Genomic DNA, 72,089 nt, shown 5'->3' on the forward strand with positions numbered 1-72,089 from the left:
AAACCTGTCTCCTAGCCCAGAAGAACACATATCGAAAGTATAATTCTGGAGAAATTGATTTTTTTCATTCTGATGGGATGAAAAGATAGATGTTTTTTCCTCCATCTCACTGTGTTTCTAACACTTTCAGGAATCCTAAGTAACAAATGGGTAAAAATCCTACCGAAGCAGTTTTCCAATATTTAAGAATGTGTTTACATGGGCTTGTTTTAATTTCTTCGGTAAAAATTTGTTAAAAGTTTAACAAGCTGCAAACACTGTATCGTGGCCCCCAGTGAGTGAACAATACAGACCTGTCTCCATTTCTTTGCACTGATAAATTCTTTTACCTTTTGGGTGCCCAGTACATTTAGCTGGTTAACGGACGACTACCTTAAATTATCTCGGAGCTTTGCTAACGTGCAGAAGCTCGGAAAACATTTCCCATGATGTTCAAATGCTTCCAAGATAAGTATGTGTCACTTCATAAAGAATGATGACCTGGATGATCATGAAGGACTTTTTCTGAACCAAAATTGTGGATACAATGTCTGTACCCATGTCAGAAAGAGGGAGGCACAGGTCACGGCCTTCGGAGAGACAGGCACGAGGTTCTGACCGTGTCTTTCTGAGGGGCAGTGCTACTGGTGGGGCATCACCACCCGGGGTCTGGGCTCCACTTCAAAGGCGTGACCACCCCCAAGGCAGGTAGCTAATTGCCTTTCAGGCAGCATGGGTGGCGATGCGGTCTGGGAAAACAGAGTCTTATGGCCCATATATTGGAGACATTCTGAAACACCTGCTGAAAACCTAAAATTAGTTGGTTGGACTTGACAAAGGACACAAAAATAAATAGTACTTCAGAAAGTGACGGATAAAGGGTTTCCCAGTTTCCCAGACCTCCCTTATGCTAATTACTTGACGTTTTTCTACCTAACTTTTCAGTGGTGATGCAGTTTCCACACACATGGAGAATAAAACGAGACAACCAAATTTATTTTTACTTATGGACCTGAGCCAGAGTTTACATGACTCCAGCAATGACACTTACTTCCCTGGGGAGCATATTCTCTTGTCTAATAGATCTCGCTGTTAGGAAATTTCTCTTATAATTCAGCATAACTTGTCCCTTGCTGAATTCCATCCCATTATTCCTAGTTAGAGGTCCTTGGACCCTCTTAAACAATGAATCCTCTTCTCACTGGCCTGTCCATTTCAAGGCAGGAGAGGGAGATGGAGAGAAGAGAAAACGGGAGGGATGATGAGGAAGGATGGAGTCGAATGTACCAACTCTGCCCTGGCTTGCGTGTGATCAGTGAACGTTTCAGCCACAAACTCTCACATTCAGACACAGGCAGAAAATTTATTAACAATGGGATTGGGTAATCTCGGGAAAATATTTAATTTTCAGCCAACCTTGACATCTACCTCTTTATAATTTCTCTGCAAATGAGATAGCTCAAAATCATAAAGTGAAAGACTAAAGTGAAGGTATAGATCAAGTTGAAGATTAAAGATATCTGTCTGCGGGTTTTAAAATCATAGATGTGGCTCTATGCTTGGTTATTGATCACTTCTCCTTTTCCCTCCTGATACCCAGTCTTTTAAACAATGGACACTATTCATTGAGCTGTTTTAAACATCTGGATGTTATATGTATAATCTCATTGAAAACCCACAGGCAGCTCTGACACGGTTTGTACAGAACCCCAGGATCAAGAGTTGCATCTCTGGTCCCCATCCACTTGGTTGCAGTGGAAGAAGCCATATTACAACATGGCGAGACACCAGCTATAGTGGATCAGGGCAAGTTGGAATCTGACCAATGAGTTCTTCTCAGAAACATGTTTGATTTTGGCTGGAGAGAGTCAAATCTGTCTGTCTTTAGGTATCTGGACTGAAATATGTAAAGCTCAGGAAGACATCCTATCTTCTGTTCGGTGGAGCTAAGAAGGGATGATAAAGGTAAGATAGAGTGAGGAAGAATGCCGGCTCAACACAACAAAAGACAGATTCAACCAAATCCTAGGCCCTGCTCCCATTTGCTTCTGAAAATTGAGAGCATCCTGTATCTTGGTTTCAGGAGGAATCTCAGAATCCTTGTTATAAATGCCATTTAAACTACATTAGTATTCTTTGAAACACAGAGAGTTTCCATTTATAGATGAGTAAACTGAGCAGAAGCAGCAAAGATTCACATCCAAGTCTTTCTGACTCAGAGCTACGCTTTTCATCATCACAGTATATTTACTGCCACCAGGATTTCCTAGCGCACGTTCTAAACTGAGGCTGTGAACAGGCTGAGGGAGAAAGAGGTCATTTGCACCCAACTCTTAGGGCAAAGGTTGAAAACTCTTTTTCGGGGTAGACAAGACTTAAGCGACCAGCAGCTCGCTAACTGTCTCTGATCACCAGGTTTCTATTTGTCAAATGAGCAGAAAGGGTTGTGCTGGACCAAGTGCTTCCCGGTGGGGGAGGTCTGTGTGTCGTTAATGTCAGTACTCAGGAGGAATCTCTTAAATTACTTACATCAACACTGCTTTTGCACTTGGCTGCGCTTAGATCAGATCTGTATTTTACAATACAAAACACAGTCAATAAGCAGCCAGGATGTCTACACCACAGAAGAAACATCAAAACGGGAATCCCACACTTGGGTAGATAAGGATGGAAATGTTCGGTCACAGCTAAGCCATGTCTGACGTTGTAGAAAAAGGGAGGCAAAGAACACCCATTAGGTTATCTCTAACCATTGGCCTTATCTCCCCCCAAATTTCCCTCCCAATTCATTTGGCAAGATTCCTTATGATGCTACGCCCACGAGGTACACAGAGATTAAGGGAAATAGATTTCTCTGGAGTCTCACTTTATAACCGGTTGAGACTCTTAGAAAAGTCGTTTCATCCCAAGCTGTCCTGAAAGGAAACCAGCTTCATCCCACTGGCAAGTAAATTTTCTGGCTTGAAGTCAGTTTACCATGCTGTTTTGTAAGGCTTCCATCTCGGTTTCCCTTTCCTGCCTTGAGATAGGCCCTATAGTATTCCTCCGGGACCCAAGCCTATTAAACAGCAAAAACGAAATATGCAAATTATCTCCCAGCTACACGCATGAAGCTTGCAAACGTTATTCTTAGGAAAGTGCTGGTAATTTATAAATTAACATGTCAGGCACTGAGCTTTGAAACCTATAACGGTGTTTACTGTATAAGAGGCCCCAAATGAACTGAAAAATAGAAGGGGAAACACAGCAAAATCAGTGATTCAGAGATTTTAAGGTTGCCAACATCCAATTTCTGCCTTACTGGCTCTGCCAACTCCAGTAACCTTTGCACACGCATGCACAGGTGTGCACGTGCAAACGGGCATGCACAGGTGTGCACGTGCAAACGGGCATGCACAGGCACACACCCACACATGTGTGTACATGCAAACGCACATACCTGCACGCAGTAAGGCAGAGAACAGACACATAAAACAGCAACAAGAGTGACACTCAGTCCTTCTGGTCTAGGCTTCTTGACTGATTGCATCCCAAGCTCACTGATTCAAATTATTCCTTTTTTAGTCTTTCCACAAGTATTAACAGTAAGATTGGTAAGTACTGGGACCATAACACTAATATTTTAATAACATTGGCAGGCCCGATGTGGTAAATGGAGTGGATGTGATGGAAATCCAGTTGTTTGTAACAACACTTTGAGCTTTGCAGATTCTGAAGGCTTAGCCATTTCTATAGGGGAGTTAAGCTATGGTTCCATTTTCTGAAATTAAATCAACAAAGGATCCCAGACAATATGAAAAAATGTGTTTTTTTTAATACTGTAATAATATCGGCTATACATCTCTACTAAAGATTTGTGTAGCTCCTGTTAGCTTACATTTCCACAAGGAAGGGACCCAATAAAACAAAATTTTTTGTCAATCTCTGATCACATTACAGTTATTCTTTAAAAGGAAAAAACCTGATTATATGCTGAGCACATAGTCGATTGCAGAAGAAATGGTTTTATTCGAGGAGAACTGCTGGTCAACACAGAAAGAAATGATGCCCCTTGTTCTCTTCATTGGCAATAGATCGATATAAAGTTGATGGTTCTGAGTTCCCAGGTAAGATAATGTTTCCAGGCAGGAAAGACAATATTCGAGGCTCAGAAACCATGGAGCTTAAGATCCTTTATTACATACTGTCTTGCAGGAGAGTGAGGCTGGGGGCCATGATGTTTTTAATGACTGAAAGTGAGTTTCAAGAGTTGCTCCATCCCCATCTGTCTGGTGGTTTCCTGGATCCTAGGAGATCCAGGAAGGTGAAGCACAAGCTAATTATTGGATCTTCATCTTGCACTGGCATCTGCTCTGAGTCTTGGTCTCCTTCCCACATCGTTAAACTGAATTTTTCCCCTAAAGAAACCCAGAAACTCTCTTTCCTTTTTCTGCTGACCCTGTCTCTCCCTCCTTCTGAGAACCTGGCCTAAATGGCATTAGCTTTTGTTCATCCTTGTTACGTGGCAGGTACTGAGCTAAGTGTGCAAGTACCTCTTCTCTCCTAAGCCCTCATTCCCCAGCTGAGGTGCAGGTTCTTCTTCTGAGCATCTCAGTTCCTGGATCACGTCCTCAGCTTCAGTTACATACACCGCCCGTATCACAGACAAGGAAACAGAGTCACAGAAAGCTTGGTTATTGCTTGATCTCTGCCAGAGATCAAGCAGAGTAAGTGACAGAGGGGGGACTGGAAGGCTGGTCATCAGGGCTGGCACCTGCTACCCTCGCTGTCCTCCTCTCTCTCCCACTTCAATTCGTATCTGCGTTTCTCGACATTGTACGTGGCCTGTGGGCCACGTGTAGATGCCAGTGCCTGCCCACGCTTCCGTTACTTGATGGAAACTCTTTCCTAAGCACCTATATGGGGCATCTATTAGACAATATACAGGACACAGCAAAATATAGTTGACACTCATTATCCATGGTGGTCCTACAACATCTACACAGAGTTCTCTAAGTCACCTTGAACACAGAATTAGCAAACACTGAGCCATTGCTCCTAAAGGAAATACAGAGTTAGGTTCCTGCAACCCTCTGGTCACACATTTCAACTTATCCTGCCGTTCAGTGTTCTTGGGAAGAATAAATTGCTTGAAGGCTCCCAAGACTGAGAGGCATTTTTCCTGTCTTATTCTATGGGATGCCTGCTCTGCAACTGATGCCTCGTCTGCCCCCTGCTCCACACACATCTTCCCATGGCCTCCAGGTGTCCAGCACATGTGTTCTCTGCTTTTCTGGACCACCACCTAATGTTCTCATGCCTCTTAGTCCTCTCCACATTCTTTAATTTTAGAGCTTCTCTGACCTTAGAGACCTTCTAAGCTTCTCATCCCCTATATGCTTCCTGAGTGATGATGTCATCAGCTTCAGTTACATCTGCAAGTGGCCCCCACTCTATTGCTTTTGCATTCTTTCTTCTTCCTGGAAGGCTCTGCTCTGCTCTCCCCAGAAAAAGTCACTTCCTCGCTTCATTCGGGAGTCTTCTAGGAGGCCACCGCCCCAGCTGCTGCTCCCATAGCTCTTTCCCTCCTTTGTTTGCTCCTTGCCTCCTACACTACCTGAAATATTACATGTTGCTCTTTATTTACTTGTTTTTACCCTTCTGTGGTAGACACCTTTCTAAGCTGGCCCCCAAGATTCCCCCCACAGGCATACACACACCTGTACGATTCCCTCCCTGGGTGGGAGGAACCTCTCACTGCAGGGGGATGGATGGTCACTCCCAAGACTTGGTTATGTCATATGACAAAGGGGATGGGACAGCCAGGCCTGACTGGAAAGAGAGTCCCTTGCGGGCTCTGAAGAGAGAAGTCGGGGACTTAGGATGGCCTACAGAGCTGAGAGTGGCCTCTGGCCAACAGCCAGCAAGACAATGGGGACACCAGGGGCCCAACAACTGCAAGTAAGTGAGTTCTCTCCATAGCCTGCCTGATCCTAGAAGAGGACCCTGAGCCCCAGAGGAGAGTCAGCTCAGCCAACACCTGGATTTCAGCCTGCGAGACCCTGAGCAGAGAACACAGCTAACCAGCATCCAGACTCCTGACCCAAGGACACCATAGACAAGAGTAGGCTTTGCTTTGAGAAGCTAAGATTTTGGTAACTTGTTACACAGCTTCGGGATGACAGCTCCATGAGGGCAGGAAGCCAGTCCATTTTGCTCACTGCTTTATCTCAGCACCAGCAAAGGCTCGTCACATAGCTGGGACTCAAGAGTGGAGATGGGTGGGGCGTCCCGGCCCCATAGACATCTGGCATTTGTGGCCACATTTCACAGAGCCTGGGGGTCCGGAACTCATCCCAGGTTTCTGAAAATTCCTTCCTTCCTCCCTCAAGCTCCTCTCTGGCCCTGTCTCTTTGGTGCCTCACTTAGGCAGCAAACAACATGGGTGTGATGCATGGCCCCTCGGGGAGTGTTTTCTCCAAATCCCAGGATAACCAGTGTTCAGATATGGTCCTTTCCGTGAGGACATTCAGGACGTTAAGGGTCCTATCTTCTCCACCTTGTGCAGGACACTCTGCCCAGAGCCACTTTCCTCCAGTTCTAAGCATGGAACCCACAGGGGCCTATCAAGGAATTCTTTCTAAATAAGCCCAGTGCCTTGCTTAGGAGACTTATGGGGACAGCTGTTAAAACAGTGACATTTTCTACATCATTTAATCTATGCTGATAAATCCTACTTCAGACCGCTCTACTGGGCTTCACGTGCATTTATCCATCTGCCCACTGGTTACCTACACTTGGAAGTCTCATAGGCACCACAGATTCAACACTTCCACAAATGGAACTAACCATTTCCTTCTGAAACGGTCTTTCCCAGGGTTCCATATGCCATTACATGGCACTGCCACACAGTTGCCCAAGCTGCAAACCTTGGAATTGCTTCTGAACCGCCCTCCCCTTCCCGCTCCAGGTCTGATCAATCAGTCATTCATGGAGTCAGACTGACTTCTTCCCCCTTGGATGTACATCTGGGCTCCATCCACTTGGCTCCAACCTCACCACCATTGGCCAGGCCACCAACATCTCAGTCTTGCTTCAGAAAGCATCACACAGTCTCTGAGAAGTTAAGAAATTGCCTCTTGTTCTAGAGCCAGTAACTGGTAGAGCTCAGATTCAACTTGACATCAGAGCCCACGCTCAGAGCCCCTAGACAGAGCCGCCTCTCAGTTAAAAGTGATGGGCACAGTGTCAGGAGACCCTGTAAGGCCAGCAGCACAACTGCCCTGGTCTTGGGGCGCTCACTCCCTCTCCATTACCCTATAGATTTTCAGGCAGCCTGTGTCCCCTTTGCCTCCTGCTTAATCATAATCTTCACTTGAACCATCATAATTTGCGTTTCTCTGTTGGGTGTCTCCTATGTTTCCTTAATCTCTCCCCTTTCAAGGTCTGCCTTCTGTTGAAGCTGTGAGTCAGTTGAGGAAGATGAATGTCAAGAAAAAAACAAAAGTGGGGATTCTATTAAATCCTCTCCAATCAATGCATGTGTTTTCCCAATACCCAAGAACCACTCTAGAAGGAACATCCACAGATCCTTTACTTATAGAGGGCGACATGGGTAGAACAATTCTAGAGGGGGGGAAAAAAGAGCTTTTTTATAATAGATTACTGGTTGCAGGGGATATTTATGTTTATGGAAATGAAACTTGTTATCTCTTTGGGATCCACAAGAAGATAGTCCTGTGGCCCAAGGATCCCCTCTTTTCTCCCCACACCAAATGCCATGGGCTTCACCTGGATTCCCCACTGGGCCACTCCTGCCACCCAGGTACGGGAAGCAGAGCACAGAAGATCCGGAATATTTAGTGCATATCATCAATCCAATGCCATATCCACTGGGAAACGGTACAGAGCTCTCACTGGAGGTGGGGAAAGTGTGCCATGTTTTAGATCTCCCTTTCAGAAGAAGAGTCCTGGTGAATCCAAGTCAGTATTATAAAGCGCCTAACCATGCAAAGACCAACAGGACCATTTAGATGCAGACCCCGTCGCCTCTAGCCCCATTCCCTCACTAAATGAATCAATAAACAGCAGAAGGGGTAGAAACCAATAAGAATATGTACCCAAAAAATGCAGAAAGAAAATCACAGTTGAGATAATCGCATTGTTTTATTGCTGCTATTATTTATTTTTGTTGTTAATTTTGGTTGTTTTAAGACATGCGCTAATTGGAGAAACTGCCGCGGAAATGGAGGGCGGAGGTGATGTGTATTTCTGGAGAATGAGTGTTACGCTGAGATTTCAGAAAATCTAAGCCTGTCACGCCAGTGAAATTATAGAGAAAGCTGGGCATGTGAAGCTAGCCATTTTTGGTGACTCTGCAAGCCTGTGTGCATAATTCCAAATCAAACATATTCACATTATTAACTTTTTAAAGTTTATTAGTCTCAGTGCTAATGAACTCATTCATCCTTGGCAAATACACATGGCTCCCTAATGAAACGTCAATAGATAGATCGGCAGTGAAGTGAGCACACCCAGTGGATGATGCCAAATTCCGCTTGGCTGTAATGACTGGAAAGACGAGATCACTTCCAGAGAGACACTTGGACGCAGCACCAGATAAAGGAAGAGCACCAGCGTGGGTGTCTGCAGATGGGAAACCTGCCCCTGGCTCTGCCACGTGGCGGCTGAGTGACCTTGAGAAAGTCTTCTGCAGGAAGAGGAGAGCAGGCTAGCTCACCAGAATGTTCTCTCTGGATCTGTGATGCGATGCTCTTCCCCTCCCCCAGCACAGCGGTCCCCTCCTAAGAGCTCTCCGTGTTTACCTACATCAAAGTGCACGGCGTCTTCTATTTAGACATCTGCCTAGTTCAACCATGGCTCACTCTTTGTGGATAAAATTAAAACTTAGCTTCTCAGGAGTTATCATGCCACAGGTTATGGGTTTTCATTTCTGACCTGTTTGAACATTGCACAAGTTCAGAGTTGTAATGAGTTTCCTAACCCGCGTTGGTTTGTGTCAGCCTGCATGACAGTGTGTTGAGTATGCCACGGGAGATAGAAAATGGAACATCCTTTAAAAAAGGAATCTAAGCAAACCTCCCTTTCTCTCAATTATCAGTTTCGAAAAGTAGCCTGAACGTGGGCGCTCTTCTGTTTGGGGGTTTCTGATCCGCTCGCATTAATTCTCCAGGGTAAATTTCCTGTCTTCATGCAGTGATGGTTTGGGTTTTTTTTTCTTACTTTACCTTAGATCTTTAAAATTGTACAACAGCCTAGAAGTCAGGATGTTTTCCCCCTGATGCCTCACAGAAAGAGACTGCTTTATTATTGAGTGAAAGCAAAAATAATAATCATGAAAAGCTTTTGCTTCTGGACTGCATAAATTATGTCCAATTTTCCTCATTATTTTCTTCTGCAGGGTATAAAGAGACTGCCTGTGGTAAAATATGTATCAGTACAAAACAAAGAGAAAACAGTTTAAACCACTGGAGTATTTACCTTTTTTATTTTAAAAAAAGACATTTTAATCCTATTAACGGTAACTTATATTACCTATTGTGAAAGCAGACATGAAAGAAATATCAGAAGCATGCAGTTAATTATGATAACAAGTGACACATAATATTTATGCTCCTCTTGAATGGCCCGAACAGTTTTTCTTTCACTGACTGTGAGTCACACTCTGATTGAAGTCTCGAAACCGAAGTTGAGCTAGACCTGCAGGCACATCTGCTGGAGACGCTCCATTCCATAGATAATTAATGGTACAAGAAATAGCCATTGTTTATTCTTTTGTAGTCCTAATTTCACATAGAGGGGAAAAAATTCTCCACCCCAATCCTTTTATTTTAATTCTCCATTTCAGCATATTTATTCCCTGTCCACGCAGGCTCAGCAAAGCAGGGAGTTTGCAAACGAATTTCCACCGAGAAAAGCTGTTCTTCCGTGAGGCTGGTGGGCTTTTTGAAACTCCAAGATATTCATGAAAGCACCAGCCCTGTTTGAGGGACGGGACTAACCCATCTAAATAAGTCAGGTGTTTTAGACATTAGGACACATCTCTACACAATTGGAATAAAATATAGATTAAAATTAGTACGCCATGGTTCTGTTTGATGATTACACCATGACATACACCGTGATGGCAAAGAAATAGGGAAGGTAGTTCCTCGTGGCCTGGCTTTCCGATCACGCTTGGCCCAATTCCATGGGGAGGATGCTGAGGGGTCATTTTTGCAGGCCAAGCTTAGGAGGACCCAGCCACTCTGCACCCAGGCAGAGTCTCTAGCAGCAAAATACAGCTGCTTCTTTTCTCATATCAAAGGCTATGGCTGAAATCCTCCCGATTGTTACTTCCAAGTTGCTTGACAACAGCTGTGGGCTTCCTACTGTCTCCTATCGGAGTCCCAGCAACCATTCTGTTGTTCGCAGCAGGGGTAACATGCTGAATTTGAACTACCCCATCTTTACTTCCGCAAGTCACTTTGGCATTCACCAACACTTTGGTTTCATAGCTGCTTCAAACTCCCAAAATGGATTGAGTAGGCATCCCATTTGCTATGGAAAGGTATAGCTGGCAAGAGGCCATCCCTGCTATTAGGTGCTATCTTAAAATGAAGGGTGAGTATAACCCTAAAATCAAGAGGGTTTTTTCCCACTATTATTTCCCACTAAATTTCCATCAGATTACGACCAATGTTTATGTCATATCACAAATATCTGCAATTTGAAAATGCAGGAGCCATCAAGCTTATTGAACAGCTACTATATACTAAGGGCTTTGACTATATATATATATATTCTCATGTATCCTCACAATAAATTTGCAAAGTTCACACTAATATCCTGTTTGTCAAGGCAGAAACTGAGTCTCAGAGAAACTAAGTAAATTGCTGAAAACCAAGAGCCAATAAGTTGAAGGATCACAAAGCAAATGAGAGCAGGGATTTGGTCTTTACCATGATCTATTTCTCATTTATATTTTTAATAGTTTGGTACTATGAGATTGTTACACAAATATTAACAGTTGACTGAAAGCCCTTAAATTTGAACTTAATATCCATTATGAGCTAGAGAAATCATTCTTCCAGACTTCATTTAGCTTCATTTACAAAATATTCAGAAAATTTCGTCCAATTTTCAAATCATAATCAGATACCATTATTTCTTGCTCAAGTATAATTTACATTTTCTGAAATGCACAGATCTTATATGAACAGTTTGATACGTTTTGACAAATGCATGCATCTGTGTAACCCAAGGCTCTATCAAGATTTAAAAAAAAAAATGTCCATCACACCAAACATTCTGGTCACTCCCTGCCCATCCACACAGGCAACTACTGTTCTGATTTCTGTCAGAACATTTTGCCTGTTCTTAACTTCTTGCAGAATCATGTAGCATAGTGTTAGTTTTCTGTTTCTTTCATAACAAATGACCACAAACGTAGCTAATTTTACTTGTACTCATTTCTGTGTGTATGTTAAGTTCTATACACTTTTACCACATGTATAGGTGCCTATTTCCACATTCCTCCCAGCCCTTCCCCAATATCAAACCCCTAGAACCACTAACCTGTTATCCTTTTATAAAATTTTGTCTTTTAAAAAATGTTATGTAGGAGAATTCCCTGGTGGTCCACTGGTTAGGACTTTGCAGTCTCACTGCCAAGGGCCTGGGTTCAATCCCTGGTCAGGGAACTAAGATCCCATAAATCAAGCAGCGTGGCCAAACACACACACACACACACACACACACTCACACACACACACTCACACACACACACACTCACACACACACACACACTCACACACACACACACTCACACACACACACACACTCACACTCACACACACACACTCACACACACACACACACACTCACACACACACACACACACACACACTATGCTAACTATCATGAATTAGATGTATAAGAAATTATAATTAAAATGAACTTTAAAAAATGTTATGTAGGTGGAACCACTCAGTACGGAGCCTTTTGAATTGTGGTGTTGCAGGTTGTTTCCACATAGTTACCTGGGCGTCATCCAAGTTCTTGTGTGTACCAGTAGTTTTTATTTCATTGGGGTGTAACAGTCCATGGTACGGATGTTCTACTTTTTGTTTAACCGTAAACTTGTTGGAGGATATCTGGGCTGTTTCCAGTTTGGGGCTAGTTTTGAAAAAAAGGGAATATGAGTATTTTTGTCCATGTTTTAGATGAACATCTTTTCATGTCTCTGAGATAACTGCTGAGATTTTTCAACTGTTGATTTGCATGGAAACTGTATGTGGAGCTTAAAAATACTGCAATTCCATTCCCACCACTGATGCCTGAGTGAGTCACAGCCTCACCAGGTTTGACGCTGTCACTATTTTTCATGTTGGTCTTTCTCACAGGCCTGCAGTGATTGCTAGTTGTGGCTTTAGTTTGCATTTACCTGATGGCTAATAATGTTAAACATCATTTAATATGCTCATCTGCCATTTGTATCTCCTCTGCAGTGAAATGTCTATTCATGTCTTTTGTCCATTTTCTAGTTGGGTTGCTTACATCTTTACTGTTGAGTTGTGAAAGTTCTTTATACATTTTAGATACTAGTCCTTTGTCGGATATGTGGTTTGCAAATATTTTCGAACAGCCGTAGCTTTTTTCTCTTCTTCACATGAGCTTTTGAAGAGGAAAGGTTTTAATTTTGATAAGGTCCAATTAATTTTTCTTTTTAGTGTCAAGTCTATGAACTCTTTGCCTATATCTAGATTCTAAAGGCTGTCTCTTTTTTTTCTAAACGGTCTATAATTTTATGTATTACATTTAATTCTAGAATCCTTTTTGAGTTAATTGTTTATAGGGTGTGAGACTTAGGTTGAGGTCTATTTTTAAAAATGTGGCCTATGGTTGTCCAGTTGCTCAAGTAATTTTTTGAAAAATCTATTGTTCCTCCACTGAATTGCTTTTTGACCTTGTCAAAGGTAAGTTGAGCATGTGTTTGAGGTTCTTGTACTGGGTTCTCTATTCTGTTCCATGTATCTATGTGTCTATCCATTCACCGTAAGCCTTGATATCAGCTAGTTATTCCTCTTATGTTATTCTTCTTTGTCAATATGATTTTGGCTATTCTACAGCCTGTGTCTTTTCACATAAACTTTAGAATAATTTTGTCTATATCTTCAAGAATCTTACTGAGATTTCAATAGGAATTGCATTAACCTGTGGATCAATTTAGAGAGAAACGACATCTTACTATGTTGACTCCACTAATCCATCAACATGGTATAATTCTCCATTTATTTAGATCTTCTTTGATTTCTTTCATCAGCATTTTTTAATATGCAGCATACAGACCATGTACATGTTTTGTTAAGTGGAAACGTTAGCATTTCATTGTCTTTGGGGCAATTATAATTGGTATTATGTGTTAAATTTAGGTTGCCACATGTTTATTGCTATTATATAGAAATGTGTGTTGATCTTGTGTCCTACAAACCTGCTGAATTCACTTATTATAGATGTTTACATGCATGCATGAATTCCTTGAGATTTTCTACATAGGCAATCATTTCACCTCCAAATAGAGACACTTTAATTTCTTCTCTACCAATCTGTATGCATTGTTTCTCTTTCTTGCCTTATCACAATGGAGAGTACTGCCAGCACTAGGTAGAATGAGAGTGGTGAGAGCAAACATCCTTGCCTTGTTTCTGATCTTAGGGGGAAAGCGTGAAGGCACCATTAAGTATTATGGTAGCTGTAGGGGTTTTATAGATGTTCTTTATACATTCCCTTCTATTCCTAGCTTGCTGAGGGTATCTTCTAAATCATGAATGGTACTAGATTTTGTCAAATATTCTTTTTGCATCCATTGACAACTGAATAATCACAATTTTTCTTTTTTAGTTTATTAGTATGGTGGAATACTTTGATTGGTTTTCAAAAAATGAACCAGCTTTGAATAACACGCCATATCCACTCTATCAATTTCTGACTTTTGATTACAGTAGTTAATCCATATACATTAAGGTAATTATTGATATGTTAGAACTTAACTCTGCCATTTTATTATTTGTTTTCTATTTACTTCCTCTGGTTCTGGTTCCTCTCTTTTCTTGACTTCCTATAAGTTATACATTTTTTTAGAAATCTATATTGATTTATTTATACTGTTTTTTATCTCTTTGTTTAGTTTTTGTAGGGGTTGCTCTGGGTATTAAAATATACATATGTGACTTACCAGAGTCTACTGGTATCAACATCTTACCACCTTAAGTGTGGAAATCTTACCTCCAAGTTCCCTTTAACCTTCCACACTTTAAAATATCATTGTGTTGAGTAACAGATGGTCTTAAAATTTTTGTTTCAACCACAAAATAAGATTTTTAAAACTTTAAGGAAAAGGGTAATCTATTGTGTATGTTCATATTTCTGCTTTCTGTTGCTCATTCCTCCTTATACATGGTCCAAGCCCTTCTTTTTTTATTTCCTTTTTGTTTGAAGAACTTCTTTTCATCAATATTTAAGGGTAGCCTTGCTAGCAACAAATTCTTTTGGTTTTTCTATTCTCTGAGAATGTCTTTATTTTCCCCGCTTTCCTAAAGGATGGTTTTCCTGGATATAAGACTCTGGCTTCACAGTTCTCTTCTTTCAGCAGTTGGAAAGTTTTAGTCTACTTTCTCTTGGCATCCATGATTTCAGATGTGCATTGGGAGAGTTCTCAGAAGGATTTTTTATTAGTATTGGGGGAAATGTAGACTAAAGGCTAATCTAAGCCTTCCTAACAAAGATAAAATGCAAAAAAGGCAGGAATTAGACTATTTCCACATAACTTTACTGCATTAAGAACAAAGCTCAAGAATGTTTATAGGGGGGCTTCCCTGGTGGCGCAGTGGTTGAGAGTCCGCCTGCCGATGCAGGGGACACGGGTTCGTGCCCCAGTCCGGGAGGATCCCACGTGCCGTGGAGCAGCTGGGCCCGTGAGCCATGGCTGCTGAGCCTGCGCGTCTGGAGCCTGTGCTCCACAGCGGGAGAGGCCACAATGGTGAGAGGCCCGCGTACAGCAAAAAAAAAAAAAAAAAAAGAATGTTTATAGGGATGCAGTATTATCCAGCACCCAACAGAGTGAAATTCACAATATATCGTATCCAATAAAAAAGTTACCAATCAAGCAAAACAGCAGGATAATGTGGCCAATATTAAGATGAAATTTCATTCAATCAAAACTTACTCAAAACAGCATAAATGATAAAAAAATTAGTGGATAGAGATGTTATGCTTAAGAAGCTGGGTATGCTTATTTTCACACATGCTTAAGAAGCTAGGTAAAGACTGGGCATATTAAATAGAGACATTGAGATTACATTACAAGCCCAAATAAAACTTCCAGGCATAAGAAGCACAGTGTCTGAAATTAAAATACATTGGATGGGATTAACAGCAGATTAGACATTGCAGAAGAAAAGAAGAGTGAACCTGAAGGCATAGTAATAGAAAAATCCAAAATAAAATGCATAAAGAGAAGAGAATTATTTAAAAAATGAGAACAGTATTGGTGTGCTGCAGGACCGCAGATGTACAAGGAACAAAGATAAGAACTACAGGTAACTTCTTGTCAGAAACAATACAGGCAGAAGGTAGTGGAAGAGCATCTTTAAAGTATAGAAAAGCAAAACAAATTTTTTTAAAGAGGAAAGTAAAGAAATAAATAACTGTCAACCTACACTCTGTACCAATGAAAATAGCTTTCAAAAACAGTGATGAAAGAAAGACTTTTTCAGACATGCATAAACTGAAAGAATCCGTCTTCAGTTCAACTGCATACAATAACGTTAAAGGGAGTCCTTCAAGCAGAAGGAAAATAATTCCAGATGGAGATCTGGATATATCCTAGGGTTGCTCAACTGTGGCACTATTTATATTTGGGCTAGATAATAGTCTATTGTGGAGGGATTCCTGTGCCCTGTGGGATGTTTTGCAGCATCCCTTGCCTCTACCCACTAGATGTTAGGATACTCCCCCTACCCCAGATGTCACCACCAAAGTCTCTACACATAGCCAATAGTCCCCTGGAGGGGGCAAAATTTTTCTGGTTAAGAGTCACTAATCAACTCAAAAAATGAAGACTACTGGAAATGGTAAGTATGTGGGTAAATATAAAAGACAGTTTTCTTATTATTTAAATCTCTTTAAAAGATAATTGACTGTTTAGGCAAAAATAATAATGTAGTCAGGGATATATAACATGTGTTCAAATAATATATGACAGCAATAGCACAAGGCCAGGAGGGGAGAAATAAAACTATACTTTTATAAGATTCTTATGCTATATGTGAAGGAATAAAAATAGACTTTTATAAGTTAAAGACGGATACCATAAACTCTACAGCAACCACTAAAACATAACAAAGTGTTATAACTAATAAGCCAATAAAAGAGATAAAATAAAATGATAAAAGTGCCGGAATGGTCCAAAAGAAGACAGAAAAAGACAAAAATGGAAAAAAGAATGGATGGTGTAATAGAAAACAAATAGCAACTTGGTAGATTAAAGCTCAAACATATCAATAATTACATTAAATATAAATGATCTTAACACTCCAATGAAAAGACAGAGATTGTCAAATTGGATATTAAAAAAAAAACCCTATATTCTGCCAACAAGTAGCACAGTTTAAATTTAAAGACACACAAATTGGAAAAAAGTTTTAAAATGGAGAAAGATACACCATAACAACATTATGTCTTAAAACCTCAAGTGACTATATTAATATCAGATTTCAGATACAAGTAGGTGTCAGAAAAAAGAGTTATCAGGGATAGTCATTTTATAATAAAGGGATCAATTCATCAGGAAGAAATAACAATCCTAAATATTTATATATGTAGCAATGCAGCTTCAAATACATGAAACAAACACTAACAGAACTTCAAGGAGAAATAGATAAATTTGCAATTATAGCTGGAGATTTCAACACCACTATCTCATGAATTGATAGGACAAGTAGACAAAAAATTAGTAAATATATAGAAGACTTGACCAATACTATCAATTAAGTTGACTTAATTGGTATTAACAAGAGTAGAGTACACATTCTTTCTAGTACACACAAACATTTATTGAGAGACCAAATTCTGGTACATAAAACAAAATAGGAACAGAAGAGAACTTCCTCAAACTAATAAAGACATCTATTTAAAAAGTACAGCTAAAAAAAAAAAAGTACAGCTAATCTTAGACTTAACAACAGGAGTGACTGAATGCTTTCCCCTTAATATCAGTAACAAGGGAAGAATGTCCACTCTCATCACTTCCACTCAATATTATACTGGAAATTGTAGTCGGAAAGCAATGGAAAGAAATAGAAGGCAACCAAATTGGAAAAAATGTCTTTAGTTGCAGATGACATGACAGTATATATAGAAAATTCTATAGAATCTAAAAAAGAAAAACGAAAAAAAGAGACTACTAGAATAAGGCAGTTTAGTTAGATTGTAAGATACAAAATAAATATACCAAAATCGCTTGCATTTTTATGTACAAGCAATACATATTGGAAATTAAAATGAAAAAAATTACAATAACATCGAAGATATGAAATACTTAGGATAAATCTGAAGAAAGATGTGCAAGATGGGTGCACTGTTATCAGAGTTCCATGCTTTTCCAGGCTCTCACCACAAAGGTCAGTCTGGAGGGGACATGACAACACGACATCTTCTTGCTAAATGTTCCTTGGACAAAGCTTATTCCCTGACTGACTTTTCTTCCTGACCCAGACAGGCTAGGATGACTTACACAGAAGGCAAACTCAGGGCCACCTATGTCTCCTTGGGAGCCTGGCTCAGAAGCAACCCCAAAGCCCAGCCGCTTCCCTTGTCCTGGACCTGTTCCCTCTCTGCTGTCCAGTGCCGTAACATGTCCCAGCTTGGAGACACCGATCCTAGATTCAATTTCTATTCTAGGCAGGCCTTCCACTCACCCCATCCTCCATGTCCCCTACATCCACCTCAGAGACTTGGAGAAGGACTCAGGGACCATTATTCCTATTGGGGCTCCTTCAAGCCTGCTTGAGACCCCTCCCGAAAATAGAATAAGGGGGTGCAGGTCTCAATGAGTGATGACTGGAAAATAGTGAGACGCCTTAAAATTAAATATTTTTAAGAGTGTAAATTGGGTGCAGAAGAAACATCAGGTCTATTTGGATTTTCAGAGGTCAAAAATTAGAAGATGGAACCATTCTCTCCAGTCACATCTTAGAGGGAGAAGTCCTTTGAATAAAAATAGGAAAAGTCTTTATGCACCTCATAGTGTAGTGAATGTGAGGAACCTCACACCCACCACTTCCTTCACCAAGTGCTTAACGAGGGCTGGCCGTGTGCCAGGTGCTTTTCTATGAAAAGGGATATATTTGTGAAGAAAGGAAGCAGAACCTGCCCTTGCAGACCTTATATTCTTTAAATGATTATATGTTATATGTTATGTTATATATTATATGTTATGTTATAACATATGTTATAACATATGTTATATGTTATTGGAAGCCAGGAGGCCAGAAATGTGTTTTATCCAATGTTTGTTTTGCTCATTGTTTTGAAATTGTTACTTTTTATTTATTTCTTTATTTTTTGGCCAATATGAACATAGTACAGGGTCCCCTGTAAAGACAATTTTTAAAATTCTCACACATTATTATATATAAGATAAATAACTAATAAGGACCTACTGTGTAGCACAGAGAATTCTACTCAATGCTCTGTAACGACCTATAGGGGAAAAGAATCTAAAAAAGAGTGGATATAGGTATATGTATAACTGATTCATTTTGCTATACAGCAGAAAGCAACACAACATTGTAAATCAACTATACTCCAATAAAAAAAATAATAATAATAAAATACTCAAGTGTATCCTTCAAAGACCCAAATTATAATAACCACCCCCCCAAAAAATATATTTAATGTTTACTTTGTTTGACTACTTGGCCAAGACCAATAGGTTAAAGACTTACCCTTGGGGATTAAACATCTCCATAGTAAACACATCAGACAGAGGCCGACCTCAAAATCTGATCAGATCGCGAGCACGGAAATCTGGATTCAACTCTCAGCTTGGGGGAGTTTCTTTAGATCTCTGGGCTTCAGTTTCCTTATCCGTAAAAGGTCCTTGTACCAGTGCTGCCTGCAGTACCGACTGGCTGGGCAGGGCCCGCAGGTGATGTGCACAGAGGAAAAGCCGCCAGCGCTGGCTGGCCCTTCGCGCGCGAGCTTTGCTCCATAACAGTGCTCCGGGAACCGTCCACAATTACGCCTGCCACAGAAAAATTATAGTGCCAGTTTTTAAATATCTATAAAATGTTAACACAAACATATTGTATGTACGTTGGTGTGTCTATACATCATGTTCTGTATAATGATAATGTCGACTTTAAAGGATATCTAGACTTGATGCCTTTCTCTGAGGCTGTTTGGGTCTCGGTGATGTTTTTAAGCTGGAGTAGCAGCTAGCAGATATTTTTAAAAATGTACTAATGTAATGTTCAAAACCTGATCACAGCCTTCTGATATCCAGCTGTCCATCAGAGAACAAGTACCTCCACAGCTGACGGCGTACGTGCAGCCCCAAGGGGACTCGCAGACAATATTTAGGAAGCCTTCAGAGGTCCACTTCCCCAAACCCTTCTTCTAGGGCAGAGCTGGAATTCGACACGGGGCCCTGGGGTTGGCATATGCCATCTGCCCCTCTGTTGCTCAGAAAGTGAATTATTTGAAATCGCTCTCCTCTTTACCAATAATTTTTTTAAATTATTTGCTTTTCTCACCTTGGCAGGAACAATCTGTTCCTTTTCTATTTCCTGCTAATATTATTTTGTCATATTTGGGTGAAGTAGTTATATTCCTGCGTTTAGAGCTCCCCAAACTACCCGGGAATATTCCATCTCAGAACAATTTCCACTGAATTTTTGTAAAGATATTTTTTCTCTGGATCTCTGCCCTCCCCCACCCCGAACACACATTCAAATTGATTTCAATTTGGCAGGAGCTAGATACCTGCATTTTGGAATGACGAATGAACTATAAAACCTAGTTTTTGACCAAAGCCTAAAATAAAGGCAAAATTATCTAAAAGTATCTCTTTTGCACCATGAAAATTATCTGAAAGTATCTCTTTACACCACGAACTAAAGCATAAACATTTGAATCCATCTGTGTCGCTTTCTGTTCTAAATGGCACTGTTCCCTTGATTAAAAGAAAAAATATTCTTTAAACTTTATTGACGTCATTTTTTTCTTTCTTTCACCAATATTCAAATTATGAAATGCGATATATCTACAAGAGTGATTGTTAAATAAGTTAAGAATTGGGGACTCAAGAGATCTTTAGGGATCATTAAAATCATTCATTATTAAGATACCGGTAGGGTGTCCCCATCAGAAGAAGAACGCCATCAGATCACCACCATTGTCTGTTCCCTTTATGTATGTGAAATTGTCATTATGTCCAATCTGAATAGATGTCTATGGGGGGAGAACTGACCAAGATTCTCTGTACAGCTCTTTACTGAAACCCTTGGGCCGATCATTCAAGTGGCCCTCCATGGTCCTAAATATTCGTGTTGAAACCAGCACCGACACGGAGCGTGATGTAGGTTGAAACTCTGTGTCTGTGTGCGTCCTGCCCCGTGGATTTCTCCCGTTTGCCATATGAAAACGAGGGGATGCGTCCATGGGAGATGAGAAGCTGGCCCGTAGCAGGCAGTTCCAGATTTCCACACGGAATCCACTATTTAATGTAGGTGTTCTTAACGGCTGCTGAATTAGTAAGCTCAGACAATCACGCTCGACTCTGGGGTTCCTCAGTGAGGATCCCATTGTAGTGGTAAAGTCGCATCTGGTTTGCTGCTGCCTGCGCAGCACCCCGTCACCTTCCCAGCTTTGGGTTATTGCGTCTTAGTGAGGGTTTTTATCTGTTTCTTAGTGTGCTTTTCAATCCCGAACTCCCCACATCTATTTCAGGTTTGTTTTTCCCCCAATCTTCCCCAGGTCCAAGAGCCCTCGCCCTTGCCCTTGCCCAGGCCACTGTTCTTCTGCAGGTCCCCCTCCACGCAGGTCATCTATCACTCACACTGACTTCGACACGAGCTCTGACACACTCGGTAGGTAGGCGAGGCGCTGGGGAAGCAGCACAGCTGCTCTGCTGTCTTCAGGGACTCACACTTCACCCGCTCCAAGTGCTCTGTTGTCACTGGCTTAAAAGGCCAGACAGCTAGAATGTCCGGATAAACTCTTATCTGCTCACGACCAGCATGGCCTAAAGCCAGCAACAAATCCCATGTGTTTTCAGGAGAGGTCGCAAGGATTTCTAGGATTTGCCTCTTCCAACAGCTTAGAAAATCTTTTCGCCTTCTCTTTATGTTTTAGAATTGGAAAAAAATCTCACTTCAACAATAGAGAGAGCATGTAACTCACACCTAGAACCTGAAATACACCACAGGTAGTGTCATTTACAAATCAGTTCCCCTACACGGCAGACATTTGCTCTGAGTTATGTTGGTGTTGAGGGCTTATCTGCTCCACAGACTGGTAAACTAGTCACCATTAAATGAAGCAAGACGCCTACTTGTTTCCCTTTGCTAAAAGCATTGGTACCTTTTTTGAAGTCTAAAGCATGACGTCAGGAAGGCCTAATGTGATGTTTGATCTGTGTTTCATTTGAAAGAATACTCGGCCACACCACTAAACCTTCTAGGTGTTCAGTGTTAGATTTGCCTGGGCCTCGCTTGAGCGCTGACCTTCTGACATGTTTCATGAGGTCTTAAAAACCTTTTCCTTGCCTAAAATATAGAGAGGAAACGTGCTCTGTGTCTCTCCTCCACCTCCATTCACATCTGGTGCTTTACTCATTTCCTTAATTTGATTATATTGCTTTTGCCCTTTTATTTATTTATTTATTTTTTTTGCTGGGGAATGCTGAGTGACAATTCCAGAATGTTGGCCGTGGTGTCCAAATCTCTCAGCCCTTACAACCATCCTACGCAAACGCGTGATTTCCTCCCATGGGTCTGCGGTGTACGGACCTTGCGTTTCAACAGCTCATTCAACCAGATGGAATTCCAATGTCCTGCAGCAGGAAGTGTCTGCTATGCCCGTTACCGATGGCAGCCCAGATAAGCCAGAGTCACAGCCTTTTTTCCTCTTTGTGTCTGAGCTGGAGGGCAAACTTCGGGATTTGATGCAAATTCCTTAAAATGTCAGCCTTGAAATCATGAGGAAGCATCAAAGTCTCCTCACCACAAATATGTGAAACGAGAGATGATCAGTTTTTAGGAAGGCCGCCCGCATTCCGTGCACGTACTTTTTTAGGTACTTGGTATGAACGAGGTCTGTGTTCTCGTTTCTCCCCATTCTGCAGCTAAGGAAACTGAGGCAGAAGAGGTTAACCAACCCAGAGTCTGGTGCAAAAGTTTACACTTTTAAAGGCCTCACCAGCAGTTCAAACATCACTAAGGTTTGTGCAAAATACACGTTCTTCCAGCTCCCTCCTACAGGCTGAAAATTTAGCAGTGTTTTATTACTGCATTTCTCTAATCATCGTGAGTTTCAACTGTGAGTTGAAAACTCCTGACACCTGACTGTGGGCTGAATTTCCGCTCGATTTAGGAACAGTGAACAATGATTGCATTTCCACTTCCTAGACTCTATTTTGTTTTAACCCATTTAGGTGGACTGTGTAATTAGACAGTAAACCAGATTTCTTTGAAGACGCAGTTCATCGGTAATTTTGATCCAATTTAGAATATACACTAAATTAAGAATGAAATCAGAGTGGAAAGTTCTTCAAAATAAACGAATATTGGGGAAAAACAAGTAGCCTTTAAATAGTCAAAGACTGTAAATAGTCTTTTTTAATCTAAATACCCGTCCACAATAACATCTGTTAAATTGAGGCCAATAGGGTTGACCACTCTCCTGGGTCTTTGGGACGAACAGTCAATAAAAATGTATTATTTAGAATTCTTCCTATAGTTTTATCCCTTGGCACAACATCTCCAAAATTTTAAGCTGCTAATAATGTTCCAAAAATAAACCTTCCATCAGTTCAAGCTAGCACCTTTGTCTGAGGAAAAAAATAATAAATGCATTGCCGACAAGCAGTTAAAAAATCAAAACTACAGCAAGCTCAGGAAACATCTCTATAGGGAGTCTTTGCAAATGGTAACATAAGTCCCCATGCAAATCCACTGCTGTCAGCTGTGTCACAGATGCCGAAAAAAGCAGGCACAGTAAATATAGAGTATATAGATATAAAACGACAATGATGTCACGCTGGAAGATTTATAAGCTTCTCCTTGCTTAGAATGTGGACAATACAAAAGCCTTTAAACAATTCTATCTTCTTACAGGGTCGTTGGGACATCACAAAAGCAAATATTTTTTGTTTGTGCTGGTGATGGGTTAAAAAAAAAATCTTTTTTCAAAAAAGCAACCAGAGTTTGTGTTATCTGTAACATGGTATTCAAAGACTGAGTTTTCAAAAGAGAAAAGTGGATATCAGAGTTGCCATCTGGCAGATTCCCCATCGAAGTCACCCCGGAATCCTGTGTGTTTGTCACATTACATCACTCGGCATCTGGGGTGCCGTCCTCTGGACCCCGCCACTGAACTTGGACCCAGAGATATGGCGCTGGCCTTCCTGAGCCTTGGGGCGTCTATCTCTCTGTCTCTGGTACCATGTCTCCTAATCACGAGCTACCAGCATCCTTCTCCCCAGCCCCTCTCCCACCACTTCCCCAGGCCCAGCGAACACTCATTCCCTTCGTTGTGTTGAGCCTCTGCTCAGCAACCTGCTGTCCTGGGCAGGGTCTCTGTGCCACCCCGTCTTGGACGTCCCGTGCAGCGGGCACGCCGACCGCCCTCAGATCCCTCCTTTTTTGGAGACACATCCCGCAGCCTTGTCTCCAGGGGAGGCAGTGAAAGAAACGCTGGTCCCTCGTGAACATCTATTGAAACTGATGGATCTACTGCATGGCATGTGCCAAGCTGTCATTCAAGCCAGGGGGGATTCGGACGGAAACAAGGCAAGCATTGTACAAAAGACTTCGTCATCTAGTTTATGGAGCTGCCTTGAACTCCTAGGTACAGTGAGGGCAGGAAACCTTGTTTTCTGCACAAACCACTTCGCGTCAATGGGAAAATACACTCTGTAAGGAGCGAGTGAATATTCTCCCTTGATGTGTGCCTGAAACATGAAGAGTGAGGGGAAAATATCCCAGCTGTCTCCTGCATTGTGTGAACATATACATGCATTTAAATTACTTATATCATTACTTACAGATGTAATTGTGAAATATGTTCTTTTTGCATTCAAAATGCGGGACTGAACAGATGGTGAACGCTCAGTTTAAAGCAATATGTCCATTAAAATCACCCGTACTGTTGGTGTTTAGTGTAACAATAGCAGTGAGTTCATTATGGCAGGATGCATACTGCTCGCACGGCGAGGAAGAGTGGTCGGGAGATGTTCAGCCTCCTGGGTGGTGCCCATCCCGTCCCGAGACAGGGCCCCTGCACCGCCGCCCGGCCACCAGCCGTGGGTTTTCAGAGTCAAATTCCAGTTGTTTTGCTTAGTCTTTTGCTCCCAAATAGGAAAGTCAATAAACAGCTGACTTTTCCCAATGCCTTGCTTCTGGGTGATTTTTTTCTCCGCTCTCCAGATGTTCTGAAATGTGTAGCTCCAGATGCATCACCTCCAACGGGATAATCCCACCCGCTTCGTAAGTCATTTTCTCTCCTAATGAGCCGGCGTCAGGTGTGTGGGCTAACGGTGCATCCGAGAGGTCATCTCTCTTCTTGGGGCTCAGCAAGGACCACCAGGAAACCAGGTATCCGACGGAGGGGCTGGGGGAGTTCACTAACTTAGCTGTGGGTGAACGGACCCCACCCTGACAAAACGCTGCCTCTCATCTGCTCTCATGCACTGTTCATTACGTGAGTTTTCTTTTCAAGAAAGGAAAAGACATACCCTCAAGCCCTCCCACTCACCCCGCCATGATTTCCATTTTGGCAACAATGCCAGTGGCTCAAATGCTCTGGAAATCCATTCATAAACAAGACAGAAAAGCACTAAATTTTCTCTGAAAGCCCAGACTAGGGAAGACAGTGGGAGAATTGGATGGTGCAACCTTGGAGAGATCCGCTGACTATACTGAGTCAGTCTCTCCACTGTTAAAAGAAGGAGTATTGGCTACTGTACCTCTCTCCTGGGCAGGAGATGATCACATGCGTTTCCTGTGCAGGGGCTGAGCTGCAAACTTCACGCCAGCAACACACAGAGAAGCCGAGGGTGGAAAGCTTGCCGAGGGGGGAGCAGCGTATGGCCTGAGATCCTGTCGTGTAGATCTCAGAGGTGAACTGAGGGGGTTTCAGCAGTAACGGCAACTGGCCCGGGGAAGGTGGGAGGGAAGACAGAATGGCCAGGGAAGGGGGGCGCTTATGAGCCAGTTTTGGGGGAGAAGCAGTCACCTTCTGAGATGAGTGTTACTGTCCACGCACCAGAGGCTCCGGAGGGTGATGAGTGTCTTTCCTTCACAGGGGAGAAGGGATTTGCGCCCAAATCTCTCTGATTCAAGCATCCATGTGTTTTTCACTATATCACACTACTTCCTCATGGCTGCAGCAGGAAAGGAGAGAAGGGAGAGAGAAACAATGGGGTCAGTTTTCATGGAGGACAGAGGACAATAGACAGATCCCTCTGAGGGCCAATCTTGTGTGTCAGTTGGGATAAAAGAGGTAGAGATGGGGGAGCGGCTGGTGGGATTGGCGTCATTCGTGGTCCTCAGCTGCAGCTCCTTGCCAGCATCATCTGTGAAGGATGCTCACGGACAGACACCCACTGAGTCAGAACTTCCTGTGCGTCCTGCTTTCTGAAAAGTATCACAGACGATTCTATCGTGGCTGGGAGGGGCTTGTGGGCAGGAAGGCCGGGGTCTGAGTCCTGCACAGGAATACATGCCTGATGCCCGTCCCAGCCACCCCTCAACTGGGAGACCACTGGCCGCCCAGCTCACACCACACAGCATCCCCCCAGCCTGCCCAGTCCAGGGCCACCTCATCCCCACGCCTTCTCTAGCTCTAGACTCGGCACTGGTCCGAGAGCCTGCATGCATTTTCACACCCACGTGTTCTTGCTGAGTCTCTCCTCCCAGAGTCCCCCCAGGTGAGCCATCTCTCATCCCCCAAGGCCACGCTTCCAAGTCACATCCTCTCTTCACCACCTTACACCGCTCACCACCGTAACAACGACTGCTCCATCGTTCCCTCATTTGCTGTGGCAGCAAAGCCGTATTTAACGTTCACTGTGCACGGCCACCCCTGCAGGGCGTGTACAGAGTACCGATGCCTGGTTGAGCTCCTCGAACTGCTAATGCGCCAGGCGGGTGCTTCCTCCGCACCCCGGGTGAGACTGATGCACGGGGTCCATGGACCAGATGCTAAGAGCACCGCAGAGCTGCGCTCAGCACGGCCTCCCGTGGGCCCGGCCCTGAGTCTCACTCTGCGGAATTCCAGCCCCTGGAAGACGGTGGCGAGGACTCCTTCACCTTTAAGAACCAGGGCCCTGCCGGTGCCGTACTTACACATAGTAGGGGCTGGGGAACGTTTGGTGAATAAATAATAAGTAAGATTGGCACAGATGGCCCGGTGTTAAGTACCAGAGGCAAAGGGGAAATAAAAGAAATAAGCTGGTAACACCTGCCAAGATAAATAAATGAAAGGAAGTCACCTGGGGCCGTAAAAGGAGAGAAAACAGTGAAGCAGGGATTCTGAGATGTGAGGAGAAAATAGAGACTGTAGACCGAAAACACAGAAACAAAAGCAGCATGGCGGCGGCCGAGCACGGGGCGGCGTCATAAAATAACAGGCGAGGTTCAAGGAGGCACAACTCTAAAGGAAATTACTTTCTCCGAAGTCCTCAAAGGGACAAAGCAAGGAACAGGGACAACTAAAAAAGCACAGGCAAAACCAACCAATGGCAGGTCTGAGAGGCTGAATTTTGTCCCCCTGCCAAATCCATATCTAGAAGCCCTAGCTTTCAGGACCTCAGGGTGTGCGTTTGGAGAGATGGTCTTGAAAGAGGTAATCAAGGTCAAATGAGGTCATACAGGTGGACCCTAATCCAGTCTGAATATGTTCTGATAAGAAGAGGAGATTAGGGCATGGACGCACAGAGAGGAGAGACCATGTGAGGACTCGGGGGGAGACAGCTGTCTGCAGCCCTGGGAGAGGGAGCTCAGAAGGAACTACCCACTGACACCTTGATCTTGGCCTCCTGGCCTCCAGAAATGCGAGGAAACACGTTTCTGTTGTTCAAGCCGCCCAGTCTATGGCGCTTTGTTACGGCAGCTCTGGGAAACTAAAGCAGCAGGTGAGGCCAGAAAAGGAAGTGGCTGTGTCCATGGAAACGGAAGCTTTGCATCAAAGGGAGTGGGCTGACCATAAGGGCATCTGAGGGACAGACAGGCAGGTGGGACGAGCTGGTCAGAACCCTCTCCCCTGGCAGGTGGCCCCGTCCCATGGCCGACGTGTGCAGCCCTTTCCCGGCCCATCCACTTTCCTCCACGCAGGGGCCATCACACCTGCTAGTGACCCAACAGCACTTACTGACCCCTCTCCAAGGGCCAGGGAAATAAGGACCCTCTTCAGGCTCCCAGCCTGAGGGGCAGACAGGCGAATGAACAGGCAGAAACAGAAGAGTCAGGTGAGGGTTGGCTGCCCAGCTGGGCTGGTGGGACGGTGCACAGCTGATGTCTGGCTGCATTTTGAGGGATAAGTGGGAATTTGAGAAGAAAGGGAGTGGCATTCCAGGTAAAGGAGGTGAGAACCAGGGAACCCCAGACCTTTGTGAGGGACGGGAGACCCACTGAGCCCTGTTTGCTCATGGGGCACGCACTCTAGCAAGGGGGTCTGCTGTTCCGGAAGTGGGCGAGATCATGAGTTTGCCTCTTACCCTGTGGGTACCTCTGATTGTTCTGTGCTACTTCCCTCATGCATGACTTGTACATACACTTTCCTTGACCAGGACACACTTCTACTCTCTGATGGTGAACTCCTACCCATCCCTCTAAGGCCCCATCCAGCTCAGCCATTACCTCCTTCTTCCGTCCTGTGCCCCACAGCCTGCTGAGAACAACTCCATTAGAGCATTTGTCACCGTGGGCTGTGCTCGCCTATGTGTACAGCCTGCCTTCTCCACTGTATCTGTGCCCTCCATAATCCCTGGTTCAAGAGATGTTTGCAGAGGGGCTGAGCAAGTGAGTGGATGAACAAAGAATGCAGTGGGTACACAAGTAGCTAAGAATAAAGGGGGGACCAGAAGACAGGGAACACGTTACAGTCTCTCCGTAGGCGGCAAGCCTTTCCTTTATCGGAGGAAAGGTTTGCAGGCTGAGGGTTCTTATTCCGCCTCCCTGTGGTTGAGGTTATGCAGCTAGTTAGCAGAAGATGACTTAACCAGCCCGTGGGCTCTTAGCTGTAACGTTTTCCTCTCCATCTCTAGGGCTGCCGGTGGAAAGAAGCAACTGCATACAGAGATAAAGAGTTGGGACTCTAGTGAGAGAGAGAGGGAAGCAGCCAATGGCATTGACAGGATTTATGTGCCAGAAGGGAGAGTCAAGATGTGCAAGGTGGGAGAGACACCCTTTCTGTTCACATGATGCTAACGGCTGAAATTAATTTTTCAGAAGCCAGAAAAATTGGCAGAGGCATTTGGAAGGTGAACAGATTCCAGTTCAAAAAGTAAGAAATAAAAAATGATTCAATAAGAAGAAAGATGAAGAGGGGGAGACCTCGCCCCATTTCAGATGTCAGCATCATGGGGTTTATTACAAAGGGAGCAAAGAAAAACCATCTGAGAGATCATGGGAAAAGAAGTCTTAGAATGACAAAGCATGTGTGGAGTATTTGATGCAAAATTAATATATAACCGTTTATGATGAGAATGAAATCACAATGATATGTACGTTGTGTGGATAACTTTATGGAAAGCTCAAAAAATAATAAGATAATGGGCATGGAAACATCATGTAAAGAGGCCACTGAGGTGGAGGAATCGTAAGCTAAATTATGTCTCCCTTTTGATATACAAGCCTATTTCTAGTGTGTGCTTTTGCCCGTATTGTAAACTCTGGAAGACAAGAAAGGGTTTCCTCATGCCAGCTTCTGACTATCCGGCATTGTACCAGGCACTGGAGAACAACATGAAATAAACTGAGGCACAAATACAATGACTTTCATAATAAAGTATCATTTAATAGTGTTGACCTGGAAGGAATGTAAAATTATCTTTACAAATCAGGTGCATTTAGGCAGACGAAAGACAGCGCAATAGGCCCACTGTGGTCCGATTTGGCAAAGAGTCCAGAGGCACTGAAGCTGATTCAGTGAGAACAAGGCACCTCTTGTAGAAGAAAGAAAACTGTCTAAGAATAACCTGATCTTTGTCTGCCACTTACCTGTGACCATAGCTACATGCCTTAAACTCTATTGACAAATAGATGTGCTTTATATAGACATCTATGGAATTCTCTCTAACTGTAAATGTAATACATCTTGTTAAATTACAAACAATACAATTTAAAAACCTGTAATTTCATTGAGTGCACATAATTACTTTTTTTTTTTTTTTTTTTTACGGTACGCGGGCCTCTCACTGCTGTGGCCTCTCCCGTTGCGGAGCACAGGCTCCGGACGCGCAGGCTCAGCGGCCATGGCTCACGGGCCCAGCCGCTGAGCGGCATGTGGGATCCTCCCGGACCGGGGAACGAACCCATGTCCCCTGCATCGGCAGGCGGACTCTCAACCACTGTGCCACCAGGGAAGCCCCACATAATTACTTTTAACGTTTCGGTATGTTTTCTTCTAGTCCTTATTACACGTACCAACTTTTGGTTTTCTTCATGAAATTAGTATAACACCAGACATAGTTTTTATTCTGCTTTTACTAATAATTTTTTTAACATCTTTATTAGGGAATAATTGCTTTACAATGGTGTATTAGTTTCTGCTTTATAACAAAGTGAATCAGCTATACATACACATATATCCCCATATCCCCTCCCTCTTGAGTCTCCCTCTCACCCTCCCTATCCCACCCCTCTAGGTGGTCACAAAGCACCAAGCTGACCTCCCTGTGCTATGCACCTGCTTCCCACTAGCTATCTATTTTACGTTTGGTAGTGTATATATGTCCATGCCATTCTCTTACTTCATCACAGCTTACCCTTCCCCCTCCCCATGTCCTCAAGTCCATTCTCTACATCTGCACCTTTATTCTTGTCCTGTCCTTAGGTTCTTCAGAACCTTTTTTTTTTTAGATTGCATATATATGTGTTAGCATATGGTATTTGTTTTTCTCTTCCTGACTTACTTCACTCTGTATGACAGACTCTAGGTCCATCCACCTCACTACAAATAATTCAATTTCATTCCTTTTTATAGCTGAGTAATATTCCATTGTATATATGTGCCACATCTTCTTTATCCATTCATCTGTCGATGGACACTTAGGTGGCTTCCATTTATTCTGCTTTTAAAACTTATTTCATTTTGAGCATCATTAAACGTCATTTGAAAACACTCTCCTAATCCTGTGTAACACTCCTTCTCATGGATGCACTGGTTAGTCAACAGATGGCTAGTAATCGTTCATTATGTGCAAGGTCCTCAGATCAGCCCTAGAGCTGCAGCTGGGAGCAAGGAGATGCGGAAGGATGGAGAGAGAAGGAAATACAGCATTAGGAACACGGATACACGTGTGCCATGACGGCAGCCGTTTGGTTTATCTGTTGTTTCTGACATTGTAACCAACCACCAGGGGCCTGCGTGGCAGGCGTCAGAGCCTGAGCCTGGACTGAGATTCAGATTCAGGTGGGCAAGCCTGCTGACCAGGTGGGCAAGGGCCCCAGAGCAGTTTTCTGGAGGAGATCAGGGTGGAGGATGAGAGGGAGGAAGAAGTTTTCCCTGTTGCATTTCTGGGAATGGAGTCCACGGGGCTGGGAAGGATGCCCGTCTGCCTGACCCCATCAACTTGACCCTGACCTCCAAGAAGAGAAAGGCAGTGGTCAAAAGAGAAAAGTGTTTCCAGGAGGGCTTCCAGGAGATGCCAGACACAGAGGGGCCACCAGAGTCAGATGCCACTGTGCCCCTCAGGGTCAGAGCTGGAAGCCCATGGAGACCGTAAGCCTGGTGTGGATGACGCATCGGCAGGTGAGGCCCAAGAGTGGCGAGCAGAGCTCCAGACGCCCCTTGAGCACAGGAGACGGTGAAGGCTTTATGGTCTCCATGGTAACTGTAACTGTGGCTCTTACTTGCTTTTGTGCAGGTTTTCCGGGGTCTTTAAGGAATAGTTGCTGGTGGAAGGTGCTTTCCACAGGGCTGGAAGCTGTGTGTCAGCAGATGGAGCAGAGAGTTCCTCCTGATGGGGTGGCCAAGAGACCTAAAGGAAGTGGGTACCTGAGAAGGGGGATTACTGGATCCACAGGTGTGCAGTTAATCAGGGCTCTGACCACACAAGCAAGCGAGATCTCCAGGTGGGCAGCAGTGACCTGCCCCTCGCAGCAAAGTGGGACAGTGCCCATCCCCCCTGCAAGCACGCTGAGAACTTATCTTTGCCAATTTGATAAGTTTAAACAGCACGTCCTATTAATTTTCGTTTTTGTATACCAAAAAAATGGATTTGTTTACATATTGATAAATTTCTATTTTCTTCCTCAGTTAAATATCTGTTTATGTCTCTTTAAAAAAAAAAGGAATAAAAATGTTTTCTCTGCGGACTGCTATCTACAGAGTTAGGATGTTAACTCTTTCCTTTTTTTTTGACTTATAAACAGAAATTTATTGCTCATCGTTCTGGAGACTGGGAAGTCCAAGATCAAGGCCCCAGCAGACTGGTTGTCTGGTGAAGGCCTGCTTCCTGGTTCATAGACAGCCGTCCCCTAGCTGTGTCCTCACATGGTGAAAGGGATGAGCGAGCTCTCTGGGGTCTCTCTTCTAAGGGCACTGATCTCATTTATGAGGTGTTAGGATTAACACCTTAACGTTCAGCCTACAGCCCCGGCCTAGCACGGTAATGGAACAATAAAGGATGACTATTTGAACGTGAATTCAACTGAAATTCAAGTAAAGCAAAACCCAAAACCATATACTTACTCTACAGCTTAAGAAAAACTGTTCACGGTCATCTCCTCTACTGGAGGGAATTAAAGTGGGCCTGTTAAGTTGCCTGACAGGAACACTAAATGTCTAAATTGGGAATCGACTATATTCTATCTAGGTTAACCCTCTCTGTTAACAGGGGAAAACAGAGGTCTAGGGAGTTGGAGAAACTTGCCCAGAGACAGACAACTACTTTTGGGCTGGGCCAAGTGTAAGAGCGGGTTCCTTTCATTAACACCAACATCTTTTCATTTATGTGGCCTTTCACAGTTTGCCAAGCACCTCCTGAGCTCCGTGACCTCATTTATTGTACTATATCCATGAGCTTACACAGGTGGCTTTTGGGGGATTTTTTGCATCCTCAGACCAGTGTTGCAATAGTTTATTCTTAAATTTAAAAAATATATATGTACACACACGTGTAACTCTGTGTGTACATCTGTATGCACACATGGAAGACACAGCACCACATCTCCCTGTGTCACCCCATGCGGGCCACACCCTGGCAGTCACAAAGCACAAAGAGAAAATGGTCTTTGGTTTGAGAATTCCCGAGTTGCCACTGATGCTTCAATACCAAAGGGCTTAGAAGTGTTTACACTTTCAAGGGGAGTAGGAACGTTTTAGGTTTCCCTTTAATGAGTCTCATTTTGAGACAGGATGGCAAGGTTGGCCAGACGCTCTTCAGGCCGTTTTTGTAGTAAGTCTTTCAAAGAATGAATAGTGAAGCCAATTCATTTCTCCTCCTGGAATTTGTCCTTCTTCTTTTTCTTTGTCATGAGGTTATATATAAAGGTATGGGCATACAGACATTACGAAAGATAAGGGCTATCACGTGAGGGAGGAAATCAGACAATAAATCCAAAGAAAGCTATGGAAATTAAAAGTCTGAACCCAGCGGCAGGGCGGGAGGTGACACAGTCTTTTCACAGAGCCGTTACACACCACGCAACTGTCCTCAAAAGCATGAATGGAAAAAGCTAGCCATTCAGCTGCAGAACAAAGCTGGGGTCTTTGTTTAATGTCTTTAGCATTAGTCTGGGCAGCAAGTACCTTTTCCAGGGTAGGCCAGAGAAGATAAGTCCAGTTTGGGATTTCTGTGGGTTGTTTTTTTTTTTTAAGTTTTAATTTATTTATTTTTGACTGTGTTGGGTATTCGTTGCTGTGTGTGGGCTTTCTCTAGTTGCATCAAGCAGGGGTTACTCTTCGTTGCGGTGCGCTGACTTCTCATTGCGGTGGCTTCCCTTGTTGTGGAGCATGGGCTCTAGGTGCTTCAGTAGTGTGGCTCACGGGCTTCAGTAGTTGTGGCTCATGGGCTCTAGAGCGCAGGCTCAGTAGTTATGCACATGGGCTTAACTGCTCCACGGCATGTGGGATCTTCCTGGACCAGGGCTCGAACCCGTGTACCCTGCATCGGCAGGTGGATTCTTAACTACTGTGCCACCGGGGAAGTCCCCAGTTCGGGTTTTAAGGCTTGAGTCAGCTCTGTGGCCAGCAGCTCGTGCAGGGACACACCATCGTGGGAGGACACCCAGTTTTTCCCAGGCCAGTTGTAACACTTGGGGCCGCCGGATGGTGAAGATACCCAGATTTGCTTGTTTGGGGTTTGCTTGTTGATCACGTACGTTCCTAGATCTCCGCGCAGTTTAATTGCTAAAACACCACTCCCAAAGGAGACATCATCGCCTTCAAATGTGTAAGGTTTGTCTGCAAGGTCTTCAAAAAACTCTGCTAAGGAGTCCAGCGTCTCCTCGGCCAGTCTTTCATAGGCGGTATTGTCCTGAGGGCCAGCGTCACCCAAAGCTCCCGTTGTCTTCAAGTTCATCCAGCAGACGCTCTGCTTTTTGACATTCAGGGTCTGGTTGAGGCAGCGGAAGTTCAGACTGGGCTGGCTGCGTGCGCGGGCCGCGGCGGTCCCGGAGTGCAGCCCCGGCAGCCGTACAGCGGGGGTCCTTCGTTGGCCGCGGGGCCCCGGCGCGGGCCTGGGCAGAGCTGGGCGGCGCCGAGCGAGCGGAGCAAGAGGCTGGCAGCCACGGGGCGTCCGAGCGTCCACGTGCTCAGAACGTTAACTCTTTAGTTTCATGTTTGTTGCAGATCTTGTCTTCATTTGTCATTTGCATCTAGGGTAATTCTGTACTAACAGCCCAACCTTATCAAAGAAAACAGGGGTTAAATCTTGAACAGAAATGTTGCTCTCATGTAGGAAGTTAATGGCTAACGGTGAAATTTATTTTATTAGTATTTCAAGATTTCTAGCACTGAAAGGATATAACAATATGAATAGCAAAGCACATCCACGTAGATTTTCTTCTACATGATGCTTTTGTTCCCAAAATTGTAAAAGAAATTCCTGTCACTGGAGAATTTCATTCTGCATCTTCTTTTATAGATGGTGCTCTCGTTCATTCTGTAAATTCCAGCCACTGAAACTCCAGTTCATCGTTCTACCAAATACAATTGTCACATAAGCCTAGAGGATTTTTTTTTCCTTTGAAGGGGGAACTACTTTATTCCCAAGTAACCAAATACACTTAGAGTGTCTAACAGAAATAAATGGTGCATTTTCTCTCAACCCTTAAAATGCTTTCAATTAAAAAACTTTTCCAGAGAGAGAGGAAAATTGCCAATGCTGAGATTTAGGTACTAATCGTATTCATTTTGAAATGTGATAGATATTAGGTATTGTGGCAGGTTATGAGATAATATTCATCTCTCTTGTAAAACATATATTCCCATGAGGTAGATGGAAAGTATTCGGTGTTTCGGCCAGTATAAAGTGTATTTCATTTCCAGGAGGCTTTTCTCATCAGGACTTTTGGGAAGACCCTGAAAATGAGGATCTGTGTCCTTTAGTGTTTGTGACCTGCTCACGTGGTAATTCTGGCGATTATCACCCTCATCCCATGACTGGGGCAAGGACACGTCTCCACGTCATTGGGCTCCTTCTTGGAATGTCCCACCGCACAGAATTACGTATTCAGTTTCACCCCCCGCCCCAGCGAAACGAGGAGTGTCCACAAGCCCTCCCACTTGCCTGCTGAGATATCTAGACCTGATTTGTGCTACCACACAAATCCATCGCTTTTCTAGGAAGCCTTTTAAGATCTCAGCGTTCATCCCCAAATGCTAAAGCTAGTCATGAGATGTCACTTTCTAAAAGTGAACATTTGGGGGAAATGAGACGGTGGTCATGTTTCCAAGCAGGGTCCAGGATTTGCCTTTACGTCTCAGCGCATCTCAGAATGAATGTCCCTCATGTCACTCATCCTGTTAGCAGGTCACTGTGGTCCTGAAAGAGAGGACAGGGATGGAATTGGGGCAACCCTCTGCGTTGTGAGGGGAGGGACACATGCAGCCCGTCACCCCCCTAAGTGGCCCCGGTTTCATCCTGAATGTGTTGGCACGGCCTTGGGGGAGCTCCTTCCTCTGTAGTCATGGCACCTGGGTGCACAGTCTTTGCCCCGGGGCTGCCGAAACCAGACCTGAGCCCTCATCTATCACCACGTAATTCTGAGAAAGGAAAGCACCTAAGGACATGTGAGTGTGTGACTCACTTTTAACCAGGGCGGAAAGGGCTGCGGGCAAACGATGACACTCCTGTAGCTCCTCCCTCTAAGTCTTCCAGTAGAAAAGAACCATCAGTACAGTAGCCAGGGCATGGAAGCAACCTAAGTGTCCATCTGCAGATGAATGGATAAAGAAGATGTGGTCCATATATACAATGGAATATTACTCAGCCATAAAAAATGAAATGATGCCATCTGCAGCAACATGGATAGACCTAGAGATTATCATAGTAAATGAAGTAAGTCAGACAGAGAAAGACAAATACCATGTGATATCACTTACATGTGGAATTTAAAATATGATACAAATGAACTTACTTATAAAAAGAAACAGATTCACAGACATAGAAAACAAACTTACAGGAGTTCCCTGCTGGTCTAGTTGTTAGGATTCCATGGGCTGGGTTCAATCCCTGGTCGGGGACCTGGGATCCCACAAGCTGTGCAGTGCGGCCAAAAAAAAAAAAGAAAAGAAAAAGAAAACAAACTTGTGGTTACCAAAGGGGAAAGTGTGGGGAGGAATAAGTTAGGAGTTTGGGATTAACAGATACACACTACTACATATAAAGTAGATAAACAGCAAAGTCCTACCCCATAGCACTATGTTCAATATCTTGTAATAACTATAATGGAAAAGAATCTGAAAAAGAATAGGTATATATAGAGTCACTTTGCTGTACACCTTAAACATTGTAAATCAACTCTACTTCAATAAAAATAAAATAGAATAGAATAAAATTAAATTAAGTTAAATTACATTTTAAAAAAAGAACCATCAGACAAGGAGTTTTTAGAACTCAGGTACGAACTGTGTCCACACCTGTGAATCGATGTGCCCTTTGCTTCGAGAAATTGGACCAATTCGGGGATTCATTAGAACAACAGTGGAGGGCATGATTGTGGCTTTGTGGCTGACCTGTCAGCAGGGTCCCCCAGACCCATGCCTGTGGGCACAGCCCTGGTTGTAGGCTGGACTGAAAGCAACAGGTGTGTCACGGGTTGTGACCCTAGGGATCTAGTGTTGCTACCCTGTTATGGCGACAGTCATGAGCACATCAGTGTCATTCCTTCTAAAGAGTTGATTCTCTGCTGGGAAAATATATACTCAGATCTCTTTCTGGATCCCCGACCGTATTTCTTTCCACCACCCCTAAAACACCTACTTTGTTCTTCATCCTCTTTGTCATTCAAACTCCAGTATCAAACCCACCAGCAAATCCTGTGGGCTTCGAGCTGAAACATTTTTCAAATCTGCTCATTGGCCCTCAGCCTCCACTCTCTGCACTTCCCTCGGTCATGGAACAGGGAACATTTCTGGGCATGTGACGATTACATCTCCCAACCTGCCTTGCAGCCGGCCGTGGCCACCTCAACGTAGGCAGATGTAGTATGAACCCCCGGGCTTCCGGTTCTGTGATGACAACAGTGGGTCAAACTGGACCACCCTCACCCGGTAGTCACTTCTGCCACCATCCAGAACACACCCCAGTTGCCACTTGTCTACAAACGAACAATCGAACAAATGTCTGTTTGCACTTCCCACACCTTTGTCCTCTCAGAGGAGGAGCCACCCTTTCTCCTGTTCAGGCTAACCCTTCGCCGTGCTCCTGATTCTATCCTCTCTTTATCCATCTTAGATGCTGTGCCATGAATTATTTCCTGGACTCTTCATTTTTTCCTCCCTCCTGCCTGTTTTCTTAAAGTCTTTGCACCTGGGACATTCAGCCATTCTTTAAAACCCTCCCTCTGCCTTGTCATCTTTGCTCGGATTCATCTTAACCCTTCCCTTCACAAAACCAAGCGACTTGGAATCCTTCCCCATCAACTATTCATTGTTATTTCTTTTGGAAAATAATACCATTTATTGTTTTCCTTTTTCTAAATACAAAAATAATACACATTCACTGCAGAATATTTGGAAGATCTAGGCAAGCATACAGAGGAAATAAAAATCGCATGTAATCCTACGACTTGGCAATAACTCATCATTCACGTGCATTTTTTTCATATGTGCACTTAAAAAAAGGAAAACTAGGATCACACTTTTCTATTCTGCTGTTTCTCCTTAACGGTAAATCATGAACCTCTTCCCATGTCAAAAACATGATTTTTAAATGGCCTTTTGGTATCCCACTTTCTGGACATGCCAAAAGGTACGTGGTCCTATCCTCACTGGTGCTCAGTCCAGGGGTTTAGATTTTCTTGTTCTGTGAGAGCTTCTTGGACCACCAGCTCTCATGTACGTTCTTTACTGATGTGGAATTAACACAGATTCAAAACACTGCACCAAGTGACACGCACATATCTGGAGGCTCTTGAAGCATAACTGTTGAATTGTTTCCAAAGATGGTTGAATCGACATGTACTACAAAGAGCAGTGTGGGAGAGGATCCATGTGCCCCTATTCTTGCTAATTCACAGCCAACCCAATGAGCGAAAATGTTTGCATTTTAGTTTGAGGCCAACTATGTGACTGCATTTGCCTTTGCCATTGCTGCGTCTCCCTTTACGAAAACAGTCTGTCCTGTTGTGTTTTCTCACCTTCCATCTAACCTGTTTCTAGTGTCCTTATTTGCTCATTAAAAGAAAAAACTCTTTATGCGTCATTACTATTAATTCTAGTTCGTCAGGAATACCTTTGCCAGCTTCTCATTTGTCTTTCCATTTCTTGTTTATGGAAGTGATTTTAAAAAATATGGATGGGGGGCTTCCCTGGTGGCGCAGTGGTTGAGAGTCCGCCTGCCGATGCAGGGGACGCGGGTTCGTGCCCTGGTCCGGGAGGATCCCACATGCCGCGGAGCGGCTGGGCCCGTGAGCCATGGCCGCTGAGCCTGCGCGTCTGGAGCCTGTGCTCCGCAACGGGAGAGGCCACAGCAGTGAGAGGCCCGCGTACCGCAAAAAAAAAAAAAAAAAAAAAAATATGGATGGAATCAAACCTATCAATATTTTTTCTGCTTCTTTTGGCCTTCCGCTTCCCCCAGTCGTTCCCCTACCGCCTGCACTCAATCTTCTCTCCCTACACGTTGCTAGACTCTTCTCCAAGCCGACAGCAGCTGGCAGCCCCAGCTGTGCCCCCTAAAAAGCATCTTTGCTGCTCTTTGCCTGTTGTCTGGCTGAGGAACTGTGCTCTCTTGGGTTTCCCCCTGCATCTCAGGTCATATTTTTAAAAGTTTATTTATGTATGTGTTTCTTTGTTTTTAATAGGTAATAGAGAGGTTTTAGGTTCTCGGCAAAATTACGAGAAAGGCACAGAGATTTCCCATGCCCCTCTGCTCCCCACGCAGGCACAACCTTCACTATCAATGTCATTATCAATGTCGAGGGAGCCGCACTGAGGCGTCATGGTCAGATCGTCTTTGTCTGCCTTCTCTGTGTCTGCCCTTGCCTCTCACACCGGTGTCCCTGGGGTCTGGTTTTGGTTGTCTTCGCTCCCCATCCTGCCGCCTCTCTCAGGGCACGTGCCCCTCCCAGGAGTGATGCGCTGGTGCTTTCAGCACCACATCTTCAGTTCAGCCCCTCGCTTGGCCTCCACACCTGTACTGTCAGCAGCTCACTGTGTCCCTTCAGAAAGACGTCCCAAAGCCATCCTCACACACCCTATTTCTCTTCCTCATTCTCTTCTTTGGTGCAAATCCCTGTCTTCTGCTCCATTCCCTAAACTGGAAATGCTAGAGTCTTCCTTCACATCCCACATGTAATCACTGAGCATATCCTGCTGATTCTCCTTGTAATTTCTTAGATCATACTCCCCTCCCCTCCCACCACACTGGCATAATTCAGACCTGTTTTTACCTTAACTTTGCAATAAACAGATCGATTTCACAGTTAAGAGTTCAGGGTATCTAGCAAACAGATACATCATTTGTAGAACAGAAGTGATCTGAGCGCTTGTATGGTTGCTTTGAGGATTAACTAAGATGAAAGAGGTAAAGTACTTAGCGTGGTTCCTGGTAGATAGGAAGGGTCCAGTAGATGTCAGCTCTTATAATTAATTATCACACAGCTTCTGAGTCACACATCCACAGGCCGATTGCCACATTGCTGCCATAATTCTCTTCCTAAAATGCAAACCAGATCCCCGTCTCCCTGAATGTGTCAGTGGTAAAGGCTAAACACCTTAATATAGCACAAGACTGTCCACGAGGAGCCCTGCTTACACCTCTGGCCCTGTGTCTCCTGATCTTCACCCCATGTTTCAGCCTTGCTGAATGTAAGGGTCAGCTATTGCCTTAATAATGTCACGTAACGACCATCCCCAGGTGCCCGGGTCTGCAGGATGAGTCTGATTTGGCTCCAGTGGGTTAAGATGGGCTTAGCCGGCATGTGGGCTGCAGACTGTAGTTGGGGTTTAAGTCTGCTCCATTTGTGTGTGTTCTGGGGCCCAGACTGAAGGCACCGTCACCGCGTGGCACCTGCTCCTTTCATGGCTGATACTTATTGACCAGAGCAAGTCACAGGACCAAACCCAGCGTCCATGATGTGGGGAAGTACACTGTGCCTGCAGAGGGGGAGGGAAGGGGGGATGGCTGCCAGCAGTAACCCAGTCTGCAGCACTGGGTTGCTGCCCCCCACCTCCCCAGGAGCCCTGCTGCTTTACACTCCTTGCCTTTGCCCTTCAGCTCTTTTGTGAGATGGCCTCACCATGCCCCCCTCAACTTTCTTCCACTTAACCAACGTGCATCGTCCTTGTGGGGCTCAGCTCAGCTGTCACCTCCTCAAGAAAGCCTTTCCACCTGCCCCTGTAGATCTGGCCTCAGTCTCCTCTGGACGCTCCTATTCACCTGAGCATCGCAGATCTGTGGTCGAGGTTTGTCTCCTCCCTTCTGTGCCTGACGTCAGATCCTTAGACCTTACTGCTGTGGCTGAATGGTGAATAGCTGAAGTCAGTCTCATAAACCCCTCTCTCATTCAACCCGTGTGTTGTGGGCTCCTGGCAAGTCATCCCTTTTCTCTAATAAAAATGTCTGAAAATAAAGAACACCAGGAGGTACTGCAAACCAGATACTCTTCTGGGTACTGGGATCGCGCACTGGATATTCTCAGGTAACATCTGGTCACGTCTTGTTACTTAAAGACGGACTCTGGATTGTGCCGGCCAGGCCAAAGTTTACACAGGGAGCAATTTTCTAGTTGACAATTTCAAACCTGGGTCCAAAGGATAAACACTGCTCATATGCCCATGGGGCCACAGGTAATCAGCCAGGTGGGTGGGGCTCTGTGCTGCGTGCCCATGGGGGTGTGTGCGCCCCCAAGAGCACGCTCTGTTCTTTACAACTAAACTCAAAGCTCTTCCCACGAACCCCTGGGTCTGCTCGCCTTTCCCCTGATACCATGTGTGGGAACCTCACCAAGCCCAGGAGAGAGCAGGGTCTGATCCGCTGGTAGACATTGTCTCATAGAAACTCATGCTGGTCTAGACTTAAAACGTGAGGCAGGCTCAGTAGAAATATTTTGAAACCAAAATAAATAAAAAAGAAAAAGCGGAAAAGAGTCAAACACACAATTATTTGTAATAGAAAAAAACTATTGATTTTCCTTCTTTGATACTAGTCTAAATTATCCCTCAAGAAAAGTAGCAATGCATCTTTAAACAGATTTATTGGTTCTGGGAGGGAAAAATGCGTTATTTAACTTCAATGCTATTGGATTTTTCTTTTATGCTAGATGTGGAAATACCACAGAGGAACAGAAACAGGGGAGGGAAATTCTTTCAAGGATCACAGCTATTTTGGAGCCCAGGGTAAGATATTCTAGTATTTCCCTCCAAGCAGTAAGAGTTCATCAACAAAAGATGAACTTTCTTTCTTGTTAAGTAAATGACATCACACATTCGCAGTAAGTACGTTTTTCACAAAATGTAACGTTCCCGCGGGTGAAGCGGACAGATCACATTGGATCCCCCCGGTGTTACTTTGAGCCTCAGCTCCTCTGTTACAAAGGACGTTTGCCCTGGGCAGGATCCTGTGACTTGTCTGATCCTCGAGCTGTAATTCCTTCTCTGAGCCGGACTTCTCCACACGGGTGCCTCCAGCCTTCTCCTCCCTCACACCTTGGCTTCTGAGAGCAGAACACGCGGTAACCTGACTCTTAGAGATGCTGTGCGCTCTGCTATAGAAACGAACACGGAGTCAGTGGGAAGCACACTCTGCCTTTCCAAGCACCTCGTCCTGAGCCCTCTTGGAGGTGACCTGGGCTCAGTGGCGCCCCACACACTTGGGGTCACAGAGACTGTAGAACCGTCCCCAGGTCTCGCTGTGTGCCCATCACGTGACCTTCACCCAGGTGTCGTCAGCTATCCGTCAGAGGCCATCCCAGGTGACCTTGCTGAACTGTCACAAAGAAAACCTACTCAGAGTGATGGGAAAGCATTTTTCAAACATAAAGTGCTCAAACAGCTGTAGAGACGTATTTCAAACCACAGCTACAAACTGAGCCCCTCATCACGCTGATTCTTTATAGTAAGCAGTGTAGGAATTGGACGGTTTGGGTTTTTCTGTTTTGATAATGATGCTCTTTCAAATAACTAAGGGGATAGTCACCAGGACTCCAGCTGGAATAACCCACAGAACCCTGTGATCGGAAAGCATCGGGTCCTGACCATAGCAAAGCAAGTCCCGAGACCATCCCCTTTCTCCTCTCTCGACCACTCTCGGGGCTGTGGTGCCCGTGCCCTCAGCTTTCCGGGTATTTTCAATCCTGCGGGAGGTGTAGATTCAGGGATGGAGAAGGGAACACCAGCATGTTTGCTCCATTCCTCATGGGGTTCTTTCCTCTTTCTGGTATGGTTTGGGTGTTCCGGCTCTCTACGCTTAAAAGGGTGCGCCAGGTCTTTGAGGTTGCTCTTCCTTCAAGCTTGAGAACTGTGGGTACTAAGTGCAGGGATTTGAGGCTAAGAGCTGCATTCATTGCCTGGGGGCTAGAACAGCGCCTAGTCTGTTAAAGCGACAAGAGGAAAGCGAGAGATGTTCTGGTCGCCAACAGCTCGCAGGCACCCTGGGCGTTGGCTTTGGCCTCCCGCTACTAAGACCCAGTGCCCTCTCCTCCGTTCCTCTCCCAGAGGTGCTTTCACCTGAACGTCAGCCCCTCTACCAACAAAACTCCTCAGTCGTCTACCTGGGGGCGAACGGCGCCTCGCATTCTACACCAACGGCGCATCGCATTCTATACCAACGGTGCCTCGCATTCTATACCCCAACATGTGTTTGGGGAGATGCGTCCCTGAGAAGGAGTATTCATCACCTTGCTCCCAAATGATGGAAACGTCTCTCCACGGGACTGTCAGTTAAAGCCAAGTCAGGGAAAGCGTGGTCAGAGTTTGGAAACGCTGGTTCCATACGATAGGATTCTCCACAAAGACCAGCGATAGATTTTTGTTGGATCTGATTGAGAAATGCCTGCGTTCAGTGAGGCCACTGGATTCCTGATCAAACCTGGTACAGAAAAGAGCACAGAGACATCCGTATTCTCCCCATGTGACAAATGATGTAAATACAGACCCTTCTTTAAAACTCCAGCTAATTCAGGTGGCAGGATGAAGTGCACCATGTCATAATTAATCCCTCATGTATTGCAAGCAATTTAATGTCAAAATAATCAACAGTCGCTTTTTCTACCCTTTTGTGAGTACATAATAAATACTGTCATTTAAGCCGCAGCAAACATTGGATGTCTTTCCTGGTCTTTGAATAACACTATTCGTGAAGTAAATACCAGACCTCCCCCTCCATCTTCCCCTCCCAAATCCCTACATATATAAGCTCTTTAGGAAAATAAATCATGGATGTCAAAAGAAAAGGTGTGTGTTTAATTTTCAGTTGGTACCTCCCATGGTGATTACTCTAGCTTAGAGTCCAAACACGGGAGGGGCCAACACCATGGAGGGGAGGGGGGGATGCAGGGGTCGGGGGAGGGCCCCTCACTATCCGTCCTTTGTTTTTCCCTCATGGATCACCAGCAGTGACACGACAGTTACTTTTTTTTTTTTCTTTTATTGGCAAAGCAAAACCACCGCTAGTAAATGGCCAATGCATTCTTTTTTTTTTTTTTTTCTTGAGGTACGCGGGCCTCTCACTGTTGTGGCCTCTCCCGTTGCGGAGCACAGGCTCCGGACGCGCAGGCTCAGCAGCCATGGCTCAAGGGCCCAGCCGCTCCGCAGCACGTGGGATCTTCCCGGACCGGGGCACGAACCCGTGTCCCCTGCATCGGCAGGCAGACTCTCAACCACTGCGCCACCAGGGAAGCCCCAATGCATTTTTTGATTAAACTCAGTTCACCTTTTCAACAAACAGGAGTCAGAGGAATGGCCAAGCACTGCTCTCCCTTCCATGGGCAGAAGGTGGAGATCCCTGAGTCTATACCATCTTCTCCTGTGCAAGAGGTCATGGGTCTCAGCGTCTGTGCATTCTCCACTCCCGGGGAACCAGGGTCCCTTTGGCTTTGGGTAGAAACTCTCCTGTTAAGTTAATGGGGTGACCAGAAAGAGAGCCCCAGGAGCAAGTGAGGAGCAGATCATTAACCTCCGGTTGCTTCAGGTGAGAAGTGACAGAGCTGAAATCTCGACTCAGAGGGGACACTTCACAACACACGGCAAGACCAAAGCATTACTCGTCTACTGTAACAGATCTTGTGTGAAAATAATTTTTAAGTATTAACATGGAAAACAGGGTCCCAAGAAGAGCTCCTTCTTAGTGATTGGTTCTTAATTATCATGGACCTGAGTTTCCCATGAAATCACATCATTTCGCCCTTTGGTATCTATTCAGCCATTAGTACAAAAGTCCCTCCTCTTAGATACTGTTGCATGTTTTGCAGACGCAAGAAACTGATGACTTAAGTTTCACACTTACCACAGTCTTCTTTACACGATTATTGGTTTTTATTAAACTCATACGGAGTATCTACTTTTCCGAAAGCTCTGGATAGAGGTTTCTGTGACACGGAGATAAATACAAGCGAACTCAAGCCTTCACACAACACACACGCACACGCGTTAACCGGTAAAATTACAATAAAATGTAGTGAGCTGACAAGGGCTGTTCCTCTTCCTCCCTGGATTCTCAGTTCCTGCTACAAGGCTGTGCACAGTATGGCTCTTCCGTGGCTGTTGCGGTGATCAAGTTTCAAGTTCACTGTGACAGGCAGGGAGGATTCGGTCATCAGCCACCCACGTGATCCAGGGGAAGGGTGCTGCGGCTTCACAAACAGCTGTACCATAGCTCCTGTCTCCTAGGTCTCACCGCAGCTCTAAGGGCATCAGCAAGCACTCGAGAGACCCCTGAAATCTTGGAATGACAACATGTCAAGTTCTCAGCCATCATCAGTCTTCTTCTGCATGACCGTATCAGATTAGACAGCCAGTGACCCAAAGAGATCCCAGGTCAGGGGGCACACAGGCAGAGCGAGGAGGGACAGAGTGCATTGCCCCGGGGAGGGGGGTGTCCCAGAAGAGCAAGGGGCACCCAGGGACCCTGGGACACTGAGCACTTCATGGAGATGCTGACCATGAAGTCGGTTTGCCCACCAGCAGGAGGGCCGTAGAGACCCACCTCGCCTGCCCACCCCGTTCCTGTGCACCGATCCCATCGGCAGCGCCTTTATTACAGGGAAGACCACCTCTGTCCGCCAATTCTCGAGCTCCCTCTAAAGTGGCTTCAGTTGTTCAGGGCGGGGGTGGGAACGGTGGGAACACCGCCCGAGAAGGTTTGCAGAAGCAGCATTGAAAATCGCCAAATCAACCTCCCTTGCAGACTTTTCAAATAAACTTACCTTTGAAAACTGCCTCTGGAACCCTTAGCTTTAACAGTGGAGTTTCCCTGGTTTATGGGCTGGTGGTAAAATCCTAAAGCCAGAAGCTCCTCTAGGAGGGACTGACACACCGTTCACAGAAGTGATGCCATGAAAATAACACGTGGCAATGAAGCCACTATAAATCCACACACGCTCCCGCACACAATACATCGGCCCTTTTTGACACTGTTCTCTCTTTAAGAGGACATATAACAGCACAGACACAGCCCTCTCTGCCTCCTTTCCCACTATTCCTAGCAAACCTCTCCGGACAGAAGCTATTCCACGACAAGGCAGAGGGTCCCTGGATGTTGTGTTCTGACACCACCGGGCTGTTTGCGAGATAACGGTAGACACAAGACAACTTCACCAGTGTCTTTGCTGAACAATGTAATATGACAGCATCCATGAAACAGGTTAGCATAAGTCAACATAATACCCACTTCGCAGCGTTAGTATTGAAAACTTCCATTTTGAAATAGTAAGAGAAGAAAGACAACCTAGGAGGAATTGTAATGATTTTGCTGGAATATTACCAGGTGATTCTAAGAGATTCATATGTCAATGGAGCCCCACACTAACAGACATACGTCAACATAATCATCTCAAGCAGCTTTGTTTCCATTCCGCAAGCTCCGTGAGAATATAGGCATGGTTTCCCAAGTGCAGCGAACAAACATGGGGCTAAAATTATCTAACAACTTGAAAAGGTTTGATGACGGGTGATACATAAAAGTTTCCTGATATGCCATAGGCCATTCTAAGAATCGCACATATAATCCCTGAAGTTCAAGCTGCAGATAATTGTGCCTCACAGGGCCAACTCCTAAAATAAGCGAGAGAAGAGGACTGCACACCAGATGACATTTCCAATAGTTGATAGGTGACTTCTGCCTTTCAGGGGGATGAAACAAAGGTCATATGCTCTTCCAACTATAGTAAACATGTTCCCTTTCCTTTCCCTCTCTTTCCTCAAAGCTTGCTTTAAAAAAAAAAAATCCATCTAATTATTTCCTTTGAAATGAATGTCTTCATTTTAGCCAACTGAGAAAATTGAAGGACTTGAGAATGTACCAGTTTTCTTTACTATGCCTAAAGATGAGATTGAATTGTGGAGCAGCATTACTGGTCCATTCCTGAGATGTTTTTAAATTTATTTTAGCTTTTAATCCAAGTGCAGTTGATTGACAACGTTGTCCCAATCTCTGCTGTACAGCACAGTGAGCATTCCTGAGATTGTTGAATACCCAGCAACCTTGTGAGGACACCCTTTACTCTTCATTGTATCAATAGGATGCCAGGATTTGACTATGGAAAGTCAGCCTTGTTGGAAGGTGGCTCCTGGGGTTGAAAAAGGAGAGTCACATGTTCACAAACAGGTTCCCTTGCTGGTCCACGCTTACCAGGAACACGCAAGCGATCAAGGCGGGGGTCCACCCTCAGAGCAATGATGCTGACACACTCCCCCTCAGGTTTCCTCAACCCTACCCCTCCTCTCCCTTCCCACCACGTCAAGGGCTGAAAAGGGAAAGACAAAGACAGTACTTTTCCTTTGCAAAGCTCTGAAATAATGAAGTGACGGCTGTATATTGAATCTTGCTGCATCCTGGGCAAAGTATTAAGCACTTTGAGATACAATTTTGAAGGCTTAGAATCACCCTGTGATATAGGGGTAACTCCCTTTAATAGATGAGAAAAAAATGTATTTTAGAGAATGTAAGGAGGCGCCCCTGTTCCCACAACACTTGCACGATAGCCAGTAACCCATAAATTATCAATCCTGTCACTGCAACTTTGGAAAATCCTAAAATTGGGCATAATGAGCTTTTTGGGTGATTGTAATTATTACCCTAATAACTTATAATTAGTTATTATATTACAAGTTGTCTGAATTAATAGGTTATAAAAACCTATAGGTTATAAAAACCTGCTCCCTTTTCCCACAACGGTGTCAGCATTTGGACTCAGGTAGGGGAACATTGTACACAATCGGGCGTTGCGTAGCATCCCCTTCTCCCTCCAGGGGACCCTCATGACTGTTTATCAACAGCAGGAATTAGGCTAAGAGGTGTAATCCAGTTAACAAGTAATTATTGAATGCCAGCTATGTGCTCAACACAGAAAAAGCAATACAAAGACAAACCTAGTTCACCTTTTGCCCTCTGATCCTACAACCTTCGCTTCCTAAAAGGGTCGCTCAGCTAACAGCAGGAAAGAAAAAAATTCAGGCCCAGTTACTCTTTCTCCACTCTGCAAGAAATTATCATCCAATTATTTTGGTACCCTATTGATGAAATTTAGCAAAGAGAAAGAAAAATATAGAAATAGTTTACATTTTTAATTAGATAGCCTTTTTAAAATTTTATTTAGACTTTGGTCTAAACTATCTCAGAGAACAAAACCTTGGCAAGTGGAAAGACAAATGGCCGTCGCAGAAACCACGGAGCTCCCGCTAGCGTCCACATCCGAGGGGAGGTATGGAACTTCTGGGAACATGTAGACATTTTATTTAACGTAAGCAGGTGCTCACAGCTTTGAATTCCTAATCCTGCAACTCAGTTCATCCTTTCTTTCAAGTCATCCATCAGTAGGAATCTTGGTTGGTCTTGCAATTCAGTAGATATCTTCTCTCTTTCCTTAAATAAGATTTAAATTGCCGAATGTAACCTTTTCAATAACAAAGCGTCTACGTTCCCACCAGTGAATTGCTCATCTTCTTGGCTAGGTCTCAGTCAAATCACCTTTATGAATCATACAAATTGCTGCTTGACACAGACACAGAAACTGGGATTTATTGTCAAGAGAGTTGAAATAATCCAGCGGATGGTACAGGCTCTGATTTGATCCTGAGGTGTAGAGGTACAGACACGATGTTCTTACCAATTATGGGTACAAGCCGATCAGTTATAATCCAAGAGCCAGAGATAAAAGTAATTATTATTATTATAAGTTATTAGGGTAATCATTTCAATCACCCAAAAACTTCATTATGCCCAATTTTAGGATTTTCAGAGGTTGCAATGACAGGACTGAAAATTTATGGGTTCCTGGCTATCATGCAAGGATAATGAAAACAAATGCCTTGATTTGTGAATATGTACGCCAGCTTTATGCATATAAATAGACTTTAAAAATCCGATTGTGTTTTACGGCTCCACATAAATAACAAAACAACCTCATGGCTTGGAAATCGGACTTGCGCGTCTTAAATGCTCCAGTCAGACAACTTGGTTTCTCTATTAAGCGCGCCCATTAATGCCAATCTATGAGCCAATCTGATTGGGAAGAGATGGGAAGAGAGATCGGTGCTTCCCAAACATTACTGTGCTCGTGAATCACCCAGAAATCCTATTAAAATACACGTTCTGATTCTGTAGGGCTGAAGTGGGACTGCCAATCTCCGTGGTTAACAGGCTCCCAGGAGATGCTGATGCTGTAGTTCATGGACCACATTTTGAGTCACAGAACATTGGACTTCTCGATGCTCCCGAAGGTCTTATCCCCAACTAAATCCTTGATGGAGTGATTCAAATACAAGACAAGAGAGAGCTACTATAAATGCATAAAGAATATGATATCCAAAGAGATCTGCGGAGTATATTCAAGGAAGCACGGTTTCAAGAAAGCAAGATAAGCACCTTTTGTAATCACATGGTTTTGCGATGTTTGTTTAATTCCGGGGACCTCAATTCCATGAGTTTTCTTAGGCACCCCTTCACCTTCCAGAGAGCTGGCATTCTAGATCTGCATGAAAAGACTCGGAATCAAAGCTATTTTTACGCTCCCAGCAAAAATGCTTCTGTTTCTCCCCCTCCTCTCCTTTCTCTTCCTCCTCCTTCTTCTTATGCCTTTTGCAGGGAGGAAGTAGGTTTTAATTGAAAACTCCTGACAGTACGTTTTCGAGAGGCGTCAGCATGTAAATTACTCCCTATATCTGGCAGGGTACTGCGCTGTCCTGAGCACGTAAGCAGAGCGGCAGCCCACAGCCCTGCGTGTAGATGCAAACGGAGTCCCCCTCAGGCACTGTGACCTTCTCTTAAAGAACGGACAGCAGCATCGCTTCACGAAGCTCCCAACAGAGACATCTGAAATCTATAAATCGGTCAGACTGTAAATCCATTTACTAGAAAGCCACTTGTGAGAGTAAACACCTGGGACGTTTATGAACTGTTACACAACATCTTCTCATTTCATCTTAACTCTTTCCTCCACATTTCTGTTTCAAAATGACTTGCATTGAATTTTCATAGAGAATTATAAATGTTAACCTTTTTCTTCTATTCCCCTGACTATAAAGCAACTTAACATCAAGGCCAAGTGTTTAGGAATTGGTTATCCAAGAGCAGACGCATCATTTGGTTAAAAATGTGCTCACTGATCTTAACAATTCAAAACTTCAGACCAACATTCTATGAAATTCTGTAGCTGCAAACGCTCAACTCTGACATCTCATACCTCCTTTTCTGAATGACTACAACCTTACTTGGAAAACCATCTCCAAAGGAACAGGCTGCCCCCAACAAGGGCAGATTTACATTTGATTTTAAAGTAGCAAACAGCTCTGTAAATCTCAAACTTCCAAAGCCACTAAATGAATCAACGTTAGTTCAATTTTGGCAGTATCCACATTTTACTCACAAAACACACACGCGCAAATTAAGTTAAAATAGGATACAACATAAGATGGAACTTATGCAAATGAGTATTGATATAAAATTTGGTTACTGTTTGAAAGACCTGGAAAGGTAAATAATGTCACACTCTTCTTTCTTAACCTTAGTTTAACAAAAAAATATTTTTATTTGTAATCCTAAATTTTCCCCAACTCACTGGTAAAGTTTCATTATTTCTTTAATATCCACAAACGTATTTATTTTGTAAAGGTTTTTTTTTTCCTAAAAGGCTTCTCTTCTCATTTTAAAATGCATGAATGCCAGGAAGTTCCAATTTTATCTCAGTATTGACTTTTATGTTGATGAATGTGCTTTTCTCCTTTATTTGTATAGAAGTCACATGATACAGTTTTCCTTTCTTTTTGATTAAAATGTTATATTTGATTTTCCAGGAATAAAGTCGCTCACACAGACCAAAGTAAGATAAAACTTTGAATCTGAAAAACAGCCAGATGGACCAACAAAGCAATAGAGAAAAAACTCTAAATCAGCAGTACCCATACATCAGTCATGCCATTCACATTCACATTTGTAATGTAATTTATTTTTGAGAGAATTTACAACTATTCAAGCTTCACTATTTATTAGGTAAGGGAGGATCTGAGTGAAGTATTTATGTCTTATTAATTCTTTTTATAACCTATTAATTCAGACAACTTGTAACATATAAACAATCTCAGCTGCATTATCTAAACTTGGCAAATCACTGTGGATTTGGACACTGAACTGGGTGGACTGATGGCTTTTACAATCCCTTTCAGCCCCGAGACGCTCTGATTCATTAAGAAGATGCCCCAAGTGCATACAGAAGGGCCTGCTGGCAGCCTGAAAGGGTCAAATACAGTATCTGAAATGGCCTTCATACCAAGAGAAAACTTTACACTCAGAGAAACCAGAAAATTGCACAATTTTTATGATATATTTTTATTGCATTTGTATTATAAAACATAACCTACAGTCACTTTTTTTTTAACATCTTTATTGGAGTATAATTACTTTACAATGGTGTGTTAGTTTCTGCTTTATAACAAAGTGAGTCAGTTATACATATACGTATATCCCCATATCTCTTCTCTTTTGCATCTCCCTCCCTCCCACCCTCCCTATCCCACCCCTCTAGGTGGTCACAAAGCACCGAGCTGATCTCCCTGTGCTATGTGGCTGCTTCCCACTAGCTATCTACCTTACGTTTGGTAGTGTATATATGTCCATGCCACTCTCTCACTTTGTCCCAGCTTACCATTCCCCCTCCCTGTATCCTCGAGTCCATTCTCTAGTAAGTCTGCGTCTTTATTCCCATCTTGCCCCTAGGTTCTTCATGACCTTTTTTTTTTTTTTTAGAGTCCATATATATATATATGTTAGCATATGGTATTTGTTTTTCTCTTTCTGACTTACTTCACTCTGTATGACAGACTCTAGGTCCATCCACCTCACTACAAATAACTCAATTTCATTTTTTATGGCTGAGTAATATTCCATTGTATATATGTGCCACATCTTCTTTATCCATTCATCTGTCGATGGACACTTAGGTTGCTTTCATGTCCTGGCTATTGTAAATAGAGCTGCCATGAACATTGTGGTACATGACTCTTTTTGAATTTTGGTTTTCTCAGGGTATATGCCCAGTAGTGGGATTGCTGGGTCATATGGTAGCTCTATTTGTAGTTTTTTAAGGAACCTCCATACTGTTCTCCATGGTGGCTGTATCAATTTACATTCCCACCAACACTGCAGGAGGGTTCCCTTTTCTCCACCCCCTCTATTTTATTTCTTATTTAAAATTACATGAGTTCATTTTTCTGAATCTGACCCTCCAAAGCAATCTTATTATCCTTTACCCAAGAGCTGCCTGGTCGAGCTCATCATACATTAAAATATACTCTCAAATATGTTAATGACGTTTCTTCCTTGAAGGTGGAGAGTCATCAGCTTGGGAGGGAAACTTTCCTGGCTGCTGGGATGTGGTCCAGATGGTTTTTGGGAATAGCTTCTATTTTTAACCAGGTTGTATTCTATATTTACTATATAGAAAGTTTTCATAGCAGAATAGAACACATGGAACATGATGATGGTGTATGACCTTTTTTTTTTTTTTTTGGTTTCTAACAAACTAAATCTACACTGTGCTGTTTTGTTCTATCAGTGATATGAAAAAAGAAATGTTTGGTTTTTAATTATATACATGTGATATTCAGCAGGTACTGGAAGTGATATTTTAAGCTCCGTCAGCTTTGTTTCAAGGTTTGAGTGTATTAATTCCTATGCAAATCATTCTGTGGCAGAGTTCACTGTCACACTGATGCTGGAGAAAGGAACTTCCATAAATTGGTTCAAAGAAAGGGGAAATTCTGGGAGGATATATGAAGATTAGGGGAGCACATCAAGACAAGGCCTTCTTCTATTGCCCCAAATCTTTTAATATTAAATTATGTGGAACGGACTCATTGTGGAAGGTAGGTGTGACTGATGTCAGATAAGAAATGCACAGCATAGACCAAATTCTTCATTAGATTCACAGATGACAGCTCGCGGGGATCCACCACGCGGGGACACAGAACTATGCAGTGGCCACCCCACCCGGGGCCAGCCGTCCACCAAGAAGAGCTCCCTTGCTTTCATGCCTAGCACACCTTTTGGGAAGCAGTACAGGTAAGTTGAGGAACGGACATAGACCTACATAATCAGAGGAATGAGTCCTTGGCGGGTCTCCAAGTGCCATGAGGTTATAGAGCTGCTCAGTCATCTCCTACTGATCTTAATCCAAACTCAGTCTCAATCATAGAACCAATGATTGACTAAACACGTTGAGCCTTGGGATGACAGTCAGGATTAAAGTTTTAGCAAAGACTCTGGAAGTGTTAAAAAAAAAAAAAGACAAATTTAAATGGTGGGAGGTAGGATGGGAAGTGGGAGGTGGAGGTGGAGGAGGAAAGAAGAGCAAGACGGGGGTTGGAGGTACAGCTCATTTGTACCATCTTTCTGCTCCGGAAGCCTTTTCTGCCAAACTCCCTCCTGCAGTCATGGTTGAAGAGAACCGCGGTCAATTAAAACAAGCTGTCGGCATTTGGTAACATTTCCTTAAACCAGAAAGTCATTTTGCCGTGTGCTTCTCTAGTCTCCCCTTTTCCTGCCTCAGTATCTGCTGCTTGCAGGGTCAGTACCCAGAAAGGTAAACAGGAGAGTGCATGCCAAAGGGCAACTGGCTGAACAAAGATTCCTGCGTTTGTACAAGACAAAACAAGATTTTTGTGACCACCTGGGGACCTCCTGAACTCATGTGGCCAGACCTACAAGGGCGGCCAGGAGGTCACCTTCAGGTCATGTTATGTAAGGAAACAATGGTTCTAAGAGAAGGGGAGAAAGGTCACAATTCCTCAAGTGCCACCAATTGATCTTAAGGACTCAGGCCCAGAAAGAGAAAGTTAAGAGTTTTAGAGAATATCAATGTTTACCATTCATAGACCATAATCGTACCCTAATAGGGTAGAATTTTGTCGAGAAGATGGCTATGTGCCAATCCAGTAAGAGTCCATTTACCTTCATAAATTTCTCCTAAGAAAGACCCTGGGAAAAAAAGAAATTGTAAAAGTCTAATAAATAAATCAAATACAATATCAGTGTAATAGAACAGTGCCCACTGAACATGTGGCACAGAAATGTCTCTTTACATGTTTGCTAGTGTATCAGCCTTCTCAGCATTTATAACTAAAAAATTATTATTACACTTTAATATAAAATAGGAAAAGAAAATGTCAAAGTTTTGTGTTTATAAAAATAATAAAATGGAAATATATAGCCCTTAAGCATTAACTTTAATTTCAAAATTAAATTATTACATAAAACCACTTAATAAAATCTTCTGTTGATGGTCCGTAACTCTCTAGACTCATTCAGAATTTGCTAACTGGTTGTCCGGTAATCAGTCTGTGTATTCCCTTCTAAGGGAACACGTAGCTAAAGTCCAAAGCTACCATATGTTTCATTGCTCAGATAACAAATTAGAAGCACCACATGGGCACAATGTAGCAATATTATAAATACCGTGATAATATTTGGTGTTCAAGTGGGTTCTCCTTTTTTACTCAGCAGAAGCTGGAGACGTCGGGTTTTGTTTCACTCAAAATTGACAGTTTTGCACTTTGGCAAAGTATGAATTATTGCCAGTTCTCCTATCCTCCTCCGGGTATAAAGAAGGCATTTTTTACGTCTGGGCGAACAGTCTACGGCAAAGAGTGAAGAGCAGGGTGAATTCTCACCCAGAATTCTGAGTTGCAGGCTCACGGTCAATGCTTGTTCTAATGCCTCCCGAGATTTGCAACATACCTGAAACACATGCAAATATCCAAGGTCAGAAATTTTTATTTATTTTCTAAATAATTCAGGATATTCTGAATCTTATTAGAATTTCTCATTATAATGCAGACATTATTACTATTGTTTGGTCTCAAAGGAATTGAAATAGGTCACTTAGTGCAAACAGACCTGTGGAAGGCTACTTTGCCACATCTACTCTAAAACGGTCAACATGCGAAACTCAAAAACCTGGATAAACTAGTGAACTCTGGCTAATGAACCCTTGGTTTGAACATCAGGGCCGCAGGGAGTGTTTAGGGGTAGAGAAGGTTCTGGAGTGTTCTCATTCAGGAGTCTTTTTTTTCTAATGATTTTTCCTCTGAACCTGAGAGAGTGCATCCTTTTGGACCTTTAGAGCACAGCCCTTAGACAATCTGTTTCTCAGGCTTGCCTGCCTGAATTAAGCAAAGGAGACCTGAGAGGAGTCAACTGTGCATTTTGGAGGGAATTTCTCCCCTGTCATTTATCAACCTCTTGCTTTGTCTTGATGACACCTGCATATTCACACTGTACTAGCACGTTCTCGTGAATCTGAAAAAAAAAAAAAAGTCAGTTTGCCAGGGATAAATAGGTAACTCTCTACTGTGACCCTGGGAGTGGATGTGTTTGCCTCTCTCTGTGTGCCCAGGTACATGAAAAATGTACCTACGCCTGGTGGAACCACGACAGTCAAACGCTGCCATCCTGAACTTTCCCACCATGATTTGCTACCTGTCCCCCAAAACCCTAGAAACCTGGGCTCTGGCCAGAAGTAAATGAGCAGAACAAACGAAAGAAAGAAGTGATGTCTTCGCAGAGTTTAGAGTCTGTGGTCTAAGTAGAAGCAGGAAATACCACACATCTCAACAGAGGGGTGTTTCCAGGAGGTTTTTCAGACTCATTTTGCATAACCACGTTTGCTTATCCAAGAGGTTTAGACAGTTTGAATTAAGCCTCTGAAGTTCTGGGTGCTCATTTGAACCAAAGCCAAACTCTGAACTTTACCGGTTTCCCTGTCATTAATCAAAATTTCAAAGATCAATGGCAGGCAATGAATCAAACATAACGGCCTCCATCAGTTGGGGTAGCGGGGCACAGCACCAGGGGGATCACAAGAACACGGTGCTGGGTAGACGTGTGGCTGCCTCGGAACACCAAGTGGATCAACGCTGTGATCTGGGACCCAGACAGCTGACACAGCCTGAGGCACTCTGCCCTGGAGCAGGAAGGAGAGGCGAGTCGCTTGTACCACAGCCGGGGCACACCGGGCACATCCCTGGAGCCGCGTGGGGGAGGCTGTATGTAAGGCCTAACATCTCAGGTGCTGCCTTGACATCTTTGCATCTCATAGGGCCCCACAACTCAACCAGGAGCCCCCCTTACCAGAGATGAAGCACCTCCCACAGCAGGAAAGGCCTTCCACCAGCCAGTCCCCCTATCAGATGAACCAGCTGTGCCCCTCCTGCTCCTCAGCTAACAGGCTTCCCTTCCCTGCCAGTCCACAGAATTATTCAAACAAGCCAATCACGTCCTCCCACAGGGGCCAGGGCCACCTCTCCCTTTGGTTACTACAGACCTGCTTCTTACGGCCCCCGCTGGTTCTCTTTGCTCCCTAGTGCACCACCCTTGTAGGCCTGCGTGCCCTGCAATGTCCTCTTCTGGGGCTGCAGGTATGTTTACTGAATAAACGTCTGCTTTATTTCATCTGTTCTGTCTCGGCTGCTATGCATTTGACCATCTTTCTATTTAAGGTGGCAGATCCCTTCCTCCCTAATGGGGTAAATAGGAATTAAGCAGACAGGGGCAAAGGTGTCAGTAGGGTACAACTGTGCAAAATCGAGGACATTTGTAGGAGGACTTCAGAAATAAGGGCTAGAGAAAATTGTTGAGCAAGGAATATTTAAAATACGACTCAAATCTATCCTCGTGTGATGGACGTGTGTATATCTGGGTGTGTTGTGCACACACAAGGGAAACTGTGCGTTATCAAGGAAGAGAATCTGAGCTGCATCCCTGCTTTTCACAAAGTGTGTTCCTGGAACACTAGATCTGTAGGATGTCAGGGGTGCGGTGAAAACAATGTGGTCTCTGGTCAAACAGGTTTGAGAAGTGCTGACCTGAACAAACTTAAGACAAGTTTATTATTAATGTGCATTTTAAACCATCAAAGTTATTTGCAGGACCAATGTTCCAAAACAATACTCTGGTAAATGCTAGTCTCTATAATGACCCTTGTGCTTAAAATAATAATTAAAAAAGGAACTAATAGAACATAGTCTTGACCCTGTCCCCATTTTTCCACATAAATAGTTATTTATTTGGCATAAATAAATAAGGGAGTAAAGAAATTCAGCCATTGTAAATTTCACTCCATTTACTGCTTCTCTCCCCACTAGAACTATCCCTCGCTATTTAGATCCACAAAATCTCCAAATAATGAAAACTTCTTCCTCTCTCTCGGTCCATTTTCCCCAGTGATGACTGTGTGAACCCCTTTGGACCCACGTCAAAAAGAATTGAGCAAAGAACTAAGAGCAGAGTCTAATGAAAACATAATTCCTCTCGACATGTAGGCAGACACAGAGTGCATGTTAATAAATATTTTAATATCTGGTTTGGAAATTCCAGTCTGTTTTTATTTGGAATATATGCTTCATCATATTGCTTTTGTTTAAAATGAGATTATAGAATGCTCATTTCAAAATTTCAGGATTCTAAAATTTTCCAAGATAGTATTCTGGAAGATTTCTCTACCAAAATAATATTGAAGTCATAGTTTGATTAGGTAGATGATAGATGATAGATAGATAGATAGGTAGATAAATGATAGATGTAGACAATAGAGACAGAGAGAGAGAGAATGATAAGCAACATGATAGACAATGAGTCATTTAAAGTCGGGAAAGTAAATTTGATATGCTAGACGACAGTGAGATCCACTCCATGTCAAGATAAAGACCATTTATTCTAAAGAGATCTAAGGACCGTTCTGTTAAAGAATTTGTCAATTTAATTTTAGATAAATATGTATTTTTTAATGATTAGATTCCAAATTGACTTTTTTTAAACCAGTTTATATCCTTACTACCTTGATTAATAGGGAAACTAATGCATACACCAGCATTATACAATTCATACCAGCATTTTTACAGCTAAAATAATTCAGCCACTCAGAAATTACTAAGCAAATGCTATTAAACATTTAGCATTATGCTAAATATTAGGGACAAAGACATGATTCAGATGTGACCTTTGTCCTCGAAGAATTTATAACCTATCTATACATTATAGAAAGGGATCCATTTGGTGTCAGGTACATCGAACTTGATGTTGATTCAAAAAAAACTTCCTTAGAAAATTTAAGAAGTATAATGTTGAATTTATCTTAACAAATTATTAAAGTGTTTTATTTTAACCAATGGTTTATACAAAAGCATTTCAAATACATTTTTACCTGGCCAAGAAAGCAAGGTACCACGTGCAAAAGATGACAACACTAAATTCTTATGCTTATTGAGACTATCTTCTGGGTCATTATGACAATAATGAAGTAACCAGCCATTAAAATCTCCTTACCTATAGCCGAGGTTGGGATTTTAGAAAGGGCATATTACTAGGAATAGCAAACTAGGAATTGTGACACATTTCCTGGAGACTCGTCAAACTCTTACGCAAAAATAATTTGTCACAAAACCAACAACAACGACAGCAACAGAAAGGCTGGGGGAGCAAAGGAAGTTACAGCCCGTACAACACTGAAGGAAAATCTTCCGAAAAGGGGGACCCTCTTTTGCCCAGCTAACTCCAACACAGAAGTAGAAGTGAGAACACGGAACAGGTGATGTGGACGTACGTAGGGCTGAAATGTCATTCTTGTCATTAACTGAAAGCATCTCGTGGATTTGTTCACATATTTGTCTTTCTTGCCCCACAAGAATGTAAACTCCATGAAGACTCCAAGTGTGAAACCATCAACAGGGTAGTGATGGAAACCAATAGTGACATAAAATAAAAGCTGAAATAAAGATCGAGGAGGATCGATAATTTAGACTATACCAAAATGACGGATCAGTCCGCCTCCCCCAAAGGTCTATTGCTGTGCAAGATGCTGCTGCCGGCAGGGGTTCCTGGTCCCTGGGCATGAAGGGAGACCTGCCATGTTTGTTCCTGCCTGGATGTGGACCTTGGAGAGTGGGATGTGCAGGTCAGCATCCTAACTTTGGAAGAGAAGGGCTGGCAGCCCTGGGTCCTCCCTGTGTGCGGCCAGCACCTCTCAGCTCTCTGCCCTTGCAGTGGGCTCTCCCCTACCTCACTCTCAGTTAAGGGCTAGGACCCCACATTCCTCCGGATCTCCATCCAAGGAAATTTTGGCAACCCCATGACCGCAGTCCCTGAACATCTCTCTTTCTGCAGCCCAGCCATGCCACAATGCTCCGGACTCAAGAAGTCCCGGGTTGGCATCCGGACCCAACCCACTTAAACAGCAGCAAGACGACCTGGTCAAGCTGTCACTTCCTTTGCTTCCGTTTATTTATCAGTAAAATGAGGGTAAGGATGTTTCTTTTTAAAAAGTTGTTAGAATTATATAACATGCAGCACAAAAAGGAATATCTGGCTGGCATCGTACCCTTTTTTAAGTTAATATTCATTATTGTTCTAGTTGTTGTGTATTGTCATTTTAACCAGATTCTACATTTCAACTACATGTAAACCAAATATTCCTTATAAATGATAAAATTCGGCCTCTTTGCCTATTCTGTACCTATCCCATCTCAGGACAGGACGAGTTTGGAATCCCAAGGCTAGAACTATCAATGCCAGTGGGCCCTTTAGATGGTCTTATTAGCTACTTAGAGGTTATTATTGGTTGTAGAAGTTGAATCCTGGGAATGTTCACCAAGATGTCTGTACTATTGCTGTTCGTAATGACAGGAACAGAAGTTCCTGTGGGTTTTGTGAATGTCAACAACCCCTACTTAAACTCTGTCACTGGGCCCTTATGAAGGCAGATTCACTTCTGATAAGTTAGTCCACTGTTAAATAGCTAATAAGATTTTAACGTCCTCAGACAAAAGGAAAAGAACTCACGAAAATGTGAGTTCATTCAAATGGCTAAAACATATTGTCATTAATTTTGATGGGAATGATTTCCAGTGGGCTGAATCCAGGGAAATGGTTGATTAAGTAGGAGAGATAACAGAAGAAACAATATGTCTAAGTTGACGTATTGTGGAAAAGGATGTGGAGGGGAGATGTAGGAAGAAAGAATAGGTTTATCGCTACAAAATCTGAGTTTTCGTCTTAATTCTTTGTTCAAATTCTCTCTGTCCAGGGTTGGGGAGAAAATGGACTCAACTTCTAGTTTTGTTAGAACTCTGAGAGGAGACTGATGTAATAATAACAGCTAACGTTTATTGGGTGCTCATCACTGTTCTAGGTACTTTACATACAAAATCACATTTTTTCAACTATCATATATTGGCTTTAATTCCTTTTAATAGAGTTTTTTTAGAGCAGTTTTAGGTTCACAACAGAATTGAGGGGAAGGAACAGAGATGTCTATAGATCCCCCATCCCCACACACGCACCCTGCCCCCATTATCAGCACCGCCCACCACAGTGGGACACTCATTACCGTCAGTGAACCTACACTGACCTATCAAACTCACCCAAAGTTCATAGATCATGTTGGGATTCACTCTTGGTGTTGTACCTTCTATGGGTTTGGACAAAGGTAAAATGGAACGTATCCATCATTGCAGCATCAGACAGAGAAGCTTCACTGCCCTGAAAATCCTCTGGGCTCCACCCATTCACCTCTCACTGCCTGCTGACCCCTGGCACCACTGATCCTTTTACTGTCTCTGTAGTTTTGTCTTTTCCAGCATGTCATGTATTGAAATTATATCATATGTAGCCTCTTCACATTGGATCTTTTCATCTTTGTACTATGTATTTAAGGTTCCCCCATGTCTTTTCATGGCTTCCTAGCTCATTTCTTTTTAATGTTGAATAATATTCCATTGTCTGGATGGACCACATTATATTTATTCATTCACCTACTGAAGGACATCTTGGTTGCTTCCAAGTTTTGGCAATTAGGAATGAAACTGCTATAAATATCTCTGTGAAGGTTTTTGTGTGGGCATAAGTTTTCAACTCCTTTAAGTAAATACCAACGAGCATGATTGCTGGGTCGTATGGCAAGAGTATGTTTAGTTTTGTAAGAAACTGCTGAAATGTGTTACAAGGTGGCTGTAACATTCTGTATTCTTTCCAGCAAGGAATGAGAGTTCCAGGTGCCTACATCCTTCCCAGCATTTGGTGGTGTTAGTATCTTAGATTTTGGCCATTTTAGGAGATGTGTAGTGGAATCTTATTATTGTTTTAATTTGCGATTCCCTAATGACATATGATGTAGAACATCTTTTCATATGCTTGTTGGCCATCTATATATCTTTGGTGAGGTGACTGTTTAGATCTTTTGCCCATTTTTAATTGAGGTGTTCATTTTCATATTGTAGAGTTTTAAGAGTTCTAGGTATATTTTGAATAACGGGAACTTAGATTATCATTTACAAACTTTTTCTCCAAGTTTTTAATTTCAGTGAACCCCAGTTTATCAATTCTTTGTTTCACAGATTGTGCCTTTGGTACTGTATCTAAAAAATCATTACCACACCCAAGCTCATCTAGGTTTTCTCCTGTGTTATCTTTTAGGAGTTTGATAGCTTTTCATTGTACAGTTAAGTCTATGATCGATTTTGAGTTAATTTTTCTGAAGGATGCAAGGTCTGGGTCTAGATTTATTGTTTTGCATGTTGATATCCAATTGTTCTAGCACCATGTGTTGAAACAACTATCCTGTATTCATTGGGTTATCTTTGTTGCTCTGTCAAATATCAGTTGACTATATTTAAGTGGGTATATTTCTGGGCTCGCTATTCTATTCTATTGATCTATTGTCTACTCTTTCACCAGTACCACACTGTCTTGATTACTGTAGCTTCATAGTAAATATTAAAGTCAGGTAGCATCAGTCTTCCAACTTTTTTCTTCTCCTTCAATACTGAGCTGGTTATTCTGTGTCTTTTGCCTCTCCATACAAACTTTAGAATCAGTTTGTCAATATTCACAAAATAACTTGCTGGGATTTTGATTGTGATTGCATTGACTCTATAGATCAATTTGGGAAGAACTGACAACTTGACAATATTGAACTTTCCTATCCATGAACATAGAATATTTCTCCATTTATTTTGTTCTTTTTTACTTTTTTCACCAGAGTTTTGTAGTTTTCCTCACGTAGATCTTGTATATATTGGATTAGATTTGCACCTAAATATCATGTTGGAGGTTGCTAATGTAAATGACATTGTGTTTTAAATGTCAAATTTCACTTGTTCATTGCTGGAAATAGGAAAGCAACTGACTTTTGTATATTAACATCGTACTATGCAACCATGCTATAATCATTTATTCGTTCCTGGAGTTTTCTTGTTGATGCCTTCAAATTTACTACGTAGATGATCATGTCATCTATAAACAAAGATAGTTTTATTTCTCACATATATATATTGCTTCAGCTAGGACTTCCAGTACAATGTTAAGCCTTATCCCTGTTCTTAGCAGGAAAGCTTCTAGTTAATTATTAAATAATAATAAGTTAGCTGCAAGTTTTTTGAGGATGTTCTTTACCAAGTTAAGGAAGTTCCCTTGTATTTCTAGTTTGCAGAGTTTTTTTATCACGAATGAGCATTAGACTTTGTCAAATTCTTCTCTGTCCCTATTGATATGATCATGCAATATTTCTTCTTTAGCCTATCGATGAGATTGATTACATTAATTGATTTTTAAATGTTGAATAATTCAATCCTAGAATAATCCCACTTGGTCATTGTGTATAAATCTTTTTATACGCTGTTGTGTCCAATTTGCTAATAACTTTTACAGGGTGTTTGCATCTATGTTCATGAGAGATACAGGTCTGTTGTTTTCTTGTAATGTCTTTGTCTGGTTTTGGTATTAGGGTAATGTTGGCCACAATTGGCCTTATCAGATGAGTTAGGAAGTATTTCCTCTGCTGGCATCTTCTGAAAGAGACTGCAGAGAATTGGTAGAAATTACCAGTGAGCCCATCTAGGCTTGGCAATTTTTCTTTTGGAAGGTTATTAATTATTGAATTAATGTCTTTAATAGATATAGGCCTGTTCAGATAGTCGATCTCTCCTTCTGTGAGTTTTGGCAGAATTTGCCTCTCAAGGAATTGGTCCGTTTCATCCAGGTTATCAACTTGTAAGCATAGAGTTGTTCTTAGTATTCTTTGTCTTTCTAATGCCTATGGGATATGAAGTGATGTATCTTCTTTCATTTCTGTTATTAGTAACTTTTGTCCTCTCTCTTTTTTTCTTGGTAAGCCTAGCTAAAGGTTTAGCAATTTCATTGATCTTTTCAAAAAACCAGGTTTGAGGTTTTCATTAAAATTTCCTCTATAGATTTCCTCTTTTCAATTTCATTGTATCCAAACCATACTAAAAAATAAAAACAAAAACAAAAAACGCTTACAACATAATAATAACCCAACTATAAAATGAGCAAAGGATTTGAACAGACATTTCTCCAAAGAAGATATACAAATGATGGAAAAGGCACATGAAAAACATATTCACTGTCATTACTTATTAGGGAAACACAAGTCAAAATCACAATAAGAGACCGTTACACATCCATTAGAATGGTTAAGTCAAAACAACAGCCAACAACAACTGTTGGCAAGGATGTGGAGAAATTGAAACGCACTTTGCTGATGGGAATGTAAAATGGTATATTCACATTGGAAAACAGTTTGGCAGTACCTCAAAATGTGAAATATAAAGATACCATGTATCCCAGAAATTCTAACCCTAGTAACTACCTGTAAAATGAGAATGTGTGTCCATACAAAGACTCATACACGAACGTATATAACAGCTGTTATTCATCATAGCCAAATGATGGAAGCAACCCAAATGCCCATCAACTGTTAAAGGCATAAACGAACTGCGGTATGCCCATGTAATAGCAATACAAAAAAAGAAAAGGAATGGACTACCTATATATACTACCACAAGAATAAACCTCAAACGTTATGCTATGAAAGAAGCCAGTCACAAAAGATCAAATATTATATGACTCCATTTATATGAAATATCGAGAATAGGCAAATCCACAGAGACAGAAGTAGATCAGTGTCTGTCTGGGGCTGGGTCGGGGTTTGAGGGGATTGGAAGGTAACAGGGAGTGACCCCTAATGGATACAGGGTTTCCTCTGGAGATGATGGAAGATGTTCTAAAAATTAGGTTGTAGTGGGCTTGCCTGGTGGCGCAGTGGTTAAGAATCCGCCTGCCAATGCAGGGCACACGGGTTCGAGCCCTGGTCTGGGAAGATCCCACATGCCGCGGAGCAACTAAGCCCGTGCGCCACAACTACTGAGCCTGTGCTCTAGAGCCCGCGAGCCACAACTACTGAGCCCATGTGCCACAACTACTGAAGCCCATGCGTCTAGAGCCCGTGCCCTGCAACAAGAGAAGCCACCGCAATGAGAAGCCCGCGCACCGCAACGAAGAGTAACCCCTGCTCGCGGCAACTAGAGAAAGCCCGCGCGCAGCAACGAAGACCCAACGCAGCCAAAAATAAATGAATTAATTAAATAATTTTTAAAAATTAGGTTGTGGTGATTGCTACACAGCCCTGTAAATAAGCTAAACACACTGAGCTGTACATTTTAAATGGGAGAATTTTATTGTACGCAAATTATATCTCAGTGAAACAGTTTTTTAAAAAACCTATTCAGATACAAAAAAGGATTGTCTAAAAAATGGCCCTCCCTCCCACAGATGTGGTGTTTTTATCAAGCTTACTGCATAATATGCTTCTCCAGCTGCTGAGTGTAGTTTCTCCACTTGGGGGTTCTTTCAATAAAACGTTTCTCGGCAGCCTCTACAGCTTTATGTAGATTCTATACAATATTCCCAAATAATAAAGAGCATTTATATCTGTATAGTTGAAGGAGATGGATATATAGCTTCCTCATAACACTACAAATATAAAATGTTAAATGTTTTTACGGACAGTCTAATGAAACAATAGGATTTCAACAGTTAACTCATCTGTTTCGTCCCTTCAGGACAATAACTTAAGTTTTAGAAACATCGTCTGCTGTATTTTTCCCCTATAATATGCATTCAAAAGGGCTTGTGAATTGTATGTTAAATAAATCTTTTTCACAATGTTGAAAGTTTAAGTGATTTTTAATAAAAATAGAATCCAACATTTTACAACTTGAACATGCTTTCAAACGCCACACTACTAAACTCCACTCTTCCCATGATGGAATCTTCTGACAGTTCAGCATGAGACAGGCTCTCCTCCCAGGTAACCCAGAGGAACCGTGTGGGTGGTGACCTGCCCCTGTAACATGGGAAGGCCCGAAAGCTTAATTCATTTTCAGAAAAACAAAGTGATTTGCATGGTCTAATTAGCACACATCTCTTAAACAAATCCAAAACAAAGTTAGGTGAGAGAGTTTTAGACAATCAGTAAAACCTAATCACTGCCCACATCCAGACACCACCATTATTACAGTTGTTCAACCTTTTTTAACTCTCCATTGCTTGGAATAATAATAACCTGTTAGAACTTGGAAATGAAAATCTTTCTACCTGACAAATGCTGATGTTTTTAAGTATTTCAAAAGCCAGTGTCAAACAAGCCATTTCTTCTTGGTCTGCGCGTGAGCTTTCGCGAAGTTACCTGGAGCCCAGACCCTGGGATGGGCCCCTCCTCCTTAATTCCCCGATGCCAATCAGTAGGGGGAGCTCTCCTATTACTTAAGTGGCCACAAACAAAGCACACAAGCATTTTTATGGGCTCCTCTGGGGACAATGGCAAGGGATTTTTTTAAAGGGATGTTATCATCTGAAGAACATTAATGCAATGATTTGGTCAAAGTTGGAGAGGTGCCTCATTCAGAGTCAAGAACATATTTTTTCTAAAACAGCCTTGCAAATCAATGAGGGTATACAAGTCGTGGGCCTGTAGAAAATGATCCCATTCCAAGAAGGAATCATGCACCTATCACATAAAGCAGAATAAAACTTAATTGCATCTGCATCTTAATGGTCATAATGAGCTTTGTCATCTCCTTGATATGAAGGAAGCTTTAGAAAGGTTAGAAAGAAGAAAAATTCAGACTAAGGAAATTGTAGACTTTGAGAAAGGTGGCTTTATACTATAAATTATAATGCAGGACGTACAAAATGAAAAGAGCTTCAAAAAGTATTAGACTTGAAAAACTTGAGATTCTGTAGTTAAGTTAAATAAAAAGGTAAGGAAATGAATGGTATATCTGGTAAGCTTTTCATGTAATCTACTAAAATAATACTTCCACAATTAGATGGAGATTGGCATAATTCTTAATTGGAACTTTTGAGTTAAAGTAACAATGCTTTTATAGATGCTATAACATATATCACGATACAGTAAATTGAAGACTACAAAAGGCACAGTGTCATTACTAAAAGACAACCGCGGCAAGAATTTTACGTTTCAATGTGCGTAAATCCTCCAGTGTCATATTGCTAAGCGTGGCAGAAACCGTGGATCACCCCAAGTACTTGTTTCCTCCTGCTCTCTCTTATTAATAGAATGACCAATTTTTAGTTATACATATGGCTTTGCAGAGGAAAAACTACAGTCCCCAGACTTCCTTGCAGCTAGTGGAAGCTAGATGGCCATGTACTGGCCAATGGGATATGAATGGAAGTGAAGCGATTGTACGGAAGGGATGTGAATGGTAGTAGACTGCATCAGAGAAGAGAACACCCTCAGACCCCCGCTCTCCCTGCACCCCCGAGCCATGTGCAGAGAACAACATCCCAGAGAGGGAAGCAGTGACATAGGAGAAGCTTGACCTCCTTACAACTTTGTGAACCAGAAGGAGCTTAGACCTTTATGGGAAAGAGGAACACGTCTCTAAGTTGTTTAGGCCACCCTTATTTTGTGTTTCTGTCTCCACAGTTTAATCCATAGCCTGAACAACCTAGAACCTATTTCTCTCCATTGTGTTGTGAAATTATCTAAAAGTTTAGCAAGTGAGCCCAACATTGGATTGGTCTAGTACCCAAAATTTGTAAAGAAACTTATTGACTGGTGATTTAGAAGATGGATAGATAGATGATTAGATAGATGGATGGATAGATAGATAGACAGGTAGATAGATTGATTGATAGATGATAGACAAAAGACAGAGAGGTGTTATATATACTTCCCCTATGAGTAGGAGGTAGCAGGGCAGGAAAAAAAAGGAGATGGAGGCAGACCCAAAAGAGGCTGAAGAGGGGAAGGAAGAAAGAGGAAGGGCCTGTGTCGGTGTGGTCAGGACAGTCTCAGTACATCTGCTTCATGACAGGTAGTCAAGAGTGCCTTTCTTCATTCTCAAAGAGCTCTGATTTGGACAGAATATTATGCAGTCACTCTATCCCTTTGAGTCCTTGTAATGAACCCCGACCATGTGAGATAGCTGTGTTTGACTGAGCCTTGACCCCTGAAAGGGCCAGTCCAGTGTAGAATGAGAACAGGGTCCTGGTATAAGAAGTGTCAATCCAGACAACAAAACGACAAGAATACAAAAGGCAAAGAGTCTAAGAAAAAGAATGTTGCAAGCGAAATGATAACAAGTATTTGACTTTATCAAATCAAAATTAGAAGAAAAAATCTTGGTAGAAATGCTTTTGATAAGCTTGAAGGAGAAGAAGAATAGTAGAGGAGGGGGCAGCTAGAGAAGACAGGATTCCTTGGGCCAGGGAAGACAGGCAGGGGCACCTGTGCAGGTAGGGGCAGCAGGACTCTAGGTGCAATCTTTTGCATCAATGCTTGACTTCTGTAGTATCAATGGTTTACATAACTGGTAATAAATGCAGTGTGAAAGGTGTTCTAAAATCCTGGATCATCCCTACCCACGACCCTGTAGTAACATATCCCAATTCCTTCCCCCTGACTTGGAATAGTGGAGGAACATTGGAAGGACATGAAGTGAATAAGAAGTAGCCTTTTAGAGACATCCTATCAATGGCATTTTTGTTTTCTTAAAGAAAAGAGACATCCTCAGGCTAACCGTACGTCTCTTTATTTCTAATAAAGTCACAGAATGGCAGGGCTCCCAGTCAAAATTAACATTTTCTCTGTGGATCCATGATTAGCCTGTTTCATCAGACCCAAAAGATGCTGAGGTGGACCAACACTGGCTCCTCTTGCTTTAGCGAGCATGGCCTCCAAACAAGATGGACCATGGGTGCACGCAGCCAGCTGCTTCTCTGTACTCGGGATTCAGGGGAACCAAGAGGGAGAAAAGGTAGGTGAGAAGTGCTCCAAATACAAACATCATGTACTCATGCACACATCTTGTCAAAATGTTAACAGATATAGCAAATCATTGACTGAGGTATCCTTCAGCTTGGGGTACCAGGATTATTTTAGAGTTTTAAATCAGTACTTTAGCTAGCTATGATATTTCCTCAAACTCAGGAATATCAGTGTGTTTGTATATTTGTGTATTACCTTCACAAATTTGTTGGAGAATATAAAATTAATCAATTCTAAAGGAATCATTCATGGAAAACACAATTAATTTTTGTGGGTAGCAGTGGTTTGTTTTCTGTTCTTTTTTTTTTTTTTTTTTTTTGTCTTTGGTTTTTTGGGTTTGTGACGCTTGCTTGTGTAATCTATATTTGGAAGCACCATGAAGGTGGACAAAGTAGGGGCAGAGGTAGGGAGAGGGAAGATGTCTATTTCTGACTTATTTGTCCAAACTGGTATGTTCAAGGGCATTTAGAGATGAGACCAAGGGGACACACAAAACTTGTTTCCTGAACATGAGAAACATTTTTCCCCACGTAGTTGGGCTCAGAGGAAGAATTCAGCTCACCACATCATGGCTGAGCGTGAATCCACAACTATTGTCTTCATTATGGTTTAAAGCAACAACCAGAAAGGGCAGTGTATTTTCTGGCCAAGGCAGGAATGTGTCAGAAGCACATAGCTCATGACGTCAGGAAAGAACAAACTGACAATAATTGGAAGCCATCAGGACAGAGATCACAGTACTGGGGCAGGTTCAATGTTAAGGGGTGTTAATTTTTCCTATTGGCAAAGGGCTCAAAGTCTTAAGGACTGCATTCTCAGTAGGAAATGCGGATTCAATGAGCATTTGCATGTGTCTCCCCAGCCTGGTTCTAACATGGCAAGGCTTCCAAAAACCACCCACTCTGCTCTGTAAACAGATGCCTCCTGGCTGAAAGCGTCACTAACTTTGAAGGCTTGAAAGCCATATAAATTCAGTGAAACAAATTATGACCAATAAAAGTTGAACTGGATCTGTAAGACGGTGTTACAAAGCTGGCTGACTCTCACGGTTGGAAGATAGTTTTAGGACAGTGACTGAGAAAGATTCTGAAAGTGAAAGAAGCTGAGTCATTGAACCAAAACATCAGTGGCCCTGTTTGTGGCAGCACGGGTATTTGCAAAGTCAGACCAAATCCTTATCATCATGATAAAGTAGGCTAACCAAAGGATAACACAGCTGGTCACCAATTTGATCAGTTTCATAGTTTTAAGAAAAGTAATCATCAAGGAATTTGGGAAGTAATAAACACAGAGGTACATGGTAGGAAGACAAACGAGTAGGCTTGATTTTTCATTATCATGGACACATGGAAGACGACATCATCATAGGTATAAATTGCTTATAACATGTTCACATAGTTATGTTTTACTTGAAGCCATTAGAACTCCATCGTAGGTTGTAAACAGAAGAGTGATGTGCCCCGATGACCCCATTCATAGGTTCTTTAAGTCTTTGACACTTGTTTCCTGATCTGATAGTCAAGTCAAGCTTCAGAGGAGGTTAAATGTAACAACATTTACGCGTTAGCACAGCTGAGCCTGACACAGGGAGTACTCCATGAACCTATGGGGCCCCTGTTGTTCTTACCTGTCCTTTACGAAGGCTCGGTGGGCTATGGAATTAGGAGCATCTGTACTGATAAGTTTACTCATCAAACATAATGCAAATTATTACTGATATTAAAATATAAGTAAATCTCACCTGATTCATTCATTTTTCTTCTTTTTCCATTTTACTATGGGCATTTGTCAACAATTAATCGCATAATGGGTTTTTAAAATGTGTTCAAATAACCACCTAAATGTTTGTCTTGCTCTTTTCTGATCCAGCTCTCGGTCCTCAGATGAGCTTACTTACAGGGCGACAGGGCTCCCAGACCACTTCCCACTACGGAAGAGTTTCTCAGAGGCACTTGGGGAACATCCTTTTTTGATGTGAAGGTGATGTGGCACTGGCTGAGTGCTCGTGAGTGAATGTGTTTTGGTGGCTTTGTTTGTTTTTATAAACTATAAACAAAGCAACAATCTCAGAACTACCTCTCCAACTGGATGCTCTGTGTTTACGGGTGAGGAAAAGAAGGGTCACTAGTCCCCATGGCGGGACCAGTCCCACTGTGCACCTGTCATTCATCTTCTTTATTATTTTTTCCTTCAAATTTCTCAGAAGACCTTTTTTATTAAAGTCGAGACCAGAAAAAGTCGAAATATTAATGTTTTTCATTTAGCCAAAATATATCTAATTTGCTTAGAGAGTTATAACAGTTTAGCCTCTTATACTATTAAAGTTAAATAAATTTTCTTCAGGATTTCCCAAAAATGATGCTTTGGGAGAAGATGAAATATACGGAAAAATTTGTCCAAAAAATTTTCTTTGGTTTTTTCTTTTCTTATGATTTTAGAAAATTATGAGAAAAATCAAGATTCATAATCCCACACTGTCAGAAACATCTACCAAACTCAATCGGAAGAAAAATATTATCCACCTTCAATATTAAATTCTACAGGTGTGTTGAATATTTCCCTGTTAGGCAAATAGGACCCTCAGTCTTCTAGAGAATTCTAGACCTGTCAGATATGGTTACAATGAAAAACATTTTTTTTTCTGGGAGGTGGAAATATGCTAATGTCAAACCAATTGCATTTTTTTTCAATTACATCCAAGCAGGAAAGAAAGTGTCCATCTGAAATTCAGACCCACTTTTACCACATCGCATTCTTAATTATCTAGACAAATGTGGCAACTTCTAGTTCACTTTTGCTGAGGAGATCTAGCCCCAGACTAACTTTCAAAAGCAGCTATACCTTTCACAAGGACGTGGCAGCTGTTGGACACCTCGCAGGCACATTCTACTATAATTAGAGCCAAGACACACTGGAGAACCATATCCAACTGAATCTGTGAAGAGAATGTTAGGCCGCCAGGACATCCTCACTCAAAATAGAATAGAGCAAAAAAAAAAAAAAAATTGTTCAGTAAACTTTAAGATTTTATTTTTGAAAAATGCCTACGAAAAGAATGACCTCTACTAGAGACTTTCTTAAATGTCCATTAACTTTGAATGATGTCTTCTAATGATTTTATCAAGTTTACAGGTATATTAAGTCATTCGTATTGTTTGAAATTACTAGGCATCTCAGTTCCCTTTAGGGGGAGATACAAAAGCAACTTGTAAAAGACCATGTCAAAATCAGCTCTGAGTTCCAAGTACACCCTGTGGGAAGGGGTTGGGTCCAGTATGTTTATAAGTGGGTCCCAGGCACACCTTGTCAGAGCCTGAGACAGGCCTGTACACCTGTGGGTGTTCTGAGACCATGTCAAAGGAGACATGCCCTGGAGAGGAAGAAACACCAACCAGAATCCTTAAATAGAGTCAGGATTTGGGGAGACAGGAAGAGAATTGTCTGTTAAATTTTGGAATGTGTGGTCCAAAGTGGTCAAAGAGACAGTGAAGGATGCTTGTGGCATCCTCGTGTTGAATCAAGGCCAAAGGGGCACCTTAGGCAGGGAGAGAAGGAGCCTTGAAACTCAAAATAACACTTACCAATCTTATCTCACTTTCCATTTCACTCTTCCCATCACACGCTCACATACTGTTCCACAGGCACTCGGGTTTGGGGCTTGTCTTATTGAGAGGTGGACCATATCTTACACCATCCTTTTTATATTTCCCAGTTCAACTCTGTACCACACAAGTGAATACTTTGTCTTAAAGGCACACATTTGGGTCAGAAGAGTCTACAGCCATGCTCGATAAACCCAGAAGAGAATATGAGCAGGTAAGTGCTCGACCAGCTCTCAGGAGACCCAGCTTGTGAAGACAGAGCACTGGTGACTGAGCGGGTCATTTGACCTCTGTGGGCCCCAGTGTCCTGAACCATAAAGACCTAGAATTAATACCCCAATGTCTCTCTGACTTTTAAAAAGGTAACAGTCATTCGTTTTTCCTGTCATATGTAATGACAGGAATCACAGAACCAGTGGCTTCCCACCACACGCACCTCTGAATCAACCTCTGAGCCCTTTGCTCGATGGGCATTTTCTTTATTGGACACAATGTCACTGACGTTGCATATCAGGGAGCAGCTCCACTAAATCCAGAAAAAGAGGCTTCTCTACTAAAG

General features: G+C 42.8%; 1 pseudogene across 1 annotated transcript; it reads right to left on the bottom strand.

Annotated features, from left to right (window-relative positions):
- Nucleotides 1–33,595: 33,595 nt before the first annotated feature.
- On the bottom strand, nt 33,596–39,072 carry LOC307196961 (frataxin, mitochondrial-like; annotated as a pseudogene). Its single transcript has 2 exons — nt 38,969–39,072; nt 33,596–34,234 (listed from the first exon to the last, which is right to left on the bottom strand). The product of its transcript is annotated as a frataxin, mitochondrial-like (transcript).
- Between the last annotated feature and the right edge of the window lie 33,017 nt (nt 39,073–72,089).

This window comes from Stenella coeruleoalba, assembly GCF_951394435.1.
Source record: "Stenella coeruleoalba genome assembly, chromosome: 14".
In the NCBI taxonomy this organism is placed as follows: Eukaryota; Metazoa; Chordata; class Mammalia; order Artiodactyla; family Delphinidae; genus Stenella; species Stenella coeruleoalba.